General features: G+C 37.3%; 1 protein-coding gene across 2 annotated transcripts; it reads right to left on the bottom strand.

Annotated features, from left to right (window-relative positions):
* Nucleotides 1-7,431: 7,431 nt before the first annotated feature.
* On the bottom strand, nt 7,432-50,054 carry LOC111142130 (decorin). Of its 2 annotated transcripts, none has more exons than XM_022495108.1 (8): nt 49,669-50,054; nt 45,374-45,620; nt 30,195-30,307; nt 22,697-22,910; nt 21,780-21,893; nt 16,246-16,339; nt 12,559-12,697; nt 7,432-8,175 (listed from the first exon to the last, which is right to left on the bottom strand). In XM_022495108.1, the coding sequence occupies exons 2-8, from the start codon at nt 45,585-45,587 to the stop codon at nt 7,981-7,983; spliced, it is 1,083 nt and encodes a 360-aa protein (XP_022350816.1). In that variant the 5' UTR covers nt 45,588-45,620; nt 49,669-50,054; the 3' UTR covers nt 7,432-7,980. The 2 variants fall into 2 exon arrangements, with proteins under 2 accessions (XP_022350816.1, XP_022350817.1); XM_022495109.1 differs by lacking the exon at nt 49,669-50,054 and adding an exon at nt 46,494-47,172.
* Between the last annotated feature and the right edge of the window lie 17,320 nt (nt 50,055-67,374).

The following is a 67,374-nucleotide window of genomic DNA, read 5'->3' as shown; positions in this document are numbered from 1 at the left end:
TGGTTGGATTATTTTGATATTTTACGGATCCTTTAAAGTTGATTTGTGTTCCTACCCTTGTTCATGGCCACCTTGCAAGTACTTAGCTCTCAGGGTCCATAGTGAAGTAAACCGCCTGGGGCAAAAGTCTCCAGCTCACCGAGGGCTGACACAGTCATTGTTGTGAGTCCTAGAGGCAGGAGTTCTCCAGTTTCTTTGCCTTGAGGTGCACATGGACTTGAGGACACGCGGACTGTCCCCTCCTTCAAAATTATTTAAATTCATGTGGGGAGGGGGTTGCCCTCCACGGTGTTTATCTGTGTATCTGTTTTTATTGAGTGTAGTGTTATCCCTTTCTCGATTTTTCTCCATTTTCCACTGTTCTGCTCTGTCGTGTGAAATGGCAGTCTGTGGCAGAGCTGTGACCGGAAGTAAAGGTGGCAGATGCTGTGCGGGGATAGAGAAGCGGGTCCATGAAAAAATTCTGCAGCAGCAAATGGGGGAATCATAAAATGAGCAGCAGAGTGAAGTTGAAATGACTATAATATGGACTCGGCCACTTAATGATAAATACCTCTGCTGCGGGAGAACAGTGTCTGATGGGCGATGGAATCTGGTCAAGAGCTATGTGTGTTGGGGCCAGTCTTCTGAAGATTTCACTGGAACTCTGGATGAATGGGACACTGGTGTATATAAGATTTCCAGTTTACTTGAGAGATTAGATGTTTCTTTGTTTGCATGGACGATAAAGCAATGGGATCTTGCTAAGATAAAACTCCCGATGAAGGAGTTCCTGGAATAGTATTATGGGTAAGAGGAAGGGAAAAATGAAAAGGGAGCTTATGATGATTCAGTAAAACGAGTGAACGAGAAGGAGAGCAGAGACCCCCGTGTACGCCTGATTTATGTGATAAGAATGACACGGTAATTCTCATTGCCAGATCAAGGTCATTGAAGAAGAATGCATTAAAAAGAACATAAATACTGTATTCTGGAAAACTGGATGGCTTGAATATAGTAAGATGACTTAAAACTAGTATGAATGCACGAAGGGTGCTTACCCAACCACGGAGGGTCAGAGGCAAATTTACACTTTTCAACCTCTTACGTAATCTGTACACAATCAAACACAACTGATAACAAGAATAAGATAACAAGTAAATATTTTTATAAAGATAAAAAGAAGGTGAGTGTTAATGGTTGAATTGCACCCCTTCCCCCACCATATGTTCAAAGTCTAATCTCTAGTACCTGTGAATATGAGTGACCTTATTTGGAAATAGGGTCTTTGGAGATCAAGTTAAGATGAGGTCATACTGAACTGGGCTGGGGACTAATCTAATATCATGGGTGTCCTTACAAGAAGAGAAGAGACACATACACACAGGAAAAGAAGTCTTTGTGGAGATGGTGGCAGAGATTTGCCTGTTACTGCCACAAACCTAGGAATATCTATCTGGACCTACTCTGAAGCTAGGAGAAGCAAGGAAGGGTTTTCCCCTAGAGGCTTCAGAGGGAGCATGGCCCTGCCAACACCTTGAATTTGAACTTCTAGACTCCAGAGTTATGAGAGGATAAATTTATGACATTTCAAGCCACTCCATTTGAGGTCGTGTGTTACAACAGTCCTAAGAAACTAACACTGTGGGGGTTTCTCACCCAAGCCAGCCAGTGTGGGGAGACAAGAGTCAGTCATGGTCCCACAGAAGATGAGATGACTCTGTTATTTTGTTCCTCAAAGTACGGACCAAGAAGCAGCAGTCTTCCTGGGACTTTGAATGCATAATTTCAGACCCCATCTTAGACCTGAGAACTAATTGCTCTTGAGATGATGGTAGCCCAAACTATGTGACCTGGCAGCCAATGTCTGTGAACCCTTTTCACATGCTCTGGTCTAAGAGTTACACACTATGTTAACCCCCTTTGTTCACACACCAACCTGTAAGGTAGGGACTAATATTATCCCATTTCTCAGGTAAGGAAACAAGCCACCTGAAGGTTAAATAACATTGCTCAGTTGTGCAAATAGCAACTTTTGAAGTCAAGGAAATGAACCGTATCTATCTTTATTTCAAAGGAAACATATGTAAGAAAGAAGTCGCTTTGCTACTTGAGAGAGGGATGCTGAAGGGTCAGGCCTCATTCCCCTGTGAGTCCTGATAAAATTAGAAGCAGCTATAGGGCTGGCAAAGGTGAGCTGGAAGATCCGTTTTGCAGATCAAAGTCCAAATGGTCTTCTCTATCCCTTATCTTGACCCCTCCCTCCCCAGGTTGTAAGTTAGGCAGCGGGCTAACTACCAGCTTTTCTCCTACAACAGGAAGGCTACAGTATGCAGGAGGGAGGACTAGGGAAGAGAGGGTAGCATTCAAGGTCCAGCTCTGAAGAAAATATCTAGTGAAACCATGGACCTTGAACACCAAGGGAAACTACCTTTTCACTGGAGTAATGAGAGTGGGATCCCTTGGGAGGTGTAAGAGATAAGAAAAATAAAATCATTTCCTCCCTCCTATTGACCATTCTGAGGGAACGACGTTTTGTGGGCCAGCAAGACTGTGGACAAAGGGAAAAGAGTGACTTCCTCTGATATCTCTAGTCCTGTGGATATCAAAGGTAACCGTAGACTGCTGTGTGTTTCAGAAGAAGCAAAGAAGTTGATGAAGCCCTCCTTTTGTGTCAGACTATCACAGAAGATGTGCTTAGACACAATTCTGGGACTTCGTACTTCCTACTTTCTTGCCTTTCGTCCTTTCTTCCAAATGTTCCTGTTGAACTCTTACACATTCATCCAAACCTGCCTCAAAAATTTCTTCCTCAGTAAAGTCTTTCATGGTCCTCTGTGCTCATTCTGCTACCCTTGACAGAGCTGATTATCCCTCCTATGAGCCACTCACGTAACTTGTATATAGAAGCATACTTTGGAAATATTGTGGTCTCAGTTCTAGACCACTGCAATCAAGCCAATATCCCGAAAAAGTGAGTTAAATGAATTTTTTAGTTCCCTACTGCATATGAAAGTTATATGTACACTATACCATAGTCTAGTAAGTGTTCAATAACATTGAGTCTGAAAAAATGTATGATTTTTTTAAAGATTTTATTTATTTATTTGACAGAGAGAGAGGGTTCACAGGTAGGTAGAGAGGTAGGCAGAGAGAGCGGGGGGGTAAGCAGTCTCCCTGCTGAACAGAGAGCCCAATGAGGGACTCGATTCCAGGATCCTGAAATCATGACCTGAGCTGAAGGCAGAGGCTTAACCCACTGAGCCACCCAGGTGCCCCCAAAATGTATGTATCTTAATTTAAAATGCTTCATTGCTTAAAAATGTTAACCATCATCTGTGCTTCCATGAGTCATAATCACTGATAACAGATACCCATAACAAATACAATAATAATGAAAAAAGCTTGAAATAGTATAAGAATTACCAAAATGTGACAGAAACACAAAGTGAACGAAATGTTGTTGGAAAATGGTGGTCAATACACTGGTTCAGTGCAGGGTTGTCTCAAACCTTCCATTTTTAGAAAATACATCTGCAAAGTGCAAGGAAGTAAAGCACAGTAAAATGAAGCATGCCTTTAATTCTAATGATAAAATTTATCCCTCTGCATTTCCATTATTTGTAATGATTGTGTCTTTGTTAAAATATGATCACCTTTAAGTCAACAATGGCATCTTATTCATTCTTTTTTTTTTTTTAAGATTTTATTTATTTATTTGACAGACAGAGATCACAAGTAGGCAGAGAGGCAGGCAGAGAGAGAGAGGAAGGGAAGCAGGCGCCCTGCTGACCAAAGAGCCCGATGCGGGGCTCGATCCCAGGACCGTGGGATCATGACCTGAGCCGAAGGCAGCGGCTTTAACCCACTGAGCCACCCAGGCGCCCCGGCATCTTATTCATTCTTATATCCTTAGTTAGACACGGGCCTAGTAAATATTTTTTGAATAGAAATACACTCCACACCAGGAAAATCATATTTAAACTCATTGGGAGGTGCGCCTGGGTGGCTCAGGTCGTGATCTTGAGGTCCTGGGATCAAGTCCCTCGTAGGGCTCCCTGCTCAGTGGGAAGCCTGCTTCTCCCTCTCCCTCTGCCCCTCCCCCCTAACTCATGCTTTCTCTCTCTCTCTCTGTCAAGTAAATAAAATCTTTAAAAAAAAAAATTAAAACTCATTGGGAGTGTTTAGAATGCCACATCCATATGTCATTAGTGACATATGGTTATTAACTTTAAATTCATTAAACTTCATTAAACTTAACTAAAATTTAGTTCTTCAGTTCCATCACATTTCTAGTGCTCCTACCTGGATATGCTCATGAGTACCATATTAGACAGTGCCAATACAGGACATTTTTTAAAGTTGAACAATGTTATAGCTTCATTTTTTTTTATGGACAAATTTATTCTTTTTGAAGTGTAACAAATCACAGTGGTGGGATGACCCATTATTTTACGGCCCTGCACCATATGGCAAAGATGAGAGATGCTATGGAGGTTCAGTGATTCTTCATTGTTGGACACAAATGCATTCTTTCTAAAGAGCTGCAGACAACACATGGAGAAGAATGGAAAGTTCACCTTTCTTATTTACAAGCTGTGTGTCAATGGGAGAGCTACGTGACTTCTCTGAGGCTTCATTTGCTCATCTGTAAGAGATATTAAATAACCATACATAGTCCACAGGGCCATTGTAAGTATTAAGTGAGACACTGTATGTACAGTTAAGACATTGTATTGAATAAATGACAGTAATTCTGTTTATGTCACCTGCATCTCAGGACAATGACTTATTACCACAATGCAGAGGCACCACTGAGAGCCATGAAGAGACTCCCTTCTCAGTTTTTCAGACTACCACCTTTGGCCTTGACATGCTTTGAGTTGTACAGTTGCATAGTGGTAAACTATGGTGGAAGCAAAGGCTGACCCTAACTCGATCAACACACATCAGAGTTATAACTCTGACTCTGCACATACCATGTCTGAATTTCACCACCTGTGAAATAGAAACAGTACATTCTCATGGGATTTCTGTGATCAGCAGATACGGACCAGGAAGAGCCTGGCACAGAAGCTTTGTATTCACTGAATAAGCTCCAGAAATAAATATCTGTTGCTGTTGTTATCTTTCTACCACATCTTGAGTCATATTTACAATATATCAAGTGCTAGTTTATTGAATGAATGAATGAATAAATGAATGAATGAGATGCTGAATCAAGAAATAGCCTCTCCTACCTATTTATTGCCCAATGCCAGGCTGTGAATAACTATCACTCATGATCACTTCATGGAAGTCCAACATGTGATTAAATAGCTCACACAAAGCCCTGTGTATTTCAGGTTGTAATTGTCATAAAGGAGAATATGACTTTGACTACAAGAGCTCAGAGCTCTATGATCTGATTCTCATGATTATTCAAATATTATTTTTATTTTCTGCCAAATTTGTGTAAAATACATAGTTACCCATTAATATTGACAGTGTAAGTTTTCTGTTTACAATTTGATTTTTAACACTACCCATTTCTTTAAATAAGCAAACTCTGCTACACTCAAAACATTATAAAAATAGCCCCATGTTTCCTAATGGAAAACCAGATTCAGTTAATTCTTTGACCAAGTTTCATCGAATATTGTTTTATTTGTCAGCACCTCTGATCAATGCAGAAAAGCCTAAAATAATTGGGTTTCAGAAAAAGTGCCTGGGATGACATAGGATGTAGATGTCATGTTTATCTGTGGCTGGTGACATTTGTTTAATAATCCTACAGATACAGTTATGGTGCTGGGCTTATTAGTTATTCTCCAAGTGTCCTGACCAGATCCTTTTTTCTTCCACCTCTGTCCTGCCCCAAGAAGAACATTCCTTTCTCAAGCTTTCTTGATGGTTGTCTTCCCTTTAGGCTTCATCAGTGGGAGGGTCTGATGTAGGAGGAGAGAAGAGGACATACCTTGCTTCAGTACCCAACCTCTGGCAGATGTGGCGTCCTTCCCAGAACATAGTTCTCCAGGCACAGAAATCCTCCAAGGTTGTCCTCTCACACGGCTCCAGAAGCTCAATTCTTTCCCTACCCTCATAGCCATTTGGGAGGCAATGGCATGACAATGGCTTTCTACCATTGCTGTCTCTTGGTGCCTCGTCGTCCCTTGTTTGGTGCAGTAGATTCTGCACACGCTCTAGAATAGTCCCTTCATTAACTATCTTCATTTGACCTCTCAGAGGTAAATTCTGTTTTCTGCCAGATCCTGACTTTCACAAAGATTAAAAGAGAAAGTTTGGTTGCCATGTGTTTACCAGGTATTTGACTATGGGAAACTTACTTAATTTCTCCTAACTTCAGTCTACTTTTCTACAAAATGGGAATAACAATAGCCTTTACTCATTTACTCTATAGGGCTATGAAGTAGCTATGTAATAATGAGAGAGAATCTCATGACTTCTCCTGGAAATCTTGTGTTGTTATGCTTTTGTGTTCTGAGAGAGAAATAATGAGGGAGAGTCATAGTTCAACTGCAAGGGAGGGCCGCTTGAAAATATAATGAAGGAAGACAAAGAACTGCAGAAAAACTTGGCTGGAATTCTGATCAAACTGTACCTAAAGGCTCTTCTAATAGTAGGACCCTTTGGGTTTTCCTTTTTGGTTTAAAGCAGTTTGGATTTGGGGCTGCCTGGGTGGCTCAGTCAGTTGAGAGTCTGACTCTTGATTTTCAGCTCAGGTCATGATCTCAGGCTCATGGGATTGAGCCCCACATCAGGCTCTATGCTCAGTGAGGAGTCTGCTTGTTCCTCTCCCTCCTTGTCTAAACCTCACTCTCCACGTGTGCATTTGTGTGTGCATGCCCTCTCTCTCAAGTAAATAAATAAAATCTTCTTTAAAAAACCATCTTGGATTTGGTCATCAATATTTGCAACCATAAAACAACCAACGTTGTAGACAGAACAAACTATCCTCACATGTTATTCAATTAGATGTTGGGAGCATCAATGTAGTTTTTGGTAAATCTCTATTTTTTGTAAATCAGCCTACTCCCCAGGCCCACTGAGTGGTCTGCTTTGATAAGTCTTTATAAATCCTGAAGAAAAAAGTTCTAAATTTGAAGGTTTAACTAAGTACAATAAATATTTCTAATACATCTAGTAATTATAGAAATATTCAGGTGAGCAGCCTGATTATACACAAGATATTTTAAGACTGATTTAGTATTTTAATACCTGAAAATACCAGCTTTCTAGACCAATCGGGAAAAAAATCAGCTTTGGGCTTTATCAGCTTAGCACTGATCATAGATAATGTAAGTTATAATACACGAATGTCAAAAAACAGGAGTAAAAAAAATATCTGAGAACTTGAAGAGATGTGCTATATTTGTCTAGAACACAATGTCTGCTCTCTTCAGAAGATGGGGTTTAGGGAAGATTTACAATTACACTTTTATACAATGGTAATTTTGAATGTATTTGTAAATTTATTTTTTTCAAAATGATGACATAAGCAAAAATTTTACATAGCCTTATTGAATTTACATATTCAAATGAGGCTTTACCAATAATAACGGGGATTAACACAGAGCTAGACAGAACTTGAAGTTTGACTTTATGTCAAAGGGTCTAACACCCTATGAGCTACCGAAGATGGACACTTTTTTATTTGAATCCTTCTAAGAATTAAATACGAAAAGCTTTACTAAATTGTTGACATATATATATATATTTACTCCAAATTTTAAGTTTAAGGGAATAAGAGTATCTGCAATAGCTCAGTTAACATCAACAGAAAGCTTCAAAAAAGAATTCTGAAAATGGCAGGCAAAATATTTTTTTATTGTAGGCAATTATTTCAACTGCATATTCAGCTTTATGTATTACAAATCATGTGGGAAAAAGATCCACATTGCAGTTAAGTTTCCAGTATCTAGCTTTCTTTTTTTTTCTTTTTTGAGCAATGATATTAATGGGATTTCTGCCAGGTTATAAAAATGAGGGCTTTCTTGGGAATTATTTATAATTTCCAAGCTGGATGGCAGAACGCACATAGACACATCGGAAGGTGGATGGCTGGATCTCCCAGTACTGGACTGGGTTGCTGAAAAGGCTCACACCTGAATAAGAGGCCTTTTTGGTGTTGTATCCAGGTGGGCAGAAGTCGTTAGACCCAACTGCAGAGATATTGTTGTTATGAAGGTAGACAACCTGCAAAATGAAATAATGGAGAGTGATTATTTTCCTCTAAGTAGATGGGGCCATTCATGTAAATACTTTATTCTTTTCCCTTTATTCTTTATTCTTTATCCTTGACCCTTCCTTTCTCTTACACTCTCCACCCAACCATCAACAAATGCTACTAGTTTAATCTTCAAAACGTACATGTGACCCAGTCCTCTCCCCTTATCGACTCCTACAACATTGTCCAAAACTGCCATTATCTCCTCCAGGATGATTGAAGTCATCATTCCTGCTTCCTCTTCTGCCCTAAAATCAATTTTCCTTCCTTAGTTCATAGAGCAATTATTTCAAAAAGTAAGCCAAGTTATATATTCTTCCCTCAACACTCCAGTGCCTTCCTGTCTCATGCAGAATAAAGGCCAAAGTTCTCACATTGGCTCACAAACCTAACAGGATCTGACATCCTTCTGCTCTGATCTCATCTCCCCTCGCTATTCAATCTAACCACTCTGCCCTACTTGTTTTTCCTCTATTACGAAAATCACAATCCTTCTTTTGGTTGGCACACGTTGTTTCCTCCATGTGGACTGACCTTCTCCAGGATGTCTCCGTAGCTTACTCCCTCATGTGATTCATGTAACTTTTTCTTACCGAAGACCTCATTCCTGACTATCCAGGGCTGCACTCTTCTGCCCTAATTCACTTTTTTAGATCTTCATAGTAATTATCACTATATAGCTTATTATATATTTGTGTGTTTTGTCTGAATCCTCCTCTAGAATAAAAGCTCCATGAGGAAAGAAACTTGTTCTGTTTTGTTCATGACGTATCTTCAGTGTCTACTAAGACTGAGTAGGTGTTCAGTAATAATGTTGAATGAATACATGAGTAATTTCATGCTATCTCACAAGCTGTGTCTCCATGGAATATTGCGCTTTTGGGGCAAAAATAAAGTGATGCACATTTTAACAAAATTATACAAAATGAGGAAGTAATATACAGTGAAGAAATAGTGTACAGGCAGCATTAGAATCAAAATAATCACAAACCCTAAGAAACACTGAGTATCAGCATTTGGGATGAACAGACCTAGAAAGTTTAAATGAAAATGCACTATGTGTTACAAATTCTACCTTATGAATATAATTCTACTGTTCAGTAGGATTTTTTCCGAAATGCATTTTATGATTATGTTTAAGATAATGGTAACACGTTCATAGATTTTCCTCGGGGAAATTAAGTATCAGACTTATGAAAAGGACTTTAGAAATGGGTTTTTACTTCTATCGTGTACATGTGAATTTTGAAGAGCAAGAAGTGACTTATACAACCAAAGCTAAAATATAGAAAGAGAAAATTTCTAAAGTACCTTGTAAAACCTATGAGGTGTTCCCTCATAATAATTAACTTAAAATATCGTTGCATTTACCAGAACACTCACTTATATGCAGGGGAAAAGGGTCTTGTTTAAGAAAGAGTTTGGAAGGAGAACAATAGATATCACATAAAAACAGAAGCGAGGGATATTAAGCCAAACAATACGTCCAAGTATTTTTTTAATAATTCTCAAACTGAAAATTTCTTTTCATTTGCCATTCTCTAATTACTAGCAAAAATTAGCAAGAAAGGGGAAACACATTTGGTTAGAGTTTATGACTAATATTGAAGGCAAGAGAAAAAAATATCAAGACATAAAGCAAGTATCAGTCTGTGTAAAAAAGAAAACTCTATTCCCAATTCATTTTATGAAGTCAGTATTTTCTAATATTAAAGCCAGACAAAAATCATCACACACATACACATACAGCCTACAATCAAGTATTTCATATAAACATAGACAAAGAACTTTAACAAAATATCAGGAAACTGTATCTCATAACATTAAAAAAAAATCTATACACCATGACCAAGATGAAGCATGATTTATTCAAGGATGTAAAACTCATTTAGCTGGAAATTAACTAACTTAATATACTATATTAAAGGAATAAAAGGCAAAACCACACGATAAGCTCAACAGACACACAAAAAGCATTTGAATACACATCCATGATAAAAATTTTCAATAAGCTTAAGAATAAAAGAGAACTTTTTCAACTTGATTAAGAGCATCTACAAATATCTGTAGTTAACATCATGCTGAAATGTAAGAGTTTGAGTGTCTACTTGTGGCAGAAGATGAGATTGAAAATTGACTAGAAAAAGTAAGAGGAATATTTGGGGGTAATAGAAGTGTTAGAACTGGATCGTGGTGGGGGTGCCTGGGTGGCTCAGTCCCATCAATGTCTGCCTTCAGCTCAGGTAAGGATCTCAGGGCAGGGGTCAAGTCCAACGTCAGGCTCCCTGCTCAGAGGGGAGCCTGCTTCTCTCTCTGCCCATCCCCTGCTCATGCTCACTCTTTCTCTCTCTCAAATAAATAAAATAAAACAAAAAAGAACTGGATTTTAGAGATGGTTGAAGAATGATATAATTTTGCTAAAAATAACTGAATTATATACTTACAAAAAAAACAGTAAATTAGGTGAAATCCCTAGAAGCCTATAAGAAGGGAGGTGAAATTGATGCATGGATAGCCAATTAGAGAAGAAGAACCAAGAGTGAGTCCCTGTGTGAATCCTCATGAGATTTGCTGATATTCAACAAAGATTTCAAAATAGCCATACCATGTTTTATAATTTTTTTCTCTGTGACCCACACTAAGAAACACAATACATGTATTTAATATAGATAAATCTGTGCATTTAAACAAAGTCTTTATGAAATACTTACCATTACATTGATATTTTATTTTCCATTCATTCTAACCCATCTGAGCCAAGCCTATCCCATAAATGTTCTAAATTAACTCATTAAACTTATTTTATGAACTCAGTAATACAACCAGACTAACATTTGAAAAACAGCAATCAAGAAGGTAAAACTGATTATTCTAGGATATAAAAATGAAAACAAAACAACTGCCCCCCCACAAAAAAAATGCCCACCACCAACAGAATCCTTATGTAAATCATGATGTATCAATCTCATTTGGAATTTTTGTCACAACTGAATAAAAAAAGAAGAGAGATCAGTAACATACTGACATAACTGACAGCAAGTAAGGGATAAACCTATCTTGAACCCCAACCAAAGAAGTGGAAACATTACCAAAATGGCAACTTTATAAAAATGATTTATTTATAATAGAACATCATTGTCAAAGTATAATTTGTTTTTTTACAAAATTTATTTATTTATTTGAGAGAGAGAGAATGCAAGCACAGCAGAGTAGGGCAGAGGGAGAGTGAGAGAATCTTAAGCAGACTCCACGCTGAGCACAAATCTCATGTGGGGCTCGATCTCACAACGGTGAGATCATGACCTGAGCCAAAACCAAGAGTCTGACACCTAACTGACTGTGCCACGCAGGCATTCCAACATATAATTTCTGAATCGCCATTACTGAACTAAGTACCTATGTAAATTTCTGAAAGAGAGAATTTAAATATGACCTTTAAAGAAACTGAAAAATTAGATAAAACAAGCAAATACATTAAATTTATGAATAACCCCCTTATTAATTTTTTAAATAAAAAATTTGAATAACGTATTTGTTGTAGTTACTCAAAGAAACAATGGAAGTCTTATGCTATCATGTATGAAAATATTGTTATTATTTAAATAATGAACATGCCATACATTTATAGATTTACAGACTAGAAACCTCTTTTACCACAGTGGACCCCTGGATGGTATCTTCTTATTCTTATGAATGTACTATAACTCAATAATCTATATAAAGTTAACTCAGTCACACTGCCAGCTAAATATTCCCTTTGACCTACGTGACATCTGTTGAAGCTAAAAGTTATAACTGCTATTTTATTCCATATCTATGGTTCACAGATTATACCATCATTTTCAATCAGTATGTTTCTGTTACAGTGATCTATGACTTCAAACTATCTTGCCTGCTTCATTAAAAATATTATATTCTGGAAGTCAGCACTATAACTAGTTTAAGGTAACAGTCTTATTTTAAAAAATAATAATTTAGACCTATGTTTTTCAGGATGCCTTGGTGGCTCAGTGGGTTAAAGCCTCTGCCTTCGGCCCAGGTCACGATCCCAGGGTCTTGGATGGACCCTGAAGCACTGGGTTCCTTGCTCAGCAGGGAGCCTGCTTCTCCCTCTCTCTGCTGCTCCCCCTACTTGTGCTCTGTCTCTCTGACAAATAAATAATAAATATAATCTTTTAAAAAAATAAACTTGTGTTTTTCATGAAACCAGAATGAATATTTATGTGGAAACATTAAAAATAACTTCCTGCAAAAAGATTTGTAAGCAGAGCTTCCCTTCCTGCCCCCATCATCCCAGTAGGGAGGGTTTGCTCCCTAGTTACCCCTCACACTATTTAGTGGTACTGTATTACCTGGATGTACTTATGTTCCGCAAGCCCACCAGGTACTTTGATCAACTTATTGTTGTCCAGGTGAAGCTCCCTCAGATGAGGAGTGTTGGCTAGCGTGCCATTGTCAATGGCAGAAATGCTGTTAAAACTCAGCCCCAACCTGCGAAGAAAAGCAGAAATGAATGCACGCACTACACACCACTGCCCTCCTCACAGGCGCTGTGTGATTTATCCAGTCAATGGGAAAGGACATTCTTTGTTTTCACCCTTAGTGTTCTCTTTGCCTAGAATGCTTTTTGCAACCTTCCCGAACTCGGATAGAGCCCATTTGTTCTCAAATTCCCAGCTTGGAGTCACTCTCTTTGAAACCCTTCTGACAGGCATCCCCTAGTAAATGTTCCTGTTGTCACCCTCTTAAAAAAACTCAAGGGACTAATGACTTGTGTGTCACTCCTAGAGAAAAGTGACTGTTTTGTGGCATACACAGTATGAACACAGAGTTTGTTATGATCAATGAAGAGCTGTCAAATTGATTTCTCTGTATAATGAATATAATGAATTCACTTCAGAGAAAACTAAAAGGACTACTATTATCATCTTGGTCACTACGGAAATCAAATAACTGTATATTTATTATATAAATTTATTCATTGGAAATAAAAGATAGAAGGATCTAATGAATCAAAAAACACACCTGCCAGGAAGGTTAACAGAATTAGCATCTTGCTTTTGTTTGAGTTTTATCAATGACCACCTGTTAATATCAGAATTTGCCTACTGCCGACATTCCCGGCTACTGGCCTTGATCTCTGACCTAAGTTGTCTCTTTCTTGGCCCCTGACATTTCTTATACAATGCCACTCAAAGTTTTGGGTTGCATTTTTTAAATTAAATGCATGAAAGGTCAAAGTTCTGCAGCTGTGAGGTATCTTCCTAGTAAATGGGATTCAAAAGGCAGAGGTCGACTTGGAGATAAGGTTAATGTATTTGGCATTCTGGGGATGCATGACTCTATCAAAACCGCGGTGCTGCCAATCCAAAAAGGCAGAGAGGGGATACCAGGGATGAGACAACAAGGTAATGAATGAGAGCCAGAATCTAGCTCCAAGAGAAAGAAGAGGAGATGGGGGGCCTGGGTGGCTCAGTGGGTTAAGCTGCTGCCTTCGGCTCAGGTCCTGATCTCAGGGTCCTGGGATCAAGCCCCAAATCGGGCTCTCTGCTCAGCAGGGAGACTGCTTCCCTCTCTCTCTGCCTGCCTCTCTGCCTACTTGTGATCTCTCTCTGTCAAATAAATAAATAAAATCTTAAAAAAAAAAAAAAAAGAGGCGGAGACTACTGGGATCATTCAAATGTAGTGGAATAGGTTTGGGAACTATCTGTAGGGCGCTTTTTGCTTGCCTTCAGCTTCTTTTGATCTTTGAGCCCTTTTGGGATTTAGATTTTTGGTTTATCTGACCAAAGTCTTTCAATTTTAATCATGGCTTGATATTTGAAATAATTGAGATCACAGTATATTGATTTTAGGCCATTAGTAAAATAGTTGGTTTATCTTAGTTATGGATTATTGACTTGACCTCTTGGCTGAGAACATTTCGTTTTTTTCCCCCAATCTCAGACATTTATCTCTTGTTTCTGGTCTTGTCTTTTCTATTATAGAAACATGTCTTCTATTCCTTACAACACTTCAAGTCCCATTTCCAATTTGGGGCTAATTCAGTTTCAGAACATGATAATCCTAATAATTGATTCAAAGAAACTTCATTTTTCTCATGGTTTATTTAGATATTCAATCAATAAATGTTTTTGAGGACCTACTATGTTCACAATATTATCCTAGGTTTATGAAGGCAGAGGACCCATGGCTCAAAAATCATTATTCTTTCCGTCAAAGTTAGGGAGATGATCATAGATGTATACATGTATAACATAAAGGAGGTGTGCCTGAAAATCATCTCATATTTTTGGAGAGAAGCGTATACTATTTTCTTTCCACTTGTTTCTAATAACTAATTGGAATATTTGCCCTGCAACACTGTTTCAAGATCAGGGGTGGCTGCTTTTTCCTTCTTTTCACAGTTTTGATGCTCAACACCAAAATACCTTTCATGTTCCAACATCAGTGAAGAATAAACAACATGAGGATGTGATGGTTTCATAGACAGATTTTTCAAGGCTTGATTCCAAAAGGAAATTTGTCTGATAAATTCAAGTCAGAAAAGTTTGCTTGGCCACTTGAGTCAGTCTGTTCCATTTAATGAATGGAATTTTTAAAAAATCTCCATACCACTTTCATTACAAAATGAATTTTTCTTCTAAAAAGGTACAGATATTATTAATGATTTACCATATTTGGAATTAGATTATTGTTCATCTCTACTATTACTACTGCAACTACCACTGGCCATCCTAAAGATCATTCTATAAAATAGGCAATGCAAATTGTCTTCCTACATTGTTCTGCAGTTAGAGGGACCAAATCACAAAGAAAGGTCAGTGATGCCTAATACTCTTTCAAAATATATTTGCTGTATTAGAGACTGTAATTCAAGTATCTTTAGATAAATGATTCCTTTTTTTTTTAAAGATTATTTATTTATTTATATATTTGTCAGACAGAGATTACAAGTAGGCAAAGGGGCAGGCAGAGAGGAAGGGAAGCAGGCTCCCTGCTAAGCAGAGAGCCCGATGCGGCGCTCGATCCCAGGACCCTGGGATCACCACCTGAGCCGAAGGCAGAGGCTTTAATCCACTGAGTTACCCAGGCATCCCTAGATAAATTATTTCTTATCACTGGAGACAGGAGGGTAAGAAAGGACAGCTAGAGTCACAGGTACAGGCTCACCTTTAGCCCTTACCATCCACTGGCTCACTGGAAATCTCCACAGAAATGAGAAAAGATGTATTATACATTATCTGGTCTTAGCCAATTCTCAAGGATAAATGATATACTTTATATTTATTTATCTACCATAAAATTTTTAAGATAAAAGAGGAGTGAGTCAATTTGGCATAACACCGTGCTCCTTTGTAAGAACATTCTGTAATACCATTCAAGAGCCCAGTGCTTCTTGAAGATAAAGCAAATAGTTAGCAAGCATTCCCTTTTTTTATTACTTAACCAGATTGTTAATGTAGAAAGGTTAAAGTTAGACTAGAAAGCAGAAAAGGAACGAATTATTATCTATCAGGGAAAAAAAAAAGTTGATTTTTTGTTAAAAAAATAATAACTTCTTTTGTTAGACTACGCTAGATGTCCAGAGACATTTTAAACTCTTCAAAGAACAGAAGTGAGAGAATCTCATCATAATTATTCCAATACCATAGGGTGGGATGCCCAGTATGTCCATGATCTGGTAACTTTCATTTTAAGGCATTTTCAAATTCTAAACACTGTTATAATTTACTTGACCTTCTGTTTAATGCAACTAAGTTAGAATATATTGAAGGAACATACTGACTTAATCAGTTACCAGGTACATAAGATATGTCTTAATCTAAAAACAATATGGTAAATAATCTTCATGGTTATGGTAAGTATGCTATTTCATTGTTTTTTAAAGAAGCAATTGGGCCTCCTAAGGTCTGAGTTTGTTAGGACCAACAACAAAAAGAGTAACCAACCGCCCATTGTGTTTCTAATTCGGAACATGCAGGCACTAATACATCTGGCCATTCTACTGATAAAAGGTCATGAAAGAATATTATTACTTAGCCAGATTATTCAGTCCTTTCAGGCTGGATGCATCAACTTTGGTGATTTTGTTGCCTTCCAGATGTAATTCAGTAAGGGAAGGAGGAAGACCTGGAATAGAGAAATACAGAATGTTAAATTAGCAGAGAAACGTAATTACAGGATGTAGACGGACTTAACAAGCAGTAGGCAACCAACTTGCTGAAAGACACAGAGCTTCAAAGGATTTGCTTTTCATCTTTTCCATCAGTTTTGCTTTCTATCTTTTTCTTCATCTCTTTCATAATAATAGATGCTTTGGGAAGTAGGACAAGCAAGTTTTACTTTTCTCGTAGATTGATTTTAACAGAAACGTGGACTATCTTTATCACGTAGTAGATTTTTGTCCTAGTAACTGTTAGGATACTGTCGTAGAACTGAAGTCAAACCCTGAATCTCATTAATTTCCTCCACCTTTGTTACTAAGCTAATACTGTCACTGATAAAAGACCACAAAGGTAAAATGAGATAAGCATTTGAACTGTAATAGAGAAATTATGTGTAAGTTAAACCTATATACAAATTTAATGAAGTATTTCAGTAATGGGTGTCATTAATAACGAACACTTCATGGGGCGCCTGGGTGGCTCAGTGGGTTAAAGCCTCTGCCTTTGGCTCAGGTCATGATCCCAGGGTCCTGGAATCGAGCCCCGCATTGGGCTCTCTGCTCAGCAGGGAGCCCGCTTCCCCCTCTCTGTGCCTATCTCTCTGCCTACTTGTGATCTCTTTCTCTCTGTCAAATAAATAAATAAATAAAATCTTAAAAAAAAAAAAAAAACTAACACTTCATAAACCGCGTTGGCCTTAGTCTTAATGGGCTTTTCCACATTAAAAAACAAATGAAACAAAACTCGAATGCCTCTACAACGTGGATGTGTAGAAAGAGCTAAAGCTGACTTGGATCTTTTAAATCAAGACTGTTTCTTTACACAAGAGGAATGCAGAGGCCTAGAATCAAGTGATTGGCCATATGTAGAACACCTGGGGAAATAATTTTAGATCTAAAGTATCCGTGAAACCTCTGAGTAATATTTCTCGAAAGGCTATGATTTCTAAACATTTAGTAATATTAATATAAAAGTTTAAATATTTTATTTTCATTTCCTCCTGCCATCTGAGGATATACGATGCTTTTATATGGCTTTTTAAAGAGCATATTGTTCCACTTACAAGAATAGCCACAAGTACAAAGAAAAGAGCAAATCAGTTATATGTCAAACTAACATCTGCTTAGCAGAGAGTGTTGGTTATCTGTCCATAAGGAACAAAGTTGGGAAACTGTAGGTTATGTTTGGTAAGAAAATTTTCATGGCCCACCCCTGAATTCTGTCCATACCATCTCTTTCATGTAAAAGTTTAGTCCGTATTTGATTTAAACTTATTGTTAGTTTCTCTACAGCATGATGTTTTGTGTGGGAAATGCTAAGCTACTCACAGAAAGTCTGTCATGTAGCAAACACGGATACTGGCACTTTTTCTAGCTTAGCTCATTTAACTTTTTCAGTTTACAAATTATTTTTTGTGAACCTCCCTTCCATTGATGAAGAAACGGAGACTCCAAGTTACAAATTTTGGAGGTTATCTAGCTGCCACGTAGGGAAGTAATATGATCTCAGATGGTCAAAGAGAGTTCAAATAGCATGCTTTTAACTGAAGGGAATGAAATGGAGACAGTGTAGGAAAACCAAGAGGGACTTAACTCCTGGAAGCACTGGTCTGAGGCCAAGGTTAAAAGTTTCCATAGGCTTAGAGACAAATACCTCCTTCTGGGAAAATGAACAAATGAGATAATAGTTGTTAGGAGTAATGGGTGTCTGGGCAAAATTAGAAGCAACAATTTAAAGCCTACTTGTACAAGTATTATTATTTTTCAGGACCCCTAAAAGAATGTCAACCTTGGAGAAAGACATCCTGTGATTATCTTGTGTCCACTGAGAAGTAATGACCACAAGTTAATGACCATGGGATTGAAGAATGCTTCCCTACTCCCTTCCCGCCCTCTGGAAAAGTGGCTTTTCTATTCTTTGCACAATACCCCTTCCTCTTTCCAGTCGGCTCCCTTGCAGGTATGCTATCTCTATAAACTCCACCAGCATTCTTTCTCTTGAGTCTGGTGTTCATTTTCATGACATGGAGGCTCAAGAACCTGGTCTTGGAGTCTAGTAGCAAAATCACAATTGAGTCATTCTTATGACTAAATACCAGGAGACCACAGTCACTCTTGGAATAAGGGATTTCAACCTCTCGAATCTCCTTAGAATAAATAAATGTGGATTTTTAAAATATTCCTACATGTAATTAATGAATGAATATATAAAACAAAGCAATTGAATACACATCTTTTCTTCCCTATCACCATGAAAAGATGTTTTTAAAAATGTACTGTCTCTAGAATAACAATCATCATCGTGTCCCAAACCCTACCTACTTTCTAAGTGTCTTCCCTTCTACAGCATCAGTTTCCCAAAAGGGAAGTGATAACCAGGAGAAAGTTTGACAGTGGAAGAAAACTGCAATAGGATAGAGAGAGGCAAATTTATCAAGAATACCAGAATCATTTGCCACCGTAGTAATATTTAGCTAAGAACCTATAGTCTACCTCCTTTTTTTCCCTTTCATTTCCCTTCGCATTTTTAAGATAAATATATTAAGTGCTTACTTTGGGCCAGCTACTATGTTTGCACATTATGCATCTTATTTGTGTTTATTAATTCTCATAAATATCCTAGAAGACAGGGGTCATTAACAACTCCATTTCACAGACAGCAAAACTGAGGTTTGGAGATGTGCAAAAATTAGCCTGAAGTCACAGAACAACTAAGTGGTGGAATCAGACCTGCCAGCCATGTGGTCTACGTGGAGAATTCATAACTCTCCACTTCACTCCACTGCCATGTGTTTCCATCATTGATGGTAGATAGTGTGTGGACATTAAGACTCCCAGAGGAGGACACCTGGGTGGTTCAGTGGGTTAAAGCCTCTGCCTTCAGCTCAGGTCATGATCCCAGGGTCCTGGGATCGAGCCCCACATCAGGCTCTCTGCTCAGCAGGGAGCCTGCTTCCTCCTCTATCTCTGCCTGCCTCTCTGCCTACTTGTGATCTTTGTCTGTCAAATAAATAAATAAAATCTTAAAAAAAAAAAAAGACTCCCAGAGGATAGTGCTATACAGGCATAAGGGTCAAGCCTAGGAAAAGCAGACTTATCTGTTTTGTTGGCATAAATATGCACAGGCGGGAGTACTTAAGTTGGCAGCAGAGTACAATGGTCATGCCCATGACTCATGTCAGCACAGCACAGTCCTGGCTTGGCCACCTCCTAGCCCCAGGACCTTGGGCACGATGTACTTCATGTCTTTAAGCTTCATTTTCCTCATTTATTAAGCAGGTATGATAATATTACTATAGAGGAATGGTTTGAGATTCATAGCAAAGAATCAATAAAAAGCTTTTGGCACAATACCTGGTATTAGTAAGTGCTTAGCAAAACTTCGTTACTATAATTTTTATAGTAAGTGTTTAATACATAAAAGTAAGCTAGAGATGGTGAGAAAAGACCACCTAGGGTAGGGAGGAGAAATAACAAATACAGGTCACTAAGTGATGAAATGTGTTCCCGAGGCATATTTTGGAGGATGCATTAAGAAGGAGAGCAAAATCAAAGACTGTGTTTAATGCAAGTCATTTAGCAGCATGAAGTAGTGGAAAAGACCCAGACTTTAAATTCCAGCTTTTCTACTCCATTTCCTACAGCTCTATAGATTTGGGCATTGCATATATTACATGTGTACATGTAATATATAAAAATATAATTTAAATTTTAAAATATTATTAAAATATAAAAATATATTAAAAATATAAATATATACACATCTGCACTCGAGATAATATTAATATATATAACATATAATAAATATAGATATAGATATGTACACATCTGCAGTGGGGATTTAAAAAAGAAACAAAAAAATAAAACCACTTATTATGATACAACAAGTTGGAGGCCCAACATGAAGGTGCTTCAAAAACTGTAGATCAATCTCTATCTATCTATCATTTATCCATCATCTATCTATCTATCTAATCTATACCAGCAGTTACTATTATGGGCATAAAAACATCTTCGGTATCAAAAAGACTGTGGAGAGAGCAAGGGGTGGTAAGAAACCATTCTATGGAATATATCTTCTTGGAAGCTGAGTTTCTGTGGAAGTACAGTGAAGGGTAATTGTTTTCTGTGGGCAAGGACCTACACTTTGTACCCAGTCCAAGAACGAGATATCTAAGCTGAGAAAGGGCCAGATGGAGGAGAAAATTTGATAATACAGAGGGGCTTTTGTGAGACTAAAACCCTGGAGCAGGGAAAATGTGAGAATTAGAGGAATTGCTTTTTTGGTGAGTTGATTTCTTTTCTGATTCACAAAGATTGGCTTCCTTGCCTCCCCCAGGGAACCCTTAGCATGAGGCCATGTGATGACTGTTGCTGACCTGTCTGGCTTTGCTCTGGGTGATAAGCTCCTTGAAGTTAGGTAATAGACCCTATTCATTGTCCTGTCTCTGGTATTTGGTACTTTGCCTAAGCAAAATGAGTGTCAAAATAATTTTAAGAAATAATAAAAGGTAATATTAATCTACTACTTATTTGAATACCAGATATTTCTCTAATTAGTTACTTAATTTTAAGGCAAACTAATGCTATTACACATTCATGAATAAAGAAATTGAGGCAGGGGCACCTGAGTGGCTCAGTTGGTTAAGCGGCTGCCTTTGACTCAGGTCATGATCCCAGGGTCCTGGAATCGAGCTCTGCGTAGGGCTCCCTGCTCAGTGGGGAGCCTGCTTCACCCTCTCTCTCTGCCTCCTGCTCTACCTCCTTATGTTTTCTCTCTCTGTCAAATAAATAAATAAAATATTTTTTAAAATAAAGAAATTGAGGCGTAAGTATTGAATAAACTTGCCCAAGGCCTTAGAGCCAATTAGGGACAAACTGAACTCAACCATACAGACCAAAATCCCCACTGTACAACATACAACCGGCATTATCATACAAGAGCATGACCTCTGTGGATGCTCTTACTCTTAAGGCCTGAGATGTCCTATGATGGAAAGGAATTCACTAAAAGATTGCAGACTCGAAGTAAAAATTGGCTCAATTTCAAGGTACGTCATGTATCTTCTTTTTTAATGCCACTAAGGTATTCTATTTTTTAAATAATTGTACATTAGTGCTATCACAATTCTTCTCTTTTATCACAATTATTTAATATGAAATCATTGTGTGTTAAGTTATATCTTAGAAGAGACTTAATAGGTAGAAGGGTCTAGCCATCTCTACTGTGGGCCTCGATGGCCCAGGGGTCATCTAGGCTCAAAAGAAATACTTTCAAGGGTAAACAATTTACCAGCAATAACATTGGCTACTTCAGTCACCATTTAAATTTCCAAAACAATTTTTTTTTAATGTTAAAGTTTTAAGATTTAGTTGTTCAGACTGCTTTGGAGAGTTTTCTGTCACCTTGAGGGATGGTGGTTATATTGGTGTCAGCAATGCGGATATAGGACAGCTTCTTCATTCCCTGGAAGGCTCCATTTTCAATTCCCGAGCTCTTCAGTGGGTTGGTGCCCAGTTCTACAAACGCAATAAATACAAAGCTTTAGCGGACAATATTAGGATATTGCAAATCAGAGTAGGGTCTGTTTCAACAAGGATTTTAAGAGAAATGTGGGTTGATAACAACTTGACTGAGAAACCAAAGAGAAATTAAAGGATACACTCTTCAAAGGGATAGCAAACTGAGGCAAAATTTTCTTTTTTTTAAAACAAACAACAAACACAATAAGAAAACAAAGATTTATGGGAAAAGCAATAGTGATGAAAACAATAACAAGATTATTTAAAGTACATACACAGGATTGCACAGAAATCAACAAAAACACGTGTTAATAAGTCACACTTATTATGGTGTTATTACTTTCCTGAGATGAATTAAAATATGAAATAATTTGAAATATTAGCATCTTGTAAGCCAATTATAAAATCACCATCTTTACCACACATGGAGCAAAACGTTAGAACACATTTTTTAAAGCGAGTGATTTACACATGTTCAGAATAGAAACAATTCCCATGATGGAAAGGTATCCCCACATAACTCTAATCAATCACTACCTAATTCCATCTCGCATCTTGGGCATACAGTAGGGTGACTTTGGCCCTAGAACTTCTCCACATTCTCAGATCCTCGAGGACGAGAAACAAAAACATTGTAAGGTACGATTCCAAATCTCATTTCTGCCGATTTTGCTACTGTTACTCCTACAGGCTAAAGATATGTAAGCTCTGGCTGGTCTACCTCCTGCAGCTATAGCTTACTTGGAATCTTCTAAGGTGGACCTTCAATCCTGGCCTTAGAGTTTTAAGAATATCTGTACCTATGACGATCATCTGGTTCAGTCCATTGAACACAGCTTTCCGCACTTTGGTGATCTCATTCTCATGGGCACGCAGCTCCTGAAGAGTTTTGGGCATTTTTTCTGGCAATTCCTTCAGATGATTCTTGGATAGATAAAGTCGTTCCAATTTCAACAAAGGTGTGAATGCTCCAGGGCTGATTTTGCTAATTTTGTTGTTGACAAGAATCAACGTCTATAGATGATGAACAAAAACAACACCTTAATTTCAACTCTCTCTCTCTCTCGCTCTCTCTCGCTCTCTCTCTCTCTCTCTCTATATATATATATAGCAAGAAATTAGAAAAAATCAAATATTATATATATTGCAAGAAATCAGAAAAAATTAAGCAAATGTGACTCTTTCACTTAAGAAGTGTATGAGGATCTGAACATCAGGAGCATCAGGAATAAAGGTGATGAGATATAGGTTATAGGTTATAATATAGATACATAGATAGACACTTAATTTTTAAACAGTTAATACTTCTAAAGATTGAAACTACAAGAGTAACCCGAGATACCAAAAAAGAATCCAGCGCCACGGGCATCCATCCCCCAGCCTAAAATCCATCTTCATTGACTGCTGCCATGAATTCCAGTACCAAATGGTGACACCAATTTATATTACCATCAGCAACGCAAAAAGTAAAAATTTTGTGCTTTCTTGCAGCCTTATAAATTTAGATCTATTTTTTTCAAAAAGTTTGTCAAAGTAATACACCATGTTGTACCTCATTATAATTTCTTTGCATTTCTTTGTCACTTGAAAGTTTAAATGAACTTCCTTTTGTTCTGCTACTGTTTTCTGTACTTTTTGGAAAGAAAGGATTACCTGATCACAATACTACTCATTTTAGTAAGTTTTAATATATTTTAATAATTGGTCTACAGAAAATAAAGATGTAATTAATATGAAATGCAGAGCTTTAATATATTTTTCTTCTGTTTTTGTCCTTTTTACATATACAGGTTTTATGTAGCCAAATATGCTAACATATTTGGTAATTCTTAAATTTTTATTTCTGCAAAATTGCTTCTCATTCATTACTGGTATATGTATAGCTATTGCTGAGCTTATTTTTGGATACCTCTTTCTCTTCCAATGATACATATGTCTATAGAACCATTCTTCTTATTATTCTAAATTTTCTATCAATTAATCCTAAGGAATTCAGGATCATTTGAGTATGGTCTAAGAAACCTCATTTTCAATTGTAGTGGATTTATGTGCATATATGAAAAGCACAGGGACAAAAAAAGAAAACAATGAGAACTTCCAGATTCAGAAATGCAGGAATACTTTCTGAAGGTAACAGCTGGTTAGTTAACACATGTATATGCTCATGGAGTTCACATTACTTGACTAACTAAAAGTCCTTCTAAGTAATAGTTTTTCAGCTAATCCTAAAAGATGATGGGTTGATTAAAACAAAACCCCAGGAAATTCCAATGAATATTACAGAAAATTAAAAAACACATGAGAGTTAAAGTCATAGGAAATTAATATCAACCAGCAAAATGTCCAGGAAATTAGTAAAAGCTAGAGCCAGAGGAGAGGTTTAAGAGGACTTGCATCATTGAAAGACACCCAAAGTGGCAGATGCTTAATTATGAAGAAAGAGGAGATATTCTATTGCTATCTATGGAAGACAACTCTGAAAGCTAGATATCATTCAATGCATTCAACATGGTCTGAAAATCTGATTATTTTATGTTAAATATCAAAACCTAGTATGAAGAATCACCCTGATGATCTATTATCTGACATTTCTGCTAATAAAATATCATCTTTTTTAAACTAGATAATAACTAGATGATGCCTCTACCTATGAGCATGCCACAGTAGTGTCTGCTCTTAAGTCCTGGGGGTTGTGTGACATTTGCCCCAATTATTTCTTCAGTACAGTGGGAATAATAATAGCACCTACAGGCCATACCTGATAATGTATATAGACTTATTTGCAAAGCACCTTTCAAATGGCAACATTTGTGCTTTCAAATTAAAAAAAAATTGTAACATAAATAAACTATGTAAATTTTAGTCATAATGAGGTAAAATCTTAATACCTATATGAATTAGAATTTCACATAAAACAGATCCATAGGTAAGGCAGCTCTTTCTGCCATTGGGTCCTGTCCCCATGCTTTAATAAAACCACCTTAAAGAAAAATCCACAGGTGAAAAAAAGTTAATTGTGTAAATACAGTATTGCTTAAAGATGGTTGATGTTAGTGCCATACACAGTGATATGTATTTAAGAAAGCACCCTTACAATTATAACAGGCAATGACAAGATGTTGAGATGGGAAAACAAAAGAAAACTAATTCCATTGGCTAATGCAAAAGGCCAGCTAAACCAGAGAAAAAGTCAAAGGTGAACCTCAGGTATTCTTCAGGAGATCAGCTGATGAAAAGCAGAAAGCTCTTCCTGTAAACAACCCAAGGTGATCTCCAAAATGGTTCACTATTCACTTGGCCCAGAAAATCCTACAAGATCATGCAAATCAGGGTGTTCAAATCTTTGTGTTTGCTTTAAGAACGCATATGAAACTGCCTAAGCCATCAAGGGCATGCATATCGGAAAAGCCACCAAGTATCTGAAGGATGTCACTTTGGGGAAGCCATGTGTGCCACCCGGTCCCTACAATGGTGGAGTTAGTAGGTGAGCCCCGGGCCAAACAGTCAGTCTGGACACAGATGGCCCAAAAAGAGTACTGAATTCTTACTGCACATGCTTAAAAATGCAGAGAGTATTGCTGAACTTAAGAATTGTAGATTCTCTGGTCATTGAGCACATCCCAGGGAACAAAGCTCCCGAGACGCAGTGTTGAATTGACAGGACTCACAGCCGATGAACCCCTCCCTGCAGGAGCTCTCCCTGCCTCACTGAGATGATCCTCACTGAAAAAGCAGAAAGATCTTAAACCAGAAGAGGCAGTTGCACAGAGGAAAAAGATATCCCAGAAGATACTTAAGAAACAAAAATTTGTGGTCTGGGAGTCAATTCTGCATAAAACAAATTCAAATAAAAGTAAAAACAGAGAAGAAGAAAAGAAAAGGTAAAAGACAAGCAGAATCAGTTTATCATGACTTTGCAAAGATGGTATAGAAGTCAGAGGAGGAGAGATAAAATTGAAGCACAGCCTCAAAAACCAGGATGGCCTACTTCTTTGGTAACTAAAGAAAAAGGGATCTAGCCTGGGAGGTAGGGGAGAGGTGATGAAGAAGGCGACTGGCAATGGAAATGAGTGAAAGTAGGAATAAAAGCATTTTCACCACCTTCATCCAAGAAGGAGATCAAAAGAAACAAACTTGAAGTTTTAAAGTGTATAAGGACAGGAGAGGTAAGGTACAACATGATGACTATAGCCAACATTGTGGCATGGTATAGTTGAAGGTTGCTAAGAGAGTAAGCTAAAAGTTCTCCTCACAAGGAAAAAAACATTTTTTTCTTTTCATATATATATATATATATATATATATATATATATATATATATGAAAATGTTTTATATGTATATATTTATGTGTGTGTGTATATATATATGTATATATATATACATATATATATAATATTATATATGGTGTATGTTAACTAAACTTATTGTGGTGATCATTTTGCAATATATGAAGTCATTATGCTATACACCTTAAACTTACACACTGCTGTATGGCAATTATAGTTCAATAAAATTGGAAGAAAATAATCTTGAAACCTGACTTAATATGATGTAGTTTTCTCCAAAGTCACTTATATACGGTTTACACTGCATCAGGTATGGTTTTAAGGAATTGTATGGTTACTATCATTTTTATAGGCAATTAACAGACTCAATTCACAGTGCTCCTGAGTTTCAGTCTCAACATTTGGCTCTTATTTGTGAGTGACAATGAACGTGCGTGACTTATAGTGCGTGACTAAGTAACCTTTCTGTACCCGGGTGTCCTCTTCTGTATAAAGGCGTTATTAAGAGTGTCCACCTCAAAAGAATGGTTGTGAAAATTAGTAAGTGAGTGTGTATAGGTATTAAGCCTAGTATATAGTAATTGCTAGACAAGTGTTTACTAATACTCAATCTTCAAAAATATTTTATTTTTAGTTAAAAAAACCTCCCTGACTAGATTTTTTGAGCATGAATTCAAAGGAAATATATTAAATGTTAGCACTGTAATATTTAATTTTCCATTATTTCGCAGGATAACTGTGTTTTTTGATTACATACGAGTATAAAACTATTCTTGCACAGAATATACTACTCATCATGAGACAGAGTCTAAAATGATAAAACTATTGAGAAGAGAGGAAGCATTCTGTCAAATCCTTTCTATTTTAATCATTGCTGAAGTTTCACTTCTCATCCTCCTTTTCATTCAAGTGTGGCTTTCCTGGCTGAAATTATAATGTTTATTTGCATAATAACAAGGATAGAAACTATCATGAATGAAAGAGTAAGAGAAAAATAGCTGTTTAACATCCTCTGAAGAGTTGGAAGCTCTAATAAACTCTTCCTCTCCTCCATGTATACTTTGAAGTAGAAAGAGATTGCTAAGATGGTAGTTGCCTAAAACATACAGAGAAAGAAACATGGAAAAGAAAGAACATATTATTACAAATGCCAGATTTAATGACAGTGTCACAGAAACAGATATCTCTTATTTAAGGCCACACAGAGTTTAAATAAATTATTTAGATTATACTTAACAATATAGAAAGTTAGGATTCAAGTAAGAGAATTTTCCTCCCTTAAAAAATTAGCTTTAGGGTAAACTTATAAAAATAAAATGAAGTTTTAAATTTTAGTTCATTGAAAATAATATTTTTTCTTAATTAATCTTTTAACAGATCTGGTGATAGTTTAAATAGTCATTGACAAACCTTGTTGGTATCACCATTGTCCCACTCCCAGGGAAAGCATACCATGGAGGCGGAGAAAAGGTGGGTTGGGGCTCAGGCCTGGCATCCTAACAGTGAAGATGGATCCTACTGGTTCAAGATTTGAAATCTCTAGCTCAAGCCTTATCCTCACTTTTTCTAGCCTGTCTTTCACTCTAGCCACCTCCTATCTGCTTATTTTCTTCTTTCCTTTCCTTTTGTAGAGAAAACCCTCTTTTCCTTCTCTTCCTTTCAAAATTCTGCTACCCCTCTAAAAAATCCTTTGTCCCATATTCTCTCACATACTGGTCACCTGATGTAGGATATGTCTGATCTGTCTGATAGCATTCACTACTTATATTACATTGGTCTCCTATGGTTGGACACTTCAATAAGCTGACTATGCCATTTTATTTGCCACTTTTGTTTATATTAATTGTTCCATAGAGAATCTTAAAATCTTAAGGAAAAAATCCTTACAACCTTCTAAGAATATGGTATATTTTCTCCTAGTAGGTGTTTATTGCTTTTCTCACCCTAGCTGTCAGAAAGTTGGTATCTAAATCTTGTCCTGATTATATTAATTCTATAACATAGGATGACCAGTTTATTTTACATTACATTATTTCCCTTGAATCTCTATTTCTTATTCTAAAGCATACCAGCCAGATGTCTTATTTTTATATTTACATGTATTGCCTATTCTTACTATACATCCCTTCAATTATTTTCTATAATGGTTACAAGAACTAAATGGATCTGAAATTAGAGTTTTCTGTTTATACTCCCAACCTTAAAAATGTATTTCTCTGATATTCATCATAAGAACCTGTAAACTTATCTCTACATATAGGTCACTCATAACTAAACAATTCTCTCCATTGTTTTCTGAAACTTCTAACACTATACATTGCATTTTTTTTTAAAGATTTTATTTATTTGACAGAGAGAGGCACAACGAGAGAAGGGAACACAAGCAGGGAGAGTGGGAGAGGGAGAAGCAGGCCTCCCGCTGAGCGGGGAGCCCGATGCGGGACTTGATCCCAGGACCCTGGGATCATGACCTGAGCCGAAGGCAGACACCTAATGACTGAACCACCCAGGTGCCCCCTATACATTGTATTTCTAATGTTGAGGAAAACTCTGCTTCCCTGAAATTTCCACTCAGTTGTCAAGAGGACAATTCTGTCATCTTACAGTTGAAGCAAGTAAATTCAATTTCTCTTTTCCAGCATGGCCCTTCAAAATTGTCACTCACGTCCTCTTTCACTCAGTTTGGGCATCCATATCTCTGTCAACTCTGCCTATCAGACATGGTTTCCAAATTCTTTATCCTCATGATAACCATTCTATGGATACTCAACAGTTAATGCCCTCCTTAAAATGTTATGCCCAGGACCAGACTTAATACTTCAAGAGTGGTCTACCAGAGTCGAATACAGAGACAGTGAGACTTGCAGTATTTATTTTGGACATTGAAGGTTGGCTTATTTATACTAAATGTGCAATGATATTCTGAGGGTAAACTACATTCTATTTATCTCACAGGTAGAGAGCTGGACTAGAGCATACAGTTTATTAGGATTCTGATCCCCTACCTGAAAAGACAATGCACTTACTCTGACAGAAGGCTGCCTTAGCAATGCTGAACCCTATTTGATGGGGTTGGTCATCCTCCATTTACCACACACCCTCTCCCAACTATAGTTATACTCATTCTTCGTTCTTTGTGAGCTTCCTTTGTGTCCTGGGAAGATAAACTCTGGGAACTACTTCACCCAGATGATCTTGACCCTGGCCCCCAGTTAGGTTCACCTATAGGAGACACAGACAGGAAATGAGGAGGTAGGACTACGGCTCCCCACCTCTTTCAAGGTGGGCTTGGGTGTTTCATAATGCTTCGTTGGTTCCTATATCCCTCTGCAAATCATCCCTTCAGTAAAACCTTCTCTGTGAACACTTTAGAGAGTGCCACCAATTTTCTGCTGGAATCCTGTTTGGTAGACTGGATGTGTGACATAATAGAGTAGAGGTAAATAAAAATCACAATTAAAGCACAGATACAGATAAGAATGCAATAAGCAAAGTTCTAAATACAAAGCAAGCTGTAGATATATAGATATTTGAAGATAGAATTATATTTACTAAGTAAACTACAGATGGCTATCCCTTTTTCTCTTGGTGCTAATCTTTGAGCCTTTACAACATTGGCACCTCTTAGAAAACTAATGAAAGAAGACCAAAGAGATAAACTAATACTAAGTTCAGTAATCCATTTTGTATTTTGCTCCAATATTGAAATAGAATCTACCTAGGAAGATAAAGACTTTAATTCATGAAATGTAAGAGAAGACTATGATATGAAGTATTTTTTAGGATATAAAGACCAAAGATATGTGGGGTAAATGTAAGAAAATTGGCTGATTTTTTTAGGGGTTAATGAATATGATGCTTTGCTCCCCTCTCATCCCCTAAATAGAGGATTTAATAAATGCTTCTGTGCTTATTTATTACCATATAGTACTCCTAGCCTTGTTTTGAAGAATCCTGTGAGTCAGATCTTGTTACAACTCAAAAACAAACAAACAAACACAGAACTCTTACATGAAGGTTCTTCAGGTTCTTGAAGTCCCCATCTTTGATTTCGGTTATTTTGTTGTTTTGCAAGTCAAGCAGCGTAGTGTCAGGGGGAAGATCTTTTGGCACTTTTTCCAGACCTTGTGTGACAGTAAAAGAAATATGCAGTCAGTAAGAGGGACGCAGGACCACAGAATCACAAAGGACGTGCTCACCAAAAAATCAATGTTGCAATGAAAGTTTTACCACTACCATATTTTTCTTCTTCTAGGGATTACATCGACGATAGTTTAAAATATCTGCTTTATCCTTTCCAAAGAAGTCAAATGCTCTATATATTTTTTAAAATCATACACTGATCACATTATTTTTTCCATGTAATTACTTTGCTGTGAAAACTAAAATTCATATTTTGTAAGAGAGTGGCTGAAAACTCTCAGGGCACATTAGGGTGTTACCTCATTGTTCTTGTTTTAGAAAATAATATGCTGAGTGAAATAAGTCAAGCAGAGAGAGTCAATTATCATATGGTTTCACTTATTTGTGGAGCATAACAAATAGCATGGAGGACAAGGGGAGTTAGAGAGGAGAAGGGAGTTGGGGAAAATTGGAAGTGGAGGTGAACCATGAGAGACTACGGACTCTGAAAAACAATCTGAGGGGTTTGAAGGGGGGTGGGAGGTTGGGGGAAGCAGGTGGTGGGTATTAGAGAGGGCACGGATTGCATGGAGCACTGGGTGTGGTGCAAAAATAATGAGTACTGTTATGCTGAAAATAAAAAATAAAAAAAAAAAAAAGAAATTAAAAAAAGAAAATAATTCCTTTGATCAGTGTTAAGTGCATGTGATTTCTAAATTTATGCCTTTCTACATAAATATACCATTTAGTAGAGAAGAGCTTTAGCCAAATCATTGAAGATCCATCTGACCTAATCTACCATTGCCACAGAGGTACATTCAAAATGCTTCTGTCTCTTCCATTGGCTTTGTTTCATATTGATGTAGGAAGTTAAGCAGAAATTTGATATTCTATTAAAATTCTATCAAATTCATGTGATCTTTTCTGTATTTGAGATTGCATAACATACATCAGAAAAGTTTTTCCACCTCTCCATCGTACTTGAAGCTGGAATTCTTTCATTCACTCAACAAAGCCAATAGAATACCTCCTAGACATCATCAGTTTATCAGGTTCTGAGAACACAGCATGACCAAGACAGAAATTGCCCACATCCCTGTAGAAAATATAATTAATCTACAGCTTTCAGTTAAAAGGAAAACTGTAACAGGGAATGCAATTGTTATGTTGGAAAGATGTCTTTTCAATTTTGAACCTTACGTAAGTGTGTGCTGTTCAATTATCATGGTAGTCATCGTGCTGTCTTCAAGTCCTCCATGAAAATTACAGAAAGTGTATCTGAAATCACCTACCTTCTAAGTTCTCTGCAAATAACTTTTTTACTCACATGACTCTGTTGATAGTGGGGGAAAAAAAATCTAGTATCCAATTCAGAGATCAACTGTTATAAATTTAAATATCAAAATGCATGTGATTCTAAACATACATAAATATATTCCAAGAACTTACTACAGAAACAGTTCACAGAGAAATGACAAGAGTGAAGTGTTTTCGGTGATAAACAGCTATCTTGCAGGAGGATTTTTAACGGCATTATGCAGTCATGATCACTGCCATTTTCAGAAATGTCAGTTTGATAATTTCATGCAATTAGGAGTGGCAGTCCTCTGCCAAATCTTTGATAATTAGTGTTCTCCAACCAAGTAAAGACACATTGCCTTTCATTTGGAAAAAAAAAAAAGTTAACTGCCTACATTTCATTATTACTCCACGGGCTTCTTTGTCAAAGTTTTAATTTCCACTTATGCTCACTTTTATACATTATTGAACTTAAATCCCAGTGACTCTTTTAACATTTGTTCAAACCTAAAGTGCAGATAAATTTCAGTTGTGGAGGGAAAAAATGATATATCTGCTTGGCTAACAATTTGGTTATGTTGTCCTTCTAGAATTTTAGGAACGTCTTGGGGTGAATTGTATACATTATTTTTTTGGAAGATTTAGCATAAAAAAATCTTAAAGCTTGGGATATTCACATTTTAATGCTTAGAAAGTCACTTTAATGATTAAAATCATAACCCTACTATCTTCTCTGAGTTACTAGTAAATTTATATCCATCTCAGGGATTTTACATATTCATATTTTTATAAAAACTTTGTATTTATTCTGACATCAGATGCAAGAACATACTGTTACATTTAAGGTCTAGCCAGGGCATTGCACTGTCAACTAGCTTTTCCAACAACTACAGGCAGAGTAAAACAGGGACATTACCCTAGTTATGAGTTCTTAGAATGTCACAAAGGGAAGGACTATTAAGTAACAGCGAGTCTATGATTCCAAATGCTGATCAGATAAACTCTATAATGAGGTTCTTATCAGTCTATAACAAAATTAGAAAAACAAATGAGTGCAATGAAGTTAGTTTTAATATAAATTACACATACGCACATACTCACATACATGGATACACACATTTCTGAAACTAGCTTCTGCTTCTGTATTAAATATACCTTCTTAAAAATCATTATAATAAGCAGATGGCAGGTTGTTGTTATTTTGTTTAATTTGGTTTTCACCTTATAAGAAATTAACTTGTTCAACATTCAAACAATCTCAATGGTCCCAGAAATCAAAGAACTTCTAAATTAGTCCAATACTTCCTTTTATGGGTAAAGAAACAGAAATCAAATGAAATTATTTGACTTTGGGGTGCCTGGGTGGCTCAGTGGGTTAAATCCTCTGCCTTGGCTCAGGTCATGATCTCAGGGTCCTGGGATCGAGCCCAGCATCAGGCTCTCTGCTCAGCAGGGAGCCTGCTTCCTGCCTGCCTCTCTGCCTACTTGTGATCTCTCTCTCTCTCTGTCAAATAAATAAATAAAATATTAAAAACAAAAGCAAAAACAAAAACAAAAAAACAAAAAAACTTCTATTAAAAAAAAAGAGAAATTATATGGCTTCACTAAGGTGTCTCATGTTTAATCTAAACCAAGAACAAGATGGTATGAGACCCCACTCTAGAATTATGCAACATGCCATATGTACTTGTAGACAGTGTGTATTTTTTTTAAAGAAGTTGATCTATACTGTTCCTTGAACATACCATGCTTATTCTTAACTATTCGTTTTTGCTTTTGTTCTTATAATTTCTGTTTCACGGAATATTCCACCCACTCATGTCCTTCGAGCTTCATTCTCACAACCTCTAAAAGTGCTCTAACAACCCCTTTACCCCTCTCCTCTAGAATATTCATCCTAACCACACCAGACAATGGCGACCACATAGCCCCTGCCAAACTCCTGTTTGTATATAAGCTCATGAGGTATTGTCCTGCACTTTAGTTTTCTTTCTTTTCTGTAAGTTCCGGAAGAGCAGGGACAAATGACTATATTTCGTGAGAGTTGTGATCTTACCGCTTCATATATAAAGGTATCTTTTTGATTGATTAGGTTTTTTTTAAGATTTTATTTATTTATTTAACACAGAGAGAGAGAGAGAGAGAGAGAGAGATCACAAGTAAGCAGAGAAGCAGGCAGAGAGAGGGGGGAAGCAGGCTCCCCGCTGAGCAGAGAGCCTGGTGTGGGGCTCCATCCCAGGACCCTGAGATCACGACCTGAGCTGAAGGCAGAGGCTTTAACCCACTGAGCCACCCAGGCACCCCAACTGATTGATTAGTTTTAAAATTATAGTCTTTCCTGCTGTCCCATGGTGAAAAGTTCATGGTCATAGCTTCAAGATCTTTCCTGCTATGTTTTGGTACAATCCTGTCTTCAGATCCTGCTTTCACAATGGTTCTCATTTTCCTTGGAAGTACTTGAATACAACTGGCTATAATAATAGTAATTTTCCTTCTGTTTCTTGGTTGGCCAGAAATATTTTAGGAATAAATATTACCATCAAATATGTCATCTCCATTATCTGCATCTGAAAATTTCTCTCAATGTCTTCTGTGTCTTTGACATATTTGTGAGGAACTTTTGGCTACATGTGTCTGAATGCTACTATCCTTCCCGTCCCACATGATAACTGATCCAATGGTACAGTTTCTCAGTATGACATATATTTCTCATGGGAAGACACCAATTATAAACCTTTGGATGGAGAAACAGACCCTCATTTATGCATAAGTATTGTCAAAAACAATCAAGCAAATAATGAATATTGAATCTGGTTAAGCCTCTAGATGTAACTCCCAATTTAGAAGAAACAGTCACAGGTACATGCTTCAGTCTGCTAAAGAAATGGATTCAACAATGCTAATTTAAAAATGGACAGAATATATAAACAGATATTTCTCCAAAGAAGACATCCAGATGACCAACAGACACATGAAAAGATTCCCAAGGCGCCTGGGTGGCTCAGTCTTTAAGGGTCTGCCTTCGGCTCAGGTCATGATCCCAGAGTCCTGGGATTGAGTCCCACATTGGGCTCCCTGCTCAGCAGGAAGTCTGCTTCTCCCTCTTCCCCTCCCCTTGCCTGTATTCCTTTTGTCACTATGTCTCTCTCTGTCAAATAAATAAATAAAATCTTAAAGAAAAGAGAAGAAAAGAAAAAATTCTCAACATCACTCATCATTAGGTAAATGCAAATTAAAACCGTGAGATATTGGGGCACCTGGGTGGCTCAGTGGGTTAAAGCCTCTGCCTTTGGCTCAGGTCATGTCAGGGTCCTGGGATCTAGCCCTGCATCCGGCTCTTTGCTCAGCAGGGAGCCTGCTTCCTCCTCTCTCTCTGCCTGCCTCTCTGCCTGCTTGTAATCTCTGTCCGTCAAATAAATAAATAAAATAAAATAAAATAAAACCATGAGATATCACCTTAACACCTATTAGAATGGCTAAAATCAACAACACAAGAAAATACAGGCATTGGTGAGGATGTAGAGAAAAAGGAACCTTCTTGCCCTGTTGGTGGGGATCAAACTGGGGCAGCCAATATGGAAGACAGTATGTACATTCCTCAAAAAATTAAAAATAGAACTACCTTATGATCCAACAATCACACTACTTGGCATCTACCCAAAGAATACAAGAATACAAATTCAAAGGGATATATACACCCCCATGTTTATAGCAGCATTATTTGCAATAGCCAAGATATGGAAGCAGCCCAGGTGTCCACCGATTAAGAAGATGTGATATCTATCTATATAGATAGATAAATAGATAGATATAGATATTTTTATATCATACAGATATAAAATAGAATATTATTCATCCATTAAAAAGAATGAAATCTTGCCATTTGAAATGAAATGGATGGAGCTAGAGAACGTAATGCTAAGTGAAATAAGTCAGTCAGAGATAGACAAACACATGATTTCACTCACAGGTTGGAATTTAAGAAACAAACAAACATGTAAAGGGGAACAAAAGAAGAGAGAGACAAATAAAGACACAAACTCTTAATTACAGAAAGTAAACTGATGGTTACCAGAAGGGAAGAAGAAATGCAACAATTCAGCAGATAAACTGCAAAGAAACTGTAAGAAAAAGTAAAGAAATGTAAGTTTTCCAAAGAGTTTAAAAGAGACTTAAAAGCTATTTAAATGATTACAATATGTGTACTTCATTCGGATCCTAATTCATAGGAACTGTAAAATAAACCATTTCTAATATTTACGAGACAATTGAAAATGTGTACTCAGAATGAATATTTGATATTAAATAATTTTACATTTTAGATGTGATCTGATAGTTATGATTGTATTAATTAAGAGCTTTCATCTTTCAGAGAAACGTATGGACATATTGTTGGATAAAATGACGTGACATCTGGAATTTGCTTCGAAATAAAATGGAAGGGGGAAGGTGGGTGGAGATACATAGAAAAATACTGGCATTCGTTGTTCCATGTTGAGAGCTGGGTGACGGGTGCACCAGAGTCTCTCATTTTGCAGGTTTGTTTCTTTTCTTTTTTTTTTTTTTTTAAGATTTCATTTATTTATTTGACAGAGAGAGCTTGAGCAGGGGGAGTGGGAGCGGGAGAAGCAGACTCCCCGCCGAGCAGGGAGCACCACACGGGGCTCAATCCAGAGATTCCCGGATCATGACCCGAGCCAAAGGCAGATGTTCAAACCACTGAGCCACCCAGGCACCCCACGTTTTGCGGGTTTTGTATATTTTTAAATGTTTCTACAATTCTTAAATAAGATTGGTATTTGAATTTTCATCCTGGTTCCTCTTCTTGATCCTTAACATCCCCAAACAAGTTGCTTCCGCTTTCTAGGCCTCAGTTTTCTTGCATCTTTCACAGAATTTTCATGAGAATTCAGTAAGTTGTTCTATTGTTCTACAAAATAATCTCCTACCAGAATGCAGAGCAGGCCCTCCATTACCCACCTGGAAGTATCATCAGTACAGAGATGAAAGGGTGCAGCTCCGATTATCTTGCTGATTATTTAGTCTGTAAATCTATGACAAAGTGGTTGTTTTTTTCCTGGATAACATAATTATAATGCATATTATCCCAAAAGCTGAAATCTGCTCTGCCCAGGGATCACATGCAGACTTTTTATTTAAAGCTCTTATTCCTGGGTTGGCTCTTCCTACCAGACCCTTTGTGGTCTTGTTGCCTCCGTCATTGTTCCCACGAAGTTCAGGGTCTCTAAAGAGCTTGTCTACCAAGCTCTGCCTTTGGCTGGTCACCCCTCGTTTAGCAAGCATATATTCCCCGACAAATTACTAAGCTTCCCCAAATCTGTCCTGGTCCATTTAACTCTAGTTTAATAGTGGCAAATGGTACGCTCTTTTGGCGACTTTGTAAACTATCAGTCTTAGTTTATGCTGGGTTATTTGTTTTGGTCAGCATTATCATCTTTAGAATCAGAGGGGCTTTGAGTTCAGATCAACTCAGACACTAACCAGAGATAACTAAGAACATTTACCTTAGCATCCCCTTGCTGCTATCTCTTCATGTGAAAATGCTGAGCATGAAGTAGACCGGGGTAGAAATACTAGAGCTAAAGGTGCTTTCAAGGTGATTAAAAACTTTATTTTAGTTGAAAATTGTTCATTTGAACTGAAACAAATCCTCAAAGAGTATGAAACCATTAATAACCATTAATATTCAACCTTAAGTATATTTTTACCTTTAGCTTTTAAATAAAAAACTTAAATTCTGTCTGTGTATATGATCTTATTAACTATATATGATTTTAACTAAGTCACTGTTATTGAAACTAATGAATTTTATAGTCATTCCCAAATTATATGGGAAGTAAGATAAGCATTTTAAGTGAAATATTGATTAGCCAGGTAAAATTCGCTTCAAAAAGATATTCTACAACAGAAAGAAAGCCATTGAGATATGATTCAATGCCTTTCTTACAATCTTAAGTACAAAGTTTAAGTAACTATGAAATAAAGTTTTAAATTAATGTGCATATAATTGATTTGACCTCTTAAGTAGTTTGCAACTGTTAAATAATGACCTTCACAGGGATGTGTAATACCTGTGGACCTTCTATATATTATACAATTTATGCCTGTGTTTCTCATTATAAATGTATATAAATCCATTTTGTATACATATTGAGGTAATTGCATTTTCCAAAGATGGCATTAATTGTATCTCCCATCCTGGTCCCAATATTCAATACAAACTAGTCCCAACCCCACCAAAAGATGAGGTCAAATTCTCCTCTTGTGGAATCTGGGATATAATGTCTCTATGATCTAATGGAATGGGCCAGAAGAGACACACAGCATGACTTTGGAGTCCAGGTCAGAAAAGGTTGTACAGCTGCTACCCAGTTCTTCTGGGACACTTGCTCTGGGGGGCAGCCAGGGGCTAAGGGCTATGTAAAAAAGCCTGTGTAAGCTGAGACCACCCTGCTGCAGAGGCCATGTGAAACACTCCAGCTGACAGAACAGCTGAGCTCACAGGGAACAGCAGCACCAACTCCAGCTACAAGAGTGAGCTGTCTTGGGTGTGGAGCCTAGGCTAGACTCCCCATGGCCGTGGCCCCAGCCAACACTTGACTGCGATGCCTGAGAGACCCCAAGCGAGAACAGCCTTTCTGAGATCTGCTCACATTTCCTGTACTTAAATAATGAGCAAAATAAAATTATCTTTTTAAGTTGCCAAGTTTTGAGATAAAATGAATTCAGCAATTGTAACAGGAGCAGAGTGGTTTTCTAAATGTAATTATTTTTTGGTGAGTATCCTTTAATATAATTCTGTGTTTTCCATTTAAATGCATTATTTCCAAGGATAGTCTGAATTATTTATTTGTTCCCCCAAAATCTGTAAATGGAAATTTATCTTCTTTAAAATCGGATTATTTATTGAAGTAAATGAACTTCTACTTAAGATGTTACCAGAAAATCATTTCTGAAATAAAGTCTAATGAGAATTGTACTTTTTTTTTTTCAAGTTGTCCCAGTGATGAATAGCATGGTTCTGCTAGCAAATGTCAACAATCTGGTAAACATCATGTTGGACAAAGGCCAGGTTGTCCTCAGACATGATACTTTCTTTCCCCCATCCCTGTTCTGTGGCAGGGGTCCAAACTCCAAGATTTATTCTTGTTGGTTTCCAATAATACTTTTTTATAATGCTGTCTTCAATTTAATAATTAGGACAGTGGTGATACACTTCAGTATTTGGCACGTGACATGACATGTTGGAGCCCCGACTCCATCAAAAAACTTTCCTCTGCTCAAGGCAGGCATGTTCCCTTATTTCCCTCTTAAAAATGGCAATTTGATTGTGGTGGCAGTTGGATCAGCTTTCAGAAATAGGAGTTTCCCCCCCTTCAATTCAATTCTTTTTTCAAATAAGTCCAAGGAAGGTTTAACCTTTCTGGTTCTACGTATGGTCACTCTCAAAACAAAACAAATGAATAAACAAAGAAAAGCAAAAATACTGTACCACAGCTCCATGACTCGTAATTCCCACATAGCCATGTTGCCTCCTTTTTCCAGCTTGACAGAATGAGGAAGTTGTAGAACTATACACTCATCCAACACTAGGTCCCGGATATGTTCACTTACTCATCAGACATTTATTGATGTTGGACTATCCACCAAGTAGAAGGCATTTTACTAAGTAGAGGATATACAAAATTAAGTTCTCACTATGCTTCCCTTCTGGTAGAGAAAGTAAATGTATAAATAGATAAATAAAATAGACTGAATCACTATTATATACTATATATTTGATTAATACAGACTAATCAAGGCAAATATGGATTACAGCGAACCCACAGACGTAGACAAGCTGCAGAGATCGCCTCAAAGCAATCTGCAGACTAAGTCAAGGGTTTATTGAATCCTGAGTGTCGTAGTGTAGTTGCTAGAGGGCTCTAGAGGGCTTTCTCCTTTTACTAAGACTGGATTGAAAACTGGATTAATTCTTCTTTATCCTTATTTTTAAGGGAAATATATAATCTTTTTGCTACTCTTTGAAGGCGAAAACTTCAGATTAGAAGGTCTCCTGCATTTCTTTTACCCAGGGAATTGATATTCTCACAACCTGTCCCCATCCTGTCTCTTGGAGCCAGGGGGATCTTCCAGAAGAGAATGTCTCACAGCTGCAGTCTGATCAAATGCCTTGATCCCACACAGCTGCCGATCTCTCCCTCCTGGGACTGAGAAGGAAACCAGGGATATGTCAGTTCTCAGTCAGGTCAAGAAGACAGATGCTTCCTTTGGCTTTCTCTGACTCTTCTCTTCCTCCTCCCCATCTTTAACCCCTGGTGTCAGGAACGTTGGCCATCTGGGTCACATGAGAATTCTTCCTGCTGCGTCTGATGATCTGCCACGCTCCACACTACCCAATATGAATTTAGGCAACCCACTGGGCATGCTCTGCACACAGCCTCCTTCCTGTGCCATGTCTTAGGCACACCCTTTTGATGCATCTGAGACTCCTAATGAGGGTCACCCTACATCCCTGCTGTGGCAGAGCCAGATACAAACTATAAAAGCAACTGAGCTTCCAGCATTCTCTCTGCCCCTCTACAAAATAGCCCTAATTTATTCTTCGGAGTTGATTTCACAGAGGAAGTCTAATAGTTCATTTACCTCACATATAAAATTTGCTTCTGGAAAACCAGTTTCCCCAGACAAGAAATAAGCTATCGCATGTATGTCCCAAGGGGTGGCTACTGACAAAATTTTCACCAGTTGAAGCAAAATGATTGAAAAGAAGAAAACTAACTCTATGCAGTGTAAAGGTGGTGGGTTTTTCTTTTCCTTTCTTTCTTTTTTTTTTTTTTTTTTTTTGCTAAGGCATTTTTAAATCTAAAATATCCTTTGCCATTTGAAATACATTTTAGGAACCAGTAGTGATTTGCACTGCTTTTACATGGCAAAATAAAATGTTACATCTTCCAACATCATCCCTGGAGAGCCAAATATGTGGGTTGTGAATCATTTATGATTATAAAATATACAAATGTTTCACTGTTCTCTACTTCACTTAACCCATTTTGTTCAAAGGAATGGTGTTTGGAGAAGGCTGAATTGCTTGATAATTGTACAATTTTCTAATATGTGTCTATTTATAATTGGAGGGGATGTGGTCCTATTCAGGAGGGAAGGGAGAGAAGGTGCTACTTTGTGTTCAGCTCTCCAGGCCATCCATTTCTCAGAGATTCTTGGTTTCAAAGAAAAATAAAAGAACATTATGAGGAATAGCTTCATGTCACTAGCCAACTTTGTCTGAAATGGTAAACTAAATAGAACAGTACGGTAGACACTCATCAATATTTTCTATTCTTACCTAATGAAATGTGATATATTCCCATTTATCCAATGAAAGTTTCAATGTAAAGCAGGACTTGAGTTCAGAGGCGTTGAACTGCAAAACCCAAGTTCTTGCAACTATTAAATCATTTTAAAAGCTATTTAAATTCTTTTGAAATTTGCTTATAAGAAATTCATCAAGGGGCTCCTGGGTGGCTCAGCAGGTTAAGCATCTGAGTCTTGATTTCGGCTCAGGTCATGATCTCAAGGGTCTTGAGAATGAGCTCTGCACTGGGCTCCAAGTTTAGCAGAGTCTGCTTGAGGATTCTTGCTCTCCCTCTCCCTCTGTCTTTCCCCCTACTCTCTGTCTCCCTCAAATAAATCTTTTTAAAAAATGTTTTTTAAGATTTTATTTATTTATTTGACAGACAGAGATCACAAGTAGGCGGAGAGGCAGGCAGAGAGAGAGAGAGATTGGGAAGCAGGCTCCCCGCTGAGCAAGGAGCCTGATGCAGGGCTTGATCCCAGGACCTGGAGATCATGACTGGAGCTGAAGGCAGAGGCTTAACCCATTGAGCCATCCAGGCGCCCCTTTAAAAAAAATTTTTTTTAAAAGAAATGTATCAGTAACTATTACCTTAATTTGGAAGAATAGTCAAAAAACAATGCTTCGGCTTATTTCACCTACCAAGGTTGATCTGCCTTTTAGCAACAAGATGGAAGTCGGTACAAAATAATGCTACCTGGTAACACTTGAGCCAAAGAAGAATGGTTACTTGAGCCAAAGAGTACACATCTAACTAAGGGAACTGTTTTCCTTCAAAACAGTACACAAAACATCATTCACTCACAAGATCAATATTAAGACACTTCAAAAATATTTGACAAGAATGACTTACATTGTAGGCTTATTATTTTAAGGTAACCCATAGATTGTTGAATTTCTTTTTTTTTTTTTAAAGATTTTATTTATTCATTTGACAGACAGAGATCACAAGTAGGCAGAGAGGCAGGCAGAGAGAGAGAGAGAGAGAGGGAAGCAGGCTCCCCACTGAGCAAAGAGCCCGATGCGGGACTCGATCCCTGGACCCTGAGATCATGACCTGAGCCGAAGGCAGCAGCCTAACCCACTGAGCCACCCAGGCGCCCCGATTGTTGAATTTCTTAATTTTACATTTATTTGTTTTATAATTTCTACATTTAAGAGGAAATTGCTTTATGTCTCAAGAGGATAAATTAAAAAAAGAGAGAGAGAGAGAGAGAAGACAGGGATCTCATTTAGTTCTGGCTCAAACGGCAATCTAAATTACAACAAATTCAGCCAAACAACTTGGCCAGTATCTATGGAGTATTCATTACTTTCTTTGACAGGTGAAAATATGCTTATTTTCTCAATCCCCCATGCTAGAGAAAAACATACATAATGCTAGTCTGATAAATTGGAATGAGGAGAACTAAAACAGTCCATGTATCTTCTTAAAAACCTCAAATTTTCCTATGGGCTAATTATTCAATTCCAATTTCACAGTTTATACTTCTTAGCTTTGATGTAGAACTGCTTAAAAATTTGATGTTGTTTAACCTTGCCAAAAATACTTCTTAGCAGCAAAATTAGTCAAACATTTTAGTAAGAATTGTTTGCTTTTATTAAATATTGTTTAGTTATAAGATGGAAGAGGACTGCTGTCCTTCAACTCTGTAGCTCCCCTCTGCTCATTAAAAGCTCTGGCAAGGATAATCCTTAATAAAACATTAGCCCTTGATAAGGATAAGCATTCACTTTTCTCATCCCAAAGTGCATAACATTTTCTTCTCTATTAAAATAACTCAAGTTTCATGTTCAGATCGCTAAATAACTAAAAACAAAAACAAAAAAATAAACTACATGTCCTTACAATGAATAAGATTGACTGTTTCTCCTTCTTTGTTTTTTTCTACGTATCTTCCACCTTTTACTCCATACAGTCATCACATAGAAAATATATGTTGAGAGTCCACTATGAGCCAGGCACCACACACAAATAATAGAATCTCTAAGTTTGGCTGTGATCTTTCTTCAGATGAAGATGTCAAGGCTCCAAAGAATGCCAAGAACATAGAGTAAGAAGTTTGATGGTAGTGGAGAGTGTCAATAGAGTGTTTTCTTTAAAGACGAACAGATTGTTCTTCCTTTTCAAGATGTATTTTCTGTTTTAGAAATATCTGACCAAAACCTTCCATAATATATTTAAATATGAATTTAATAAAAACTAAAAGTAACTTAGATGAGACTACTGCTCATGGGAACTTAGTTCCCTTCATGTGGTAGGGTTTCCCAAAACAAATCATTAATATATTCTTCGCTATGTCCTTGGTATATAGGGTCAGTCAGCCTTTTCAAGGAATGCTATGCACTCTGGGCTCTTAGATAAAAGGTAACATGTAGAAAACATCCTCATCCAAAAACAAACACAAAATAAATGAAACAAAATAATAACAAGGACATCAAGGAAACCAAATCATGAGACACCCAAGTCAATGAACTTGACGTTTCTGGAGACTGGATTTTTCTGTTTAGTTTTGAGCAATAGGCTTAGGCCTTTTTTATGAGAGTCAACTGGAAAACTATCTCATAGGCTTTCATCAGACTCAAGTTTTATAAGCTATTTATTATGTGAGCAAACTATATTTATGGAAAATAAAACCAATGAAGTGACTGGACAACTCTTTCCTCTTTAAAAATATCAGCTGGTCATTGTTGGCAATACATGTGGTGGAAATAATCATGGATCCCTTTAACCTTGTTTCCAGAGGCAAAATGAGATTTAATTGGATTCACATTTCTTAGGAACTTGGCCATTTTAATAATTTTTTTTAAGTTTACCCCTAGTCTATCCATCGTATGGTGATTCCAATGTGCAGCTATTTTCAACTGCATGATTCTCCTGCCTATACTAGTAATGCAGGTAATGTCCAGATGCTTACAACAGTTTCTGTAGAACTTGAGAGTGATCTAATCCCCCTTGTAGCAAATATACAATTCAAAAGAGAAATAATCACAGCCAATATCATGTCAGACTGACGAGAACAAGGACCATATTTGTCTTCCTCACTCCTTCCTTGCCAGGGCCTACAAGAGATCTGACCCATTGTGGGACCTCAATATATTTGCTGAATGAATGAATGAATCTTGTGAAATTATCCTGTAGCCTTTTTAAAGCCTTTCTACACACTGTCCCCAACCCCGGTGTTAAATGGCTATACAATATGTCCGCATTTAAAAAGCTGTCCTGAATGTTTGATTTTGAGTTGTTACTATTGAACATGATTTATGTTTTCCTGGGTTTCAGCATGTAGTTTATTCCAACTGTAGAGGTTAGTGGCAAATTTTCCTGTAAAATACTGCTAGAGAGACCATGTTCTGAATAGATACAGGGTTCCCAAAAGAAGTACCCTACTAAAAACAACAACAACAACAACAACAACAAAAATACAAAACAAAACAGAAGAAGTACCCGACTACGCTATGGAGTTTCTTCCATTAGGTATTACACCATGGCAGAATCATTCTGTGAGGACTTTTGGTTCTTTTGTTTTTCCCTTATAAGAAAATGAACCAAAATGAGAGGGAGAGAGAGAGAGATGCAAATCAACTGTCATGTCAACTATATTCATTCCCTTTGGCCCATCTGCTGGGGCCTCAAACTTTCTGGAGATTTATCTTTTGAGTGTATTGCTCTTGGAATTCCCAGACCAGATTTTTCTTCAAACGTGATAAATCAAGCTGTATACAGTGTTAGGCTAAAGATAAATGTCCTGTGATTATATTGAATATTTACACCATATCTTAGTTGTAAAGATTGCTTTTGAAACTTTCTAAAGAATATAAACAGCGAGATTACAAAATGCCAAAGGCAAAGGCAAAACCAAGACCCAGAGATTAGGGGAGTATTTTGGTACTTGAAAGATAATGTTTTGTTCTAAAACTTTACTTGTTTTGCTTCTGATAACTCTGCATACTTTACAATTTAGTAATGTTCGAACTCTGTTATCTGGGCTAAGCCACGAGTAGAGACATCACCCAGGTTTTAACATCTAACATTTCTTGAAAGCAAATCACGGAATTAAAATAAGCCATCCCTTTGGAATCGTGGAACAGGAGACATTATTTGACTCAAAATTTCATTTTACAGAAATGGGACCATGAAGTTCGGAAAGATTTTTTTTTTTTTAAAGTGACTTGCAAAGGTGATGGAGTCCCAATTTAAAAAAGAAAGAAAAAGATCTCCTAACTTCAAAGCTCCTTCTTTCTATGCTAGCCAGCTTTCTGCACTTCTCCATAGGTGGCGCTGTCTCTCACATTTGGAACTACAGAGATGAAAAGGGAAAACGCTAACCTCTCCAGGAAGCCATTCCTGTGAGTGAAGCAAGACAGGTAGAGAGAGCCCGCACCTACTCACCCAGATCAGAACACTGGACAACTCGCAGGTGACACTGACAGCGGAAGGGACACACAGGTCCCAGAGGCTCTAGGTCAGACTCCACAGGAGCGCCCTCTTCCGGGCCTATCCCAGAAGCCTCATCTTCTAGCATAAAGTCAAATAAGCCTCTCTGTTGGAATGGCCCAGCCCAGGAAACTTGCACAAGCAGGAGGAAGATGATGGTGGCCTTCATGATTTATCTCATGTATTTTCACAGCCAAGGAACCTAGGAAACAAACGAAAGGTTTAGAAGAGTTGCAAAACCTGGGTACTGCGTTATCTTCTAAAACACCCCACAGTAGAGTGAGTGTAAAGTATATATATACTTTATATATATATATATATATACATACATATATATATGTATATATATATACATATATTTTTGTTACATATATATATGTAACAAAAACAACAACTACAAAAAAACCTTTCATTTCTTGTTAGGAAGCAGAACACTGAAATGTATTTGAAAGATAACGTAACAGATTACCTACAGCTCTTTACTTAGGAAAAGAAATCTGAATGTAATTTGAATCTGCCTGCTTGAATTTGGGGTCTGGATTGAGACAGTATATTATATATTCACATCATTTGCAAACTTGTTAGGATGATAAGCCCTATTGGAATTCTCAGGGCTCACTCAACACAAGTCAGGCCACAGTCAAATAAAATCTGGTCTATAAACATGAAAGATCTTCAATTCCTGTGTCAGAAATCTCTCTGGAAACCAATCTCATCTCCCCATCCCACTGTATTTATCTTGGTCCAGAACTTTCTCATCACTCCCCAAACTATCCCAAGAGCTTCCAAATGGTCTCAGCCTTGAATATTTGTTCTACTCCAGGTCTTCCTCTACTCTGCTGCTCAAGTCATGTTCTGAGAATTAGATTTCATTGCCTTCCTATTCTATGGAAAACTCCTTGTTGACTTCTCAAGGCTTGCCAATAAGGTCCACATCCCCTCTGTGGCCTGTGAGACCAATTGTAATTTGGTACCAACCAATGTTTCGAGCCCAGTTTCTCTCCATCTCCTCTCTCTCATCCAGTCCCCACCTCAATCCTGCCACTCAAAGCTAAGTGCCATTTAAAATACCTACCTTGCAAGATGGCTGTAAAGACTGAAAATGATAATGGACTTCCCTTGTGGATACCCTGGCTCATCCAGGCAGGACACGGCTACTTCCCTCTTCTGTGCCCCAAATCACGTTGCTCTTACCTCTTTTAAAGAACTTATCACATTATACTGTAATTTGTTTTGCAAGCTTGGTCTGTCCCCCCAACTAGAAGATGTACTCCTTCAGGGCGTGTCTTATTATTCTTTGTTCTGTACCCAGGCCTTGCACAACATTTTGCCCATAAATGACTCAATTGACCATCAATTTATTAACAATACAAGTTATTCAGTTTGTTCCAGGCAACCAGTGGGTCTGATTTCTTAAAACACAAACTTATGTTTTTTTCAATATCAAGTTTCTAGCCTGAAAAGGTAACAAATGGAAAACCTTAATTTGGTGGAAGCACAATTCATTTTTTAAAATAAATCTATGGGACAGTTTCCCAAACTGATTATTTTTTATTAAAGCAGCAAACATATATGGGATATCCTGATTTTTATAGGACTTACATGTTATCTGGTTTTACCTAGAGGGCAATTTTGTAAACAAACATAAGTACGGTTTTGACAAATCCATATCGTATTTATCCATTCATTCAATAAGCATTTACATACATACATCTGTCTTTGAGTTGGTGTTCAGCTGGCTGAAGGGAACTACATAGATCTGAATAACAAAGAGTAGTTGATCATGTAGAGAACAAGTAGTTTATTTCTTACTTTATATGTTTTAAAACCCTATGGAAACTGTTCTAAGGATTACCAAAACACACAGCAGATGTTACCTTTAGTTCCCCCACATCTACTTTGAAGTGTACACTTATAAGCATCATATTAAAGCTGCCCATTCATAACCAGACTTTAAAATATGATTTTTAGTCATCAGCCAATTTTAACAAAAACAGCAAAACCAAGAAACAAAGACAAAAAATCACACCACTTTGGATGCCCTGACCTCAATGTATCTATCTACGTAACTTCTGGAAATTCTTGGCTAGATGCACTAGAGAAGGAAAAAATAAATGTTTTTGGATTTCTTGCACTTTTGTTCTTCAACTTATATTTATTAGAGAGATATGTGTAAGGCAGTAAATACGCAGTACAGGCATGTGGCTTCTCATTTAAAAAATACCACAAAGATTATTATTCACACTGCCCCTTTAAATTCAGTATCAGGTTTTCTCTGGGAGCATGTTCCCACTCAGTTACTGCACAGCCTTTTAACGGAGACCCTATTGTTTTGGCAGTGTTCCCTTGGACTCGATCTAAGGGAGTGGTTTCTGTCTGTTTCACATTAAAATGTAATGTTTACCGTTTACCATGGTTTGCTAGGCTTGCATACTTAATATCTTACAATTTTAGAAGAAAAATGAAGCAAAGTAATTGCAGATTTAATAAATCACAATGAGAATTAATGCAGATGTCGTTTTTTGATCTTTTCTCCAGAATAGAAAATGCCCAGTTGTTTCACCAACCCCAAAAAGGAAATCCTGAACGCTGGCTCAGAGGAATATTATCATTTATATGTGTTTACTCTTGTTAAAGTTGTGCAAATTCTCTGCACAATATTTTTCTTGATTTAAAGCTGAACACAAGCAGGGAGTTTATAGCTTCCATTACTTATTTTATATCCCTTGGATGCACGTGTGCGTGTGTGTGTGTGTGTGTGTGTGTGTGTGTGTGTGCATTTTAACCCTGAATGTCCTGGAGAAGAATAATACGTCCAGAAACTTTATACAGATTCCCCCAAGAGATAATTTCTTTTAAATTAGTGTCATCATACTTGAAGACCCAGCATCTTAAAACAATTAATGGGGACTGTTGATATTAATAATTTCTTAATCATTTCCTTCCTTCCTTAGTATATAAGAAAAATAAAAAAGAGCTGATACCCTTGCAGAAACCAAGGAGATTATGAGACAATATACTGTCCAAATTTCATTGAGATTGTTTTAAGCATTCTCAAAAAATAGGACTCCTTCCTAGATGCTAACTGCTAAGTATAATGTCACTAGTCCACTAAAGCTAGTCCCCACAGTTTAGAACTGTTTCAACAAAAATAACAATTTCTGACTCCTTAAACTGCTTCAGCTCATTATTAACTATATCATTCAATTCAGCATTTGTAGGATATCATTTATGTCTTTGGTATGACTTTCAAAATCAAAATTTAACCCTCAGGAGATAAATAAAACTATAACTACAGAGCAAAATAAAAATTCCCCAGCACTAGGTGCATGAAAAACCTCAATAATAATGGAAATAATTTAAAAATAGACAATAAAAATGGCGTTTATCTATAAGGACTGCTATAGGAAGCATTTGGTTCTTTTTCTGGTCAAAATAGCAATAGGAAAAGAAAAAGCCACAGGAATTTATGTCATTGGGACCCCACTTAGCCAGTGGTCATTGTGTTACCCTGTTTGGAAATTAGCAAGAAAAATAACCTACACCCTCCTTTTCAAGTGATGTACCTTACAATAAAATTTCATTTGCATTGAAAATACTGGCTGGGTTTTTTCCTTCTCTGTAAGGAATTATGTAGCTAACTGTGAGATTATCTTCAAAAAGCAGCCTAAGTATTTTCAATGTTTCTTTTCACCTCTCTGGTGATAATTTCTATTCTTTTCTAGGTTGCAGAAATATACATTTATTTGACTTCTGCAGCTAAACACCAGAGTTCACATCTCTTGAGTTTTTAAAAGTTCTGAAAATATCAAGAATTCAGGAGGGAACTAAATCCCTTAAAAAAAAAAAAAAAATATATATATATATATATACATATATATACACAGCAACTACAAATAGTATGCTGATCTAAAATATAAATACTTTCTAAAGAGGTAAAACATTTTATTAGTACAAATACAAAATATATCAATATAGACAGTCATGGTGTTAGGTTATATTATTTTTTTTAATAAATATCCTTGCAAGAACAGAAAGAACTAAAACAATGCATTCAACCATTTTACCAAATATTTCACTTTTGTCTTCAAGTAATACTTGTTTAAAACACTGCATAAAGATTATCAAAAGTTTAGCATGATTTTTTTTCTTTCTTTTCTTTCTCTCCCCAAATAATTCCTTCTGCTCTCAACTTGATCAAAGTTTTATTAGTCTGTAGCAGAGTTCAGGACAATTATTGAAAACCATACCTTTTAATCCGGGGATTTGCCACAGGAGCCCTCAAAGCTGAGATGTAATTACACTAAATATTCAGCCCAAGCAAAAGAGTTTGCAGGTGTGGAAAGGAGGAGGGGGTAGGTGCTGCTCTGTGACTGTCACTAGGTTGCAAACCTCCTGCTTCTACTCCATAGCACAGTTAAAAAATAAGGTTTCCCTCAATGAACACAATCCGGCTGACACCCACATTAGATCATATGGTAATGATATGTGTCTTGTATTGCTGCCAGAAAGTTTATCGGCCTTTTTTCTCCCCGTTTGCTTTATTCCTTTGGCATCTGCTTAAGATTCTAAACTGCTTATGTGGTATAGAGGGGCAACTTGATTTGAAATTTGTTTTATTGTGTTGATTCATTTCCCGAAAACATTGTAACTAAAGGGTTTGCTTCCCCACCCCCCAGTCTTACTCCACTATCCACCCTTTCTAGTGTTGTTTATAAGTAACATTTAGACTTCCAAAATGACAGTTTTCCTGGCTTTCGTGATGCGCAAATCTGGCAAATGGAACGAAATTAATCTTGTGGTTATTTTGAATGTGGTCTGCAGAAATACATGAGTAGTTTTATATGAAAATACTCTTTCAGATTCTTACTTGCCCTGGGCTGTTTGTGCAAATTCAAGTACTCTGCCGTGGAGTTTTTCTACGTATTTCGAACGTATTTCTAAAGCGTCCTGGAAGGAAGTCATGGTTTTATATAAGAATGTCACTTTTGCTGCTATTATTATTAATTATTATTATTTCACTACTTGTAGTTTACAATCTTTCTTGTCATTTACTAGCCATTGGGTTTCTTCTTATTTTTCTAAATAAAACACATAGATACTAGAAATTGGTAACTCTTTAATTTAGCCTGTATATGAAAATTTTGATTTATTATTTTATATAATCCAGAACTTTGAAAAGGCAACAGAGTCTATGGCTCTTTTCAAATTTCAGTAAATAGAAAAAAGAAAGTGTAAACACAAGGAATGATATTTATTTAGCCACTGCAAAGCTTTTTTGAGTTTTTGTAATTCCCTGGCTGGATGCTGTTTAATTCTCTCCCTGTGTGTTTCTGTGTTTTGACTTGTATCTTTATGCTGGCTGTAGGCTGTTGTTACCAGGTGGAAACTTGACATCAACATCTGTGAAACATGAGAGGATAGCCCTCCCATCCTCCACCTTCCCTTTCCCTCCTCTAGCCATCCCTGTACCCAATTCTACAGTGAATACTTTTGTCTTGATGAAACTTGAAGGAATTAAATTCTTGAGTGGGTATCTGCAGGAGGGGAGGGGATGATATTTTACGTTATTTCCCAAGAACCGCCTGCCTAATTTTGTAATGTCTTACCCCACACCTCCTCTCTTTGACATTGGAATAACCACATGCCCAGTTATTCCGATCTTTTAGAAAAAAAAAGCCAAGTATTATTTTCCCTGGACTTTGGTGCAAAATCCATGATCCCCTTATGTGGACTTAATTATGTTTTCCTCTTGAATTCCTCTTGCATCCATTTCTTTCATATGACATGCAATCCCTTCTTCATGTAATAGCTGTTGACAGACGTGTGTTGCCCCAAGGAAGGAAGTGCACCATTTTCATTTGTAGAGTCCTTGCACCCAGCACAGTCATGATATATAGTAAATTCTTAAGAAACCCTTGGTGAATGACCACATAAAGACTGTCAGAACATTGGCTCTAGATCCCACCATAATTATTGTTTTGCCCAGCCCCCGGTTTGCTCCTTATCAAAAACCAACCCTACCGTAGTGTATATGATGAGTAATGGCAATAACTGTCACCGAAGAGAGAGAAAGGGGTGGGGGGATAAGGGTATGAAGGAGAAAGTGGAAGAAGAAGTAGGAAAGGAAGAGGAAAAGAAGACACATTATCTTGATACGTAGATCATCTTACTTTCATAAAGCAGAGGCATTTTGGTTGCCATTCACATCTGGGTTTTCTTCCTCTGATAGTAAGACAACACACTGAATCTCTCTGAGTCTCAGTTCCCATATCTGGATGATAGGTAAAAATTATGACCTACCTTAAAATATTGGAGAGAAGATGAAATGAAGCAGTATATAAAGCACAGAATTTGGAGCATGGCCCAATAAATTAAGCTCTCCATAAATGTTGGCTTTTATTGTTTTCTAATGTATGTCATAGCAATCCTTTGAGAACAGCAAGGGAAATCATTTTTACTATTTCCATTTTACAGATGAGTAAATGCAAGTCCAGTGATCTGCCCAAGTTCACGGAGCCTGTAAGAAGCACAACAGAAACTAACACCCAATCTTGCAACTATTCTAGTCTTCTGTTATTGTACTAGATTTTAAGAAAGACCAAGCTCTTAGTAAAGAAAATTAACTAGCAAAATTCTTGGATAACATGTCTTTGCAGACTAGTTTAAAAACTGTGACCAAGTTACAATTCTTTTTATATGTCACATTTGTGCAAGAACATGCATTTCCAGTTTGTTCTAATTTAAGAAGAAGTTCTCTTCCAAAATCCCAAGGATTTTACCAAACCTCATCTTATTTAAAATTCATTTAACCGGATGTTAAGTTGTATACATTGTCACACCCACTTTTAGGTCAAAGACACTAAGACACAACTAAGACATAAGACACTAAGTCTTATGCAGCTAAATCACAAAGACGCCATGCGGCTATCAACAGAACCCAGGTCTCTTGTAATTCTAGTGTGAAATGGAATACTTTTGAGGCTAGAAGCAGTGGTTGTGCAGAGGCTGCTGAAATCTATCCTGGCTTGGAATGTTTGGGGGTAGGGTTCACCCAAACCTTGGCTGCATATTTGAAATATTCAAATTCAGAGATATTTGAAATATTCAAATTCAGAGCACATACCACATCTGCTGTTAAAACCACTTAAGCTATGATTTCTACTGACAACCCACTAGTTAGCAGGGTAACTATATTCTCCATGTTGTCAAAGTTCATTTCAAGGCTAGTCACTCTTTCTCCCCAACATCAAATACAAGTGATTTAAATTGTACCTGTATATTAAAGATGTGAAGAATGCCAGAGTTTAGAAAGGTCTCCTTCAGACACCCTTTTATTTTCTAAGAGGTCTGGAAGCAAGTGATTATCTTCACCAACCTGATGTGATTGGTTTATTCTTAGACTGACTCTTCAAAGTCAGGTCAGGGGCTGGAATGGGTTGTCTGGCTCTTTATTTTGCTACCCTGGACAGATTTTCTCTTTTAGCCGAGAAAGAAGGTTCAGGTGCAATTCAAGGCAGCCTTGAACACAGGGTGGCTCGAAACATAATCTGGTAGTAGAAAACTATTCCGTTAGCATCTTTCTTTCCCACAAACCTCCTCTTCCCTGACCCATCATCACTGTGTTCCATTTACATGTGCTTGTATAAAGAACTTAACCTCTCCGTCCCTCGGGTTTTAAATCTATAAAATGTGCGTAAGCATAGAATCACATACTTCATAGATTTGTGGAGAGGTTTCAAGTAGGTTAAAACATACAGCGCTTGGAATCGTGCCTAACACCTATCAAGCAGCACATGTGTGTTGGTTGTTGCTTCTGTTGCTGTCACACCTGTGGTGGTGTTGTTGCAGAACTTTCCTCAGAAACTCCGGTCCGGTGACCAGAGTGCACCCTTTCCCTAGCCCAAGATGCCAGAACTCACCTAAGCCATGATAGAGTCAGAAAAGCAAAGACATTGCAGTTAGGTAAGTTTTTTGTTTTTTTTTTTTTAAAGATTTTATTTATTTATTTGACAGAGAGAGATCACAAGTAGAGAGAGAGGCAGGCAGAGAAAGAGAGAGAGAGAGGGAAGCAGGCTCCCTGCTGAGCAGAGAGCCCGATGTGGGACTCGATCCCAGGACCTTGAGATCATGACCTGAGCCGAAGGCAGTGGCTTAACCCACTGAGCCACCCAGGCGCCCCGCAGTTAGTTAAGTTTGAGTTTAAACCTTCCCTTTGTACTCGTTAAATTACGCTCTGCCCTTCCTTACCCATAACACTTCACTGGGTTCCAAGTCCTGCTCCAACACATTCATGGACTTCGAAAGGAGCCGGAGACTCCAGGTGAAGAACCTCTACTCTGGGAATAGAGACGAGGACAGGGTAAGTTCTGAAATAAGGCAGGGCGAAGGTGCCTCTCTTTCACCACAGGGAGGTACTCAGTTCCTTCATTCTCTGCCTCTCCTCTTGAATGCTCAGGAGCATCTCTTTTATCAGTGACACTCGAGAGATTTTTATTCTTTTCCTGAGTTGATCAGTTTGTGCTGGTACGACATGGCAACGTTTATTGAATATCTAGTAGTGTGGGCAGAGAACATAACTCTCTATTAAATACAAGGAAATTTCCAGTAACTGGTCAATGAACCAGCAAATACTAACTGAGGAACCACTATGTGAGAAAATATTAATATTAGGCACAATGGAAGATACTAAGAAATAAAAAGTACAATGCGAAAGGCATGACCTTAAAGAACTCACACCAGTAAGGAGATAAGGCATAAACTATATATATACATATATATAGTAATAGGTTTAATGTATGTTTATTTATTTGTATTTATGTTATATATAATGTTACATAATACAATAATGATATATATAATATATAATATGTTAGATAAGAAATATATGTGTTATATAATATATATAATAGCATTTTAGAGTTTTCATCCCAGGAAATTCATAATGTTATATAACTATAATTCCTAGCTAAAGTGAAGCATGATATAATTAAAAATAATTGTCTTAGAAAGGGAGAGGAGGAATGGGGAGAGATCATTTTACACATGGATAATTAGGTAAGTGTTTATGGAGAACAAGGTACAATTTGAGCTGCTGAATCCTGAGGGATAAAAAGAATGTGAAAGAAAAGAGACAGCTTTTTAGTCTGGCAGAACAGAGCTATCAAAATCTTGGCAATGAGAGGCAAAAGACAATAAATAAGTCAATGCGGCTTAAGTGCATATTTTCTTTCAAAGAAGCCATGAGCCCTCTTATTACCCTTGAATATTCAACCACTTTCATGGTACCTGACATGTTGAAGTCACACAGTAAGTGAATGTTCCCTGTTTGTGGTAATCACCAGCAGGAGATAAGGTAAGAAAGGAGGGTAGGGTTTGTGAAAAGTTTTCCATAGGGCACTCGTGTGTTTTTTTGTTCACCAAACACATTTGCTGACTAATATTTGCCAACTGATGTGCCAGAAGCTGGATATTATCAAAGGTATTTGAGTGAAGTAATAGCATGATAAAACTTTTATTTTAGCAAATAAAATCTAGCAACTTCAGGCAAGGTGGTGGGAATAGAATCAAGGAAACCGGTAAGGGAGGTATTGCTTTAGTGCTGATGTATTAATATCTTAGTAACGGGAAGGTGGACATGGTGAAACAGGCCCACTGCCCAGGAAGGGGATGTGATATATTAAAGACAAAGGTTTGGAGCCCCCATCCTGTGCCAGGCACTGTGGTGTTCTTCAAAGGTATTATCTCAATTAAGACTCATGATAACCCTATCATTTAGGTGCTATCATAATCAATTCTCATCATCAACGCATTTTTAAAGATTTTATTTTTAAGTGATCTCTTCAGCCAATGTGAGCCTGGAATGCACAACCAGGAGAGATCAAGAGTCACATGTTCTACCAACTGAGCCAGTCAGGAATCCCCTTGTAACCAATTTTTAAAAGCACAGAGCTGAGGCTTCCAGAAGCCATGAACTCCACTCACTGTTGCCAGCCATCCTGACCAGGGGCTTTGTCCTGTGAGCAAAGGCAGGGAGAGTAAACTTCTTTGCGCCCATCTTTATCTCTGGGAGAACATTCTATAAATGCAAAAAAGCATCAAACAAAAAGGATTAAGCTCGCTAAAGCCCTTGATGGATGCCAAAATCCTAATAAATTAACCATTTTCTGTGAAGTCAGCTTTTAGGGCACTAACATGATTTGCAGCCTTGATGGTGACTCTTGTGCAAGTAATGAGGGAGAAATCATACAATATGAATTATAGGATTAAAAAAAAGAAAGGATTAATGTTGACTCTTTCCCTCTGAATTCATACGTGGGGAAAACTTTATGTGGAATGCAGGTTGTTCTCCCACTGAGTGATGGCAGACTTGTCGTTTTACAGATGAGACCAGGTCAGGACATGTATATATTGGAAGTGAGGGGAAACTACAAAAGAGAGAGAGAAAAGCCAGACATTTCCTGGAAGACCACCTCCCGGCCCAGCTCCCGCCTGTTGACTTACTAACTGACTAGTGCTGCTGGAAGCAAGACCTGCTACCATAAACCACTGAAGTAAACTCTGTTGGCAGTGCTGTCCTTGCTTTTCAAACAAAGGAAAACATCCTATGTGAAGATGAAAGTTGAGTTCAAGCACAAGATGGGATAAAATAGAATAATGTGCAATGCCTGAATTGTAGAAAGCAAAAGAGTCCCTGTCTTTGTAAAATTCCCTTAACAAAGCTCATTTCATGAGTTTTTCTAGGAGATAGCCTCATATAATAGTTGAGCACACAGACCCTGGGGCCAGAAGGCTCAGGTTTGACCCTCGACTCTGTGGGGTATTTCTGTGTGACCTTGGGCAGTGTCCCTGTGCATGATAAAATAGGATAAAAGGAGGAGGATACAATGAGTCTGTATTTGTAAAGGGTGTAGAACAGAACCATAGAGGATAGGCTGTGTAAGTCTATGTCAAGGACTGAAAATGTCAGAATGGACTGAGGATTTTAAGAGATTGTTTTCTTCTCCGTGTTGTTTTTTTTCTTCATACTCTAGCCTGAAAGTTATGTCCTGTTTAGTTTGGAACCCTCAAATGCAGGTCATGTCTGTGCAATGTGTACTTACTGCATGGTACCTATTTGCTCTGTAAATATTCTCCCTTCAGTTTACCCTGTATCCTAAGAAAGGTGAATGCTCCACCCCAGAATACAGCCATTTGGATTCAAGTAGGCAAACGAATGAACCGTTTTGTTCTAATGTCTGTCCTGTAAAATAATGACTTCATTTAGGAACTTTTTCTGAGATCGTTATAGCCCCTTGAGAACTATTTGATTTGATTCAAGTTGTCCCTTTAATAGCAGTAATTCATCCCTTGTAATTTGCCTTGTTGAGGTTAATTCTTTAATAATTCATGAGATGAATTTTTTGATGCAGACATATATTAACATGACAACAAAGTGAAACATGCTTTCCCATTTAAGTCACAGGAGAGGTTTTATATTTGGAAACAATCCTGTATTTTGAGTAAATCCACTTCAAATACTTGAGGAAATATTACTGTTCAGAAATAATTTATGTGCCCATTTTTTATAGAAGGATGTCTAAGCATATCATTTATAAAAGCATTAAATCACCAATATGCGAGCTTACTTTATAATTATGAGTCTATGGGGATAAAGAAGAAAATTGAGGCATGATCACATTTGGTGTTTCAGGTTTAAATCTCTTTGGAGCTTTCTTCATCAAAAGGTTGGATTCTCATGAAACATCTTCATTCCTGGGGGCCAGTTTCAGGAACTTCCCTAGCATTACTCATGGTCGGAAACAACACCCAATCCAACTAGAAAGAGTATTTAATTCTTCCCATAGATCAAGAACCCAAGAAGTGTGTGCTATCAAAACAGCTCTTTAAGCAGATGATTTGCTAACCTTCTAAATGATAAGAAGATTGTGAGCCTGTCTGAGAAGGGGAAAACCACATAGTAAAAGTGGCTGAGAGATTCTAGGAAATAATTGAGATTTTTTTTTTTCTTTCATGGAGCTGCAAATCCTGATGTTTGCCAGCTGGCAATTAAAATATGGTGATACCAATGTCACATTAAGAAATATTTAATGATGCCATTGCAAAGTTGGTGGTTTCCAACTCCATGTAATGTGTGTGTGTGTGTGTGTGTGTGTGTGTGTGGTAAAAGTATACATAATGAAATTTTATCACTTTCTATTTTAAGTGTTCAACTTAAGGGCATTAAGTACATTTATGGGTTGCCTGGTGGCTCAGTTGTTAAGCATCTACCTTTGGCTCAAGTCATGATCCAGGGTCCTGGGATCGAGCCCCATATCGGGATCCCTGCTCATGGGAAGCCTTTTTCTCCCTCTCCCAGTCCCCCTGCTTCTGTTCCCTCTCTTGCTGTGTCTCTGTCAAATAGATAAATAAAATCTTGGGGAAAAAAAAAAGTACATTTATAATCAACCATCACCATGTCCATTTCCAGAACATTGTAATCATCCCAAACTGAAACTCTTTCCCACCAAATAATAACTCCCCATTTCTTTCTTCCCTTTGTCCTCAGTAAACCTTATTCTATATCCCCATAAATTTGCCTATTCTAGATACCTCATTTAAATAGAGTCATGTAACAAATTTTTGATTTAGAAAAAAAACTTTTTTTTTTTTACTAGTTTAAAAAATGCATATTTAAATGGAAAGATAGTGAAATAACAGGAAATTACCACAGGCAGTGAAGAAGCCAGAGCCATATTGCTTCAAGGGAAGTGTTTCTTCTTGGAGAACAACCCTAGTCTCAATCAATAAATCCTAGTCACTGGGTCCAGGAGTTTGCCATGTTTATGTCAAAGATGAAATTTAGACACCTAACATTTTAAATTCAAATCATTACCAAACAAAAACATAACAATGAAAACACATGGGTTTTTTTGTAGGAAGTAATTCACCATGAAAGCTTTAATATCCCAAATGTTTGCTTACAAACATTGCGAATGTAATCTGAAGACCAGCTAATGCATTTGGAATGATGGTACTGACTCCTTATCAGTAGGCATTTCTTTTCAGTTCTTTGCTCAGTACTGATAACTGAGCTTCAGTAAGGTATCTGGGTCTTGTCACAGTAGTCCTATGAAACAAGGAACATAAGGCTATGTTTTATGATTATAAAATACAGTTAAACTAACTTGGCATGGTCAAAGATGTATCTTACTAGAAATATTTTCTACACTAAGCAGCTATTTTTATGAAAGTACTAAAAACAATATCTTCCTGAAAGAACAGCGTGTATTTCTGTAAAGTGCTTTTAAAATTTCTTTAAAAATAGGGAGTATGTTGAAATTAAAAGCAAGCCACTTAAATGTTTAATTCCAAACAAGAGAAATAATGTAAGCCTTGTGTAAAGACTTTTAGGAAGGAAAAAATTCAGTTCTGGACAAAAGCTACCTTGGGAGAAGTGAAGTTTCTTTCTTTCATAATTTAAGAGTCATAATTCGGTTCACTGCAAACTGAATTTATGTTAAGGCATCCTGGATGTGGGTACCAGAATGAAATCTCCATTAGAGCAGGGATATGGGTTCCTTTTGTTCACTGCTCAATCTCTTATGCTTAAAACAGTCAGGGCACGTGGTAGGGCCAGGTAAATAGTTATTGAACATTAACCCTTAGGACCTAAGTTTCCACAACTCAAGGCACACACATTCATTCCTCCATGTTACCTGCCCTTAAACAGCTAGAACCTGTCTTCCCCAACAAAGTCCTCTTAGATCGACAGAGGATCAAGTCACTGTTCCACTTAAGCTGAGTATCGTTTCAGAGTGGTAATTTGGAAGATCTCAGCCCTTCCAGCTTCCTTGCCATATTACAGAGCCGAGACATCACCAAACCTGTTTGTTCTCCAAAGCCCCGCAAATGACCCCCAGGTCCCTACACATAGTATTGCAAAACTGCAGCTGTCTAAACTTCCTTAATGTGCCTCTCTACTTCCATTTCCATAGCCCAAGACTTTTCCACACTGCATCTTTCCAATACCACTGTTGTTTCCTCTATAAGTCAGTGACTTTCAAAATTCAGACAGATTGCCAACATCATAAATTTTTGTCATCTCTGTTTTATTCAATGATTATATATTTTACTTATTGATTATTCATTATTTACTTAATGGTTATTGTTATTGTTCTAAATAATAATAAAATCTGCAAAACCACATCAGCATATGATAAATTTTCTGTTACATGCCTAAATACATACATAATTATTCTAATAAAACTATTTATTGGTGTATCATGTAAATTCACATTGCCTGTTATCAATGGCAGAGGCTTTACTTCTTGGAAAATATTTAATAATCCCTAACCCAATACTTTTAAACCAAATTCCAATATTTCGTATTTAGTTTAATGTTAGTAATGATTAATCCATAAGATGTCAGACATATACATATTTGGGGACTTCCTATCTAAGGCCACTTTAGTTTGATGGGATCAGGTCGGAAGCATATCCCTAGTACTTTACATTTGTGAGGTCATTCAAACCTCCTTCCGAAATGTCACGGAGACTCCCCATAATAGCAGTGTAAGGGCTACACTAATCTTATTTCCCACATGTTAAAACTACTTTAACTGGGCTGATCAGCCACTCTGCTCTTACTGGGTGAAGCTACCTAAAGGAAGTGTCTAGTCCAAGTCTCGTGGGTGCTCTAATGCCCTATAAATCCCACATTAGGTCTTCCCTAACAAACGCCCTTATTGAATGCCTTATCCTATTTCCAGTCTGGCCCCTCAGGATTTTCCTTGAGGACATGGGACTCTTATGTGTGCATATTGTCAGAGAGGTCTCAGGTCAGATTCACCAGAAAGCGAATCTTGAGACAAAGCTTACTTGGAGGAGGGTGATTGTTTCTGCTCGCAGAAACAATCCTTGTAATGGTGTGAGGAAAGCAGGATGAGACAGGAGAAGCAGGGCTGTGTTGGCAGTCAAAATCACAGCCTCAGCCAGTCAAGTGGGAACTTCCGGAACTCAGAGGACTTGATACTTAACTTGAGTTTGGCAGTTCTGTACCCTCACATCAGCCAGATACAGTGTATGTGTCACCCTTATGCAAGGTGAAGCTCCCTTCCCCAATGGGGCCATGTTGGGAACTGCCAGTTGTCAAAAATTTTGGCAGGTACAGGCGTGAGTGCCTCAGTGCTGAAGCGAACTGGGCAACGATCCACAACGGCCTCCACGAGGGCCTCCAATCCTATCATGTCGGGGAAAACCAGCCATGTTTTTATATAAATAAAATACACGGTATTTTCAATCATTTTAAAAAGGTCTTTGTAACTGTTTATCTCACTAAACTATGGGTTGGTTGGATGTAGGGGCCATGTCTTTTCAACTTCATCATCCTGGACATCTGGCAGAAGGGGAATACAGTTGCTCAATAATTGCTTGTTAAATCATTGAAACTAAAACACTGGACATATGACACAAGTCCATAAACAAATTATAATGGATTGATGGTATATAAACGTCATGAAATTGGCTAACAGACTTATACACGACAGTGTATACATTGTTGAGGGGATAGAAATTCCAGGTGGACTGTATTACAGAATTTTGTTACAGAGTGGGATGGATTGCAGTCTAGGCAAGGGGTTTTCAAACATGCTAACACTTGAGGACTGAAGAAAGAGGTGGCTGATTCTTCCCAAATCTTCTCTGCAACCAGAACAACAATGACCTTATCTGTTCACATGATCCCATCCCTAAGAAAAAGGTCCATAAAAATCCAATGGTTTTTATCAGTCACTTCGGAGTACATCTATATGGAAAACACAGTGTCTTGGTCTGTGCAGGCTGCACAGGAAAGTATCACAGACTGAGTGGCTCATACATAACAGACATTTGTTTCTCACGGTTCTGGAGGCTAGGAAGCCCGGGATCAAGGCATTGGCAGATCTGGTGTTTGGTAAGAACCCACTTCCTGGTGCAGAGACCATTGTCTTTTTGAGATAACCTCACATGGCAAAAGGTGTGAGGTACCTCTTCTAGGACCTCTTATGAGAGCATGAATCCCACTCATGAGAGCTTGACCCTCATGACCAAACCACCTCTCAGAGTCCCTACCTCCCAATACATTTATTGAGGATTAGATTTCAATATATGAATTTGGGGAGAATACAAACATTAAATTTATTACACACTGTACTCCAATTTCTTATATTTACAATTTTCTCTAAAGTAAGATAGTTATACAAATACAAAAATTAAATGTATTGTCATTTTAAAAAAATTTTTGGCTGTTTATAAGGTAAATTTTTAAAAATTTTGTCTGGTTTTGTAAGATGAAGTTGGTTTTAGGTCTTTCTTCTTTTGTGATATGTGCATTTACTGCTATAAATTCCTTCTTACCACCGTTTTGTATGGTATTCCACAAATTTTGGTAACTTATTTTCTCATTTCCATTTACTTCAAATGAAAATTTCTCTTCTTTGACCCAAACATTTGTCTTCTTTAACCCAAAAGTTATTTAAAAGTATGTTGTCTAATTTCAAATATTTGGGGATTTGCCAGCTATCCATTTGATGAATATCTTAATTCTACTGAGTCTAATAACATACTTTGTATATTTTCTTATCTATTAAATTTATTAAGGCATATTTTATGTCCCAGAATGTAATCAATCCTGGTGAATGCTCTGTGTAAGCTTGAGAAGGATGTGTCCTCTGCTGTCATTGGTTGGAGTAGTCCATAAATATCAGTTAGATCAAGTTGATTGATAGTGATATTCAGGTAAAATATATTCTAATTTTCTGCTTGATCTATTAGTTACGGGAAGAGGAGTGTTGAAGTCATCGACTATAGGAGTGAATTTGTTCTTAAATACCTTCCATTTTTTAAGCTTTTGCCTAATGTTTTTTGACACACTGTTCTTTTTTTTTTTAAGATTCTATTTATTTATTGGACAGAGAGAGAGATCACAAGTAGGTGGAGAAGCAGGCAGAGAGAGAGGAGGAAGCTCCCCGCTGAGCAGAGAGCCCGATGTGGGGCTCGATCCCTGCACCCTGGGATCATGACCTGAGCCGAAGGCCCAGGCTTAACCCTCTGAGCCACCCAGGCGCCCCTGACACACTGTTCTTAAGTACATATGCATTTAAGAGAAATTAAAATTGATTCATTTATCATTAAGTAATGCTTGTTTATCCATTATAATTTTCCTTGTTCTGAAGTATGCTTTGTTTGAAATTAGTACATCTTTAGTTTTATTTTGATTAGTGTTAGCATAATATATATTGCTCTATCCTTTTTAACCAATCTGAAATTTTATTTTTAAAGTTGATTTCTTTTTTTTTTTAAAGATTTTATTTATTTGACAGAGAGAGATCACAAGTAGAGAGAGAGAGAGGAGGAAGCAGGCTCCCTGCCTAGCAGAGAGCCTGATGTGGGACTCAATCCCAGGACCCTGAAATCATGACCTGAGCTAAAGGCAGAGGCTTAACCTACTGAGCCACCCAGGCAGCCCTTTAAAGTTGATTTCTAAAGTGGGTTTTATGGGGCAATATGAAGTTGGGACTTGCTTTTTTATCCATCCTGACAGTCTCTGAATTTTAACTGGTGTTTGACCATTCACATTGAGAGCCATTCTTGATAGAGCTGGGATAATATCTTACATTTTTGCAACTTTATTCTATTTGTTGAACTTTTTCATTCCTTTTTCCCCTTTTCTGCTTTGTCTGGCTTATAAGTGAGCATCTTATATGATTCCCTTTTATTTCCTGTCTTAGCATGTAAATTAGTTTTTTAGAAATTTAATGGTTGCTTTAGATTTTCCAGTATACATTTTTAACTAATCCAATAAACATTCAAAAAACACTATAATGTTTCACTTGTAATGCAGGTATTTTATAACAGAGCATTCTCGGTCCCTCCTTCCTCTCTTTATAATATTGCTGCCATTCATTTCACTTACCCATAGGCAGCAGGCACACAGAGGACTGGTTGGCTATTATAACTTTATATAAAGTTATCTTTTATATCAAAAAAGAGTAAGAAAAAGAAAATATTTTTATTTTATCTTTATTATTTTTTTTCCTGACACTCTTCCTTTCTTTAGGTAGATCGAAGTTTGTGGCTTATATTACTTTCCTTCTGCTTAAAAAAAAATCTTTTAATTTTGTTTTTTTATTGTTGTTGTTTGCATATTTCTTCAGTTTTTGTTAAAGGGTATTATTATTTCTCTTGCACTTTGAAGGATAATTTTTCTGGATATAGAATTCCTGGTTGGTATTTTTTTTTCTATCAAAACTTTAAATTCATCCTACCTTATTCTTCCTTACATGATTTCTTACAAAAAGAAGTCCACTTTATAGAATGGCCACCTTGTGCCTCTGTAAGTAGGATGCATTTGTTCCCCTCTGGATTTTTTTAAGAGTTTGCGTGTGTGTGTGTGTATGTGTGTGTGTGTGTTTCTCTCTCTCTCTCTCTCTTTTTTTTTTTTTTTTTTTTTTTTTGAGGGAGAGTGGTTCTAAACATAATATGCCTAAATGCTGTGTTCTGATATTTATCCCACCTAGTGTTCTCTGAACTTCCTGGATCTGTGGTTTGGTATCTATAATAAATTTTGGAAGACTTTCAGCCATTATTACTTATTGCAGTTATGTGTATGTTACATCTTTTAAAATTATTCTACAGTTTGGGGATGTTCTGGGTTTTTTGTTCTGTTTTTCTGTTTTCCATTCTCTCTACTTCAAACTTCAGTTTGTGAAGTTTCCACTGATCTCTGAAAGTTAGATCTACTGATCTAGCTTCAAGCTCACTGATTCTTTCCTCAGACATATCTTGCTTACTGGTAAGCCTGTCACACGCGTTTTTTGTGTCTGTTATGAACTTGGGATTTCTAGCATTTCTTTTATATTCTTCCTCCTGGTTTCCATCTCTCTGCTGTGTTATCCAACCATTTTTGCATGTTGTCTCTTCCTTCCATTAGAGCTGTTAACTTATTACCAAAGATTTAAAATATCCCCTGTGATTATGCCAACATCTGTTATACCTGAGCATGGTTCAAAGGCTTACTTTGTCTCTTTAGACTATTTTTCCTTGCCTTTGGAATGCCTTGTAATTTTTTGTTGAAAGCTAGGCATATTGTATCAGGTGAAGGGAACTAAGGGAATAAAAGCCCACGGCATGAGGATTTACATTAACATATTTAGGAATGGGACTGTATTTATACCTGCTGTGGCAAAAGTTTCAAATTCTTCTAGTGTCCTTGGTTTATCTCTCCACTTAATTTTGGATTTCCTAATTACCCTTCCTCAGACAGAGTATGTGCCATGAAGCTCTTTGTGTTGTAATCTACTATTATTATAATGGAGCTTATTATGATGAAAAAGAATAGGACAGGGAGGCCAATAATCTCACAATTAAGTCTTAGTCTTTTAGTGTGCCTGTATGTCTGGGCTGTGACCTTCACCACTCTCTGTCCCCTGGTATAGCTTCACCCCCAAACTTAAACTACTTTGGTAAAACAGGAAGGTTGGAGGATCTGGAGTGGTGGGAAGCCCCCCTTCCCTCATCTGGGATTAGGTTCTGGTAAAGCTTTTTCCCTGGGATGGTATATCTTTGGTACAGGGAACATTCTGGATATATTACGAATGATTGCTCATCTTTTCCCCATTCCAGAGCCAGGAGATCTTCCTTAGATCCTCAGTTTCAGAACCTGGTGGAGTTTCTAGAGGTAAAACCCCTGAAAGTGTGACGTTACCCTAAGACTGAAGACCAAGAAATTTCTCATTTTCATGGTAGTCCACATTTAGCCTTCAGTGATTGCTCAAGAGTACCATGTAAGTGTTTCTACCAGTTTATGGCTAAAGTGGCTTCTGCCCCATTTAAGCAATTCCAGCTGTGACTCTGAATTCACCTGTTTAGCTAGATTTCAGTATGGTGTTTTCTCTGAAACCTCCATTTTATTATGGGTCCAACAGATGTCACTGATACTCACTTTGTTCAGCTTTTTCTTTCTTTCTTTCTTTCTTTCTTTTTTTTTAAAGATTTTATTTATGTATTTGACAGAGAGAGAGGTCACAAGTAGGGAGAGCAGCAGGCTCCCTGCTGAGCAGAGAACCTGATGCAGGGCTCGATCCCAGGACCCTGGGATCATGACCTGAGCTGAAGGCAGAGGCTCAACCTACTGAGCCACCCAGGTGCCCCATGTTCAGCTTTTTCTTATTGTAATGGGAGTTACTTCCAAGCTTTTTACACCTTGTTGCTGAAACTGGAAATGCCGTATTTCTTTTAAGTCAGTGAGCTTTGTTCTTCTTTCTAGCTTCCAAAATTCTATTGCCATAGTCCTGTTTTTTCTTTTCATGGTCCTTTTTGATACCTATTTTTAAGACTCTTTTTACTGACATCTTAATGGGAATTGGTGAAGAAATAGAAGTTAATAAAATTGTTCCATTACCCACCACTATTTAAATTTTACCATTATATTCCCTTAGAACTCCAGGAGACACAATTTCCTCAACTAGTTCAACATCTGGATTGGTTCCTGGAATCATTTTGTTGTTGTTGTTCATTTTTCTTTTTTGTCTGACAGACAAAAACAGTACTTGATAAATAATAGGTACTTTTTCTAAAACATTTGCTAAATAAATGGATAGGTGAATGAATGACTGCATAAGTGAAGGGTCACCTACTTTATTGGAGTTGTAGGTATGCTAAGAAGAGCCAGATTTTCATTTATTTTTTATTATATGTCTGGTTCCCCTAGGCATTAAAATCAGTGCTGTCCAACAGAGCTTCTGCAATGATAGAAATGATTGATATCTGTACTGTCCCAAATAATAGCCACTAGACATAGTGGTTTTTGAGCTCTTGATATGTGGCTAAGGTGATGGTGGAATTTACTTTTTAATTATAGTTAATTTTAATTACTTGAAATAAAATTTAAATAGCCACATGTCACTAGTGGCTATCTTATTGGACAATACAGAAACAAATCTTGCTACCTGAAATATAAGAGTAATAGCAGGTTCTTGTTTGGTCTCCAGTCTCATCTTTTAATGTGTCCTTCCATGCCCTTCCTGAGCTCCAGCCACAGTGAACAGCCTAGAGGGCCCCAGATGTATCACAGGGTTCATTGCTTAGGCTGTGAATTAGTGAAATTTACTTAGCTTTCAATATTCATTTTAAATATAACTTTTCTTTCAAGTCGAGCTTGATCTTTGTCATTGCTCTGATTCTTAGAAGTAGTGATTAATTTTTGCCATTCACAACATCATGTAGTCAGGACAGACTTTTCTCAAATCACCTATAACATATGATGTGCTTGTTTATTTACGTCTTTCTCCCTTACAACACAGTGCATTTAATATATTTCTTGAGTATTGGGGCACCTGAGTGGCTCAGTGGGTTAAGCCTCTGCCTTCAGCTCAGATCATGATCTCCGAGTCCTGGGATCGAGCCCCAGTCGGGCTCTCTGTTCAGCAGGGAGCCTGCTTCCCCCTCTCTCTGCCTGCCTCTCTGCCTGCTTGTGATCTCTGTCTGTCAAATGAGTAAATAAAATCTTTAAATATATATATATTTCTTGAGTATTAAAAATAGTGCATTATTACATTTCTTGAGGATTAAAAGTAGTGTACTACAATTTTCAGTATCCAGCCCAGTGGGTACTCTGTAGATACTTAGTAAATGTTTGTTAAATGGATGAATAAATGGAGGGAAATTTGGCACTGTGATACTAATCAATTTAAAAACTGGGTAAATGATCTTATAAATACGTATTCTGAAAAAGTAATCTTCTACTAAAGAAGAGCCATATTATCAGTTTCTGAAAGTTTGAAAGAGACCAATATCTCTTTCATTTTATAGGCTATCATTTTTAATATTAAGGTATATAACAATGGGATTTAAAACCAGTTGTGTCTTTAAAGAAGTGTGATCTTAGTTTCATTTGCATTCCATCAATGTATCTCTGTATTGATATGTACAAGGGTATT

The sequence above is a fragment of the Enhydra lutris genome, unplaced genomic scaffold, assembly GCF_002288905.1.
Source record: "Enhydra lutris kenyoni isolate GAN:26980312 unplaced genomic scaffold, ASM228890v2 scaffoldscaffold7, whole genome shotgun sequence".
NCBI lineage: Eukaryota > Metazoa > Chordata > Mammalia > Carnivora > Mustelidae > Enhydra > Enhydra lutris.
This window is presented reverse-complemented; position numbering and strand designations above follow the sequence as displayed.

Excerpts from the sequence above, each read along its gene's own strand:
- LOC111142130 (XM_022495108.1), bottom strand. The coding sequence starts at position 45,587 with ATGAAGGCCACCATCATCTTCCTCCTGCTTGTGCAAGTTTCCTGGGCT. Across the intron at positions 22,911-30,194 it reads AGAACCTGAAGAACCTTCAT|ACGTTGATTCTTGTCAACAA; the intron begins GTAAGAGTTCTG and ends CATCATCTATAG. Across the intron at positions 12,698-16,245 it reads GGACTGAATAATCTGGCTAA|GTTGGGGCTGAGTTTTAACA; the intron begins GTAATAATATTC and ends TTTTCTTCGCAG.